At 41.9% G+C, this 72,089-nt stretch overlaps 1 non-coding gene across 1 annotated transcript; it reads left to right on the forward strand.

The window, feature by feature from the left end:
- Positions 1 to 38,014: 38,014 nt before the first annotated feature.
- Positions 38,015 to 41,766, forward strand: LOC105924005. Its single transcript, XR_004930536.1, has 2 exons — positions 38,015 to 39,303; positions 41,325 to 41,766. It is a non-coding gene; the product is annotated as a small nuclear RNA activating complex, polypeptide 2 (transcript).
- The last annotated feature ends 30,323 nt before the right edge of the window (positions 41,767 to 72,089 follow it).

Here is a 72,089-nt window from a genome sequence, read left to right on the forward strand (position 1 = left end):
CACAAGCGAAGCACTAACCATTCCGTCTATTTAACGGAGTTTTTTCTGTGGGTGGGGTGTCAGCTTCATGCAGCTCTTCCATCCCTCAGTGCCGTGTAGCCTAGCCACCGCATTTCTACCATAATATAAAACCGACATTAAATAAACGACTCACCGTCACGTAGTTGCAAGGAAAACACCCAATGGAACACCCTTCGTCTGGGTAAATTGGACTTCATTCAACAATATCCTTCAGTAATTTAGGAAAAACGGCAGCACAGCACAGCACAGCACAGCAAGCCACAAGATGGAGGAGTTCACCTCTGACCCGGAACTCAAAGAGTACTGCTTGTCTGCTCTGAATAATACACAGCGCCCCTCGAATTACGGCCGCCATCTTGGGGCGGTCCACCTGCTACCCTAACCTGCTGATTCAAACTGAGCACACTAACCATACCCCGGCACTGTGCGGCGTATTTTTGTTTAAATCGACGGACTATTGACGTCAGGGCTCGAGGGATAACTTTTCATATGTAAAATTAAAGAGATTGTGATGAATTTGAATACGGCCGCCATCTTGGGGCGGTCGACCTACTACCCTAACCTGCTGATTCAAGCTGAACACACTAACGATACCCCGGCACTGTGCGGCGTATTTTTGTTTAAATCGACGGACTATTGACGTCAGGGCTCGAGGGATAACTTTTCATATGTAAGATTAAAGAGATTGTGATGAATTTGAATACGGCCGCCATCTTGGGGCGGTCGACCTGCTACCCTAACCTGCTGATTCAAGCTGAACACACTAACGATACCCCCAGCACTGTGCGGCGTATTTTTGTTTAAATCGACGGACTATTGACGTCAGGGCTCGAGGGATAACTTTTCATATGTAAGATTAAAGAGATTGTTATGAATTTGATTGTTTTATTGTACTATTTGGTATATTTAAGATATATGCTGGATAAATTAATCTGGCTATTGATTTAAATGAAAAAAAATCGTTTTTTAAAGCCAAAGGGAAATGAAATATTGTATTTGGTATATTTAAGATATATGCTGGATAAATTAATCTGGCTATTTATTTAAATGAAAAAATCGTTTATTAAAGCCAAAGGGAAATGAAATATTGTATTTGGTATATTTAAGATATATGCTGAATAAATTAATCTGGCTAATGATTTAAATGAAAAAATCGTTTTTTAAAGCCAAAGGGAAATGAAATATTGGGTGAAAATGTAATTCTCTGAAATTGGCACAGCTTGGAGTCGAACCTACGATCTTCTGCTTTGCAGCCCGACACCTAACCCACTCGACCAAAACACCAGTGTCGTGCTCAGCTGAGCATTATTGAGAGGTCAATTGTGTTAAGAAGTGTTTTTTGCGAATTCTGTTCCAACTGTAAGTCAAAACGGCGTCAAGTACAAAAAGCCCTGATCGCGGCGTCGAGACGCACGTTTTGATATATAGTTTGTGGGGGTACAGCCTACGGTTCGGGCTGTATTAACGGTGACGGAATATTAATAAACAATAATAATAATAAAGAAATCCTTATTGGGTGCATAACATAAGGCCTCCGCCATGCATTTTCAATGCATAGGCGGGCGCCTAACTAGAAAAATTTCTGAAGAAATTTAGCAAGGCGCCTGCCACTTGGTGCGTACCGTACCGTCAGAAATAGCAACAGGAAGTAACACTGCGAATTTCAGGTTCCTACGGTCTTCACAGCCCTCGCAGCGGCCGTTGAAAGGTGCCATGTTAAGTCAACGGACCTCCTAGGAGCCTCTTGCTAGCAGCGTTGTCATGGAGACTCACTGACAGCTGCAGCCCTCTCTGTCTGTAAAGGCAGAAGAACTCTGGCTAAGCAGCTGTTGGTAGGACCTTCCTAAAGCTATTTCCGGTTAGCAACATGCTAACGGTTAGCCGCTAGCATGGCTGTGTTCAGTATCACTGGGTAATTGTACTCTGTCAGTTTGGTCCAAATCTTGTACTGGGATGTGCCTCAAATAGGGAGAAAAAACGTCATTCATAACGTTGCCATGGTAACTCAAAATGGCGGGTGGTACAAAAAAATACTTCAAGGGATCAGCACACATGTTTTAATATACACACTGTGGGGATTATAATACAAAACTCCAAGTCTTCCACACCTGGAATCGATTCCACGACCTCTTGCATGCAAAGCTTGCGCTTTCCATCTCAGCTACACTGCAGCGTCATATATGGGCATGCATTATTGGGACCATAAGGGGTTTGGTCCCCCATTGAAAAGCATTGGATGTTTGATACCTCATAACTTTGAGATGCTTTATGCGACGTAGCCCAAATTTCTTGTGGAGCTTTCTCTCTAAAGTAAGAACAGACTCTGGGAAGCAGAAGTTGGTGAGACCTTCCTAGAGCTACTTCCGGTTAGCAACATGCTAACCGTTAGCCGCTAACATGGTTGTGTTTGGTATCACTGGGTGAGTGTACTCTGTTAGTTTGGTCCAAATCCTGTACTGGGATGAGCCTCAAATAGGGAGAAAAAACGTCGTTTGTAACGTTGCCATGGTAACTCAAAATGGCGGGTGGTACAAAAAAATACTTCATGGGATCAGCACAAATGTTTTAATATACACAATGTGGGGATTATAATACAAAACTCTAAGTCTCCCACACCGGGAATCAATCCCACGACCTCTTGCATGCTAAGCCTGCACTCTCCCTCTGAGCTATACTGTAGCGCCATATATGGGCATGCATTATTGGGAGCATAAGGGGTTTAATCCCCCGTTGAAAAGCATTGGGTGTTTGACACCTCATGGCTGGGATATGCTTTATGCGACGTAGCCCAAATTTCTTGTGGAGCTTTCTCTCTAACGTACGAACAGACTCTGTGAAGCAAAAGTTGGTGAGACCTTCCTAGAGCTACTTCCGGTTAGCAACATGCTAACTGTTAGCCGCTAGCATGGTTGTGTTCAGTATCACCGGGTGATTATACTCTGTCAGTTTGGTCCAAATCCTGTACTGGGAAGTGCCTCAAATAGGGGTGCCAATACTTAATGTCACCAAACGTGACCAAAGTTCATGGGTCAGATTGGCCTCCTTTAGCAACTCAGCCTCACCACATCTGGGCCCAGAACTCAACATTTGACCAAAATGACGTGTAGCACCATTTCCCCCAGGTGGGTGGTGCTGTATTGGCCAATTGGGTCGTGTCTGGGCATCATGCCAGGTCCTGTTGGAAGCAAAGGCCCAATAGGAAAGCATGTGAAATCCCAAATGGTACAGAAAAGTGACACATGGCTGAAAGTCACATGAAAATTTTAAAATGTTAAGAGGAAGTGACTGTGCGAATTTCATATTTCTACATTAATCACAGCCGCTGCAGTGAGCGATTAAAGTTGCCATTGTATCTTAATGGAGCGTGTCCCTCTGGCCCTCAGAGTTCCGTCGTCATGGAAACTCATTCACACACCTGCAGCGGCCAGAACGCCGAAGTGCAGAGATTTTGCTCACAATAAGTCCCATTGGATTATAATGGAGAACTTTGCCCCGAACAACGCTTCATATCTCCTGATCTATAAATGGTAGAGACGTAATTTTTTCTGCGTTTAGTTCATAACGGATAGGGGAAGAAGAAAAGCTATCGTTTTTTGCTGGAAAAAGTTTAATAAAGGCGTAAAAAATTATGATCTAAATGGGATTTTTATGGATTTTCAGAAATCCTCTTAAAACGCTTCCGAACAAATCGCTGTAGCTCAAAAAGTATAAGAGATATCAAAATAATTCTTTCACCATGAGTATCAGCAGGCTTTTGATGACCCTGAAGCACATTTTTATGTTTGTACAAAAATCGGTGTAGACACAGCGACGATGTAAAAAAGTGGTTGATGTGGGAAAATGCAGCTCCAAAGCGTTTTTAGGATTTTGCACATTCGCTACTCCAGAACAAATTGTTCCTACCAAAAAACCGTAACAGTTATCCACAAAATTCCTTTTTTGTGAGTGCCAGAAGGGTTGGGACATTCATGTGTGAAAGTCTCATGTCTGTACATAAAACGGTTTAGGAGTAGCGACGATGCGAAAACATGTGATGTTTTGGATTTTTAGATGTCATTTTTCAAAACCGCTCCGTAGGAAATGAATGGGGGAGGTTTCGGGTTTGTGTCGGTCTGAGGTGATTTGCGAAAAATCTATAAATGCCACACCAATGAGGGTTACATTTCCCGAATCCTGACAAAAATACCTACGTTTTGATGTATAATTTGTCTACATAGAGTGAAAATTGAGCGAGTAGGCTCAAGTTGTTTGGAGTTTTGAAATCTTTAAAAAAGCTAGAGTGGCCCACTCTAGCGGTTGGAGAATTCCGTCATTGACTTTCATTGTAAACGATGATTTCGCTGATTTTTGGACATGAGCTTTGAGGAGTAACTGTGAAGAGACGATAAAAGATATCCACATCCCGTTTTCACTTCTGAGTAGTTCACAGATATATCTACAATCTGGAAGTTAAACGGTGTTCGTAGGTGAAAGCATGACGACACAGTACAGCGTTGAAAATGGTCATTTGGAGGCTTTTTTGAGGCTTTCTTTCTACCCGACTCCATTGATTATTATTGGTTTTTTGGGGGTTAGTTTTTCGCTAATTTTGTTTCCATGGTAACTCGAAACCCCAATAAAAGTAGTAGCACACTATTCCCGACCGAACCGCACGTTCTGATACCTATATTGTGGGGGTGCACGCTACGGTTCGGGCCGCATTAAGCGTCAAACAATTAAGAATATTAATAAGATAGAGACGCGTTTTGAGGTGCATAGTAATAGGTGCCTCCATGCATTTGCATGGGAGGCAGTGCTGTGCTTCGCACAGCACTGCCTCCTCATTGCAAATGCTATGGCAGGCGCCTAATAATAATAATAAAGAAATCCTTATTAGGTGCATAACATAAGGCCTCCACCATGCATTTTCAATGCATAGGCGGGCGCCTAATAATAATAATAACTAGAAAAATTTCTGAAGAAATTTAGCAAGGCGCCTGCCACTTGGTGCGTACCGTACCGTCAGAAATAGCAACAGGAAGTAACACTGCGAATTTCAGGTTCCTACGGTCTTCACAGCCCTCGCAGCGGCCGTTGAAAGGTGCCATGTTAAGTCAATGGACCTCCTAGGAGCCTCTTGCTAGCAGCGTTGTCATGGAGACTCACTGACATCTACAGCCCTCTCTGTCTGTAAAGGTTAAAGAACTCTGGCTAAGCAGCTGTTGGTAGGACCTTCCTAAAGCTATTTCCGGTTAGCAACATGCTAACGGTTAGCCGCTAGCATGGCTGTGTTCAGTATCACCGGGTGATGTTACTCTGTTAGTTTGGTTGAAATCCTGTACTGAGAAGTGCCTAAAAAGGGAGAAAATCCTAAAATTCACCAAATCTGTCAAGCAGGAGTTTGTACAGGCTTCTTATAGCTACTTCCGGTTAGCAACATGCTAACCGTTAGCCGCTAACATGGTTGTGTTTGGTATCACTGGGTGAGTGTACTCTGTTAGTTTGGTCCAAATCCTGTACTGGGATGAGCCTCAAATAGGGAGAAAATACGTTTTTTATAACGTTGCCATGGTAACTCAAAATGGCGGGTGGTACAAAAAATACTTCATGGGATCAGCACACATGTTTTAATATACACACTGTGGGGATTATAACACAAAAATCTTAGTCTCCAACGCCGGGTTTCGATCCCTCGACCTCTTGCATGCAAAGCCTTCACTTTCCATCTGAGCCATACTGTAGCGCCATATATGGGTATGCATTATTGGGACCATAATGGGTTTCGTCCCCCATTGAAAAAGCATTGGATGTTTGACACCTCATAGCTTGGAGATGCTTTATGCAACGTAGCCCAAATTACTTGTGGAGCTTTCTCTCTAAAGGAAGAACAGACTCTGTGAAGCAGAAGTTGGTGAAACCTTCCTAGAGCTACTTCCGGTTAGCAACATGCTAACTGTTAGCCGCTAACATGGTTGTGTTCAGTATGACAGGGTGATTGTACTCTGTCAGTTTGGTCCAAATCCTGTACTGGGAAGTGCCTCAAATAGGGGTGCCAATACTTATTGTCACCAAACGTGACCAAAGTTCATGGGACAGATTGGCCTCCTTTAGAAACTCAGCCTCACCACATCTGGGCCCAGAACTCAACATTTGACCAAAATGACGTGTAGCACCATTTCTCACATGTGGGTGGTGCTGTATTGGCCAATTGGGTCGTGTCTGGGCATCATACCAGGTCCTGTTGGAAGCAAAGGCCCAATAGGAAAGCATGTGAAATCCCAAATGGCACAGAAAACTGACACATGGCTGAAAGTCACATGAAAATTTTAAAATGTTAAGAGGAAGTGACTGTGCGAATTTCAGATTTCTACATTAATCACAGCCGCTGCAGTGAGCGATGAAAGTTGCCATTGTATCTTAATGGAGCGTGTCCCTCTGGCCCTCAGAGTTCCGTCGTCATGGAAACTCACTCACACACCTGCAGCGGCCAGAATGCCGAAGTGCAGAGACTTTGCTCACAATAAGTCCCATTGGATTATAATGGAGAACTTTGCCCCGAACAACGCTTCATATCTCCTGATCTATAAATGGTAGAGACGTAATTTTTTCTGCGTTTAGTTCATAACGGATAGGGGAAGAAGAAAAGCTATTGTTTTTTGCTGGAAAAAGTTTAATAAAGGCGTAAAAAATTATGATCTAAATGGGATTTTTATGGATTTTCAGAAATCCTCTTAAAAACGCTTCCGAACAAATCGCTGTAGCTCAAAAAGTATAAGAGATATCAAAATAATTCTTTCACCATGAGTATCAGCAGGCTTTTGAGGACCAGGAAGCTCATTTTTATGTTTGTACAAGAATCGGTGTAGCCACAGCGACGATGTAAAAAAGTGGATAATTTGGGAAAATGCAGCTCCAAAGCGTTTTTAGGATTTTGCACATTCGCTACTCCCGAACAAATTGTTCCTGCGGAAAAACCGTAACAGTTATCCACAAAATTCCTTTTTTGTGAGTGCCAGAAGGATTGGGACATTCATGTGTCAAAGTCTCATGCCGGTACATAAAACGGTTTAGGAGTAGCGACGATGCGAAAACATGTGATGTTTTGGATTTTTAGACGTCATTTTTCAAAACCGCTCCATAGGAAATGAATGGGGGAGGTTTCGGGTTTGTGTCGCTCTGAGGTGATTTGCGAAAAATCTATAAATGCCACACCAATGAGGGTTACATTTCCCGAAGCCTGACAAAAATACCTACGTTTTGATGTATAATTTGTCTACGTAGAGTGAAAATTGAGCGAGTAAGGTCAAGTTGTTCGGAGTTTTGAAATCTTTAAAAAAGCTAGAGTGGCCCACTCTAGCGGTTGGAGAATTCCGTCATTGACTTTCATTGTAAACGATGATTTCGCTGATTTTTGGACATGAGCTTTGAGGAGTAACTGTGAAGAGACGATAAAAGATATCCACATCCCGTTTTCACTTCTGAGTAGGTCACAGATATATCTACAAACTGGAAGTCAAACGGTGTTCATAGGTGAAAGCATGGCGATACAGTAAGGCTTTGAAAATGGTCATTTTGAGGCTTTTTTGAGGCTTTCTTTCTACCCGACTCCATTGATTATCATGGGTTTTTTGGGGGTTGGTTTTTCGCTAATTTTGTTGCAATGGTAACTCGAAACCCCAATAAACGTAGTAGCACACATCTCGAGACCGAGCCAGACGTTTTGATGTATATATTGTGGGGGTGCACGCTACGGTTCGGGCCGCATTAATCGTGAAGGAAGAAAAATAAAGAATATTAATAAAGAGACGCGTTTAGAGGTGCATAGTAATAGGTGCCTCCATGCATTTGCATTGGAGGCAGTGCTGTGCTTCGCACAGCACTGCCTCCTCATTGCAAATGCTATGGCAGGCGCCTAATAAATAAATCCTTATTAGGTGCATAACATAAGGCCTCCGCCATGCATTTTCAATGCATAGGCGGGCGCCTAACTAGAATCGTTCAACTTCTAAAGAAGTTGAAGAAGGCGCCCGCCTGGTGGTGCGTATAACTGAGGTTATTGAATTGTTACTTGTTAAAAGGAAAATTTGAGGTTCCCCCATTATACCAGAGGGCCCAAGCGGCCCCTTAGTACGCCTATGGCTTTGACCGGCCCTGGCTGGCTGTCTGCTGCATGGAAAACTACCAACAACTGCAGCTCAATTTGGGGAGGGATTGGGGTTGTTGCCGGTCTGAGGTGATTTGCGAAAAATCTATAAATCGTACACCAACGAGGGTTACATTTCCTGAATCCAGACAAAAAGACCTACATTTTGATGTATAATTTGTCTACATAGCGTGAAAATTGAGCGAGTAGGCTGAAGTTGTTCGGTCTTTTTTACATCATTTGGACTTTGGGGTTGTTGCCGGTCTGAGGTGATTTGCGAAAAATCTATAAATCGTACACCAATGAGGGTTACATTTCCTGAATCCAGACAAAAAGACCTACATTTTGATGTATAATTCGTCTACATAGCGTGAAAATTGAGCGAGTAGGCTGAAGTTGTTCGGTCTTTATTACATCATTTGGACTTTGGGGTTGTTGCCGGTCTGAGGTGATTTGCGAGAAATCTATAAATCGTACACCAATGAGGGTTACATTTCCTGAATCCAGACAGAAATACCTACGTTTTGATGTATAATTCGACGACATAGAGTGAAAATTGAGCGAGTAGGCTAAAGTTGTTCGGTCTTTTTCGCACAAGTTTGACTTTGGGGTTGTTACCGGTCTGAGGTGATTTGCAAGAAATCTAAAAGACCTACACCAATGAGGGTTACATTTCCTGAATCCAGACAGAAATACCTACGTGTTGATGTATAATTTTTGCACGTAGAGTGAAAATTGAGCGAGTAGGCTAAAGTTGTTCGGTGTTTTTTGGAGAATTTTGTCACCATGGTAACTGAAAATGGCGTGATGAGAAAACGATAAAAGATATGCACATTCCGTTTTCACTTCTGAATAGTTCAAAGATATATCTACAAACTGGAAGTTAAACAATGTTCGTAGGTAAAAGCATGACGACACAGTAGAGTGTTGAAAATGACAATTTTTCTGTGTTTTTTTGCGAATTTTTTTCCAACCGTAAGTCGAAATGGCGTCAAGTTCAAAAAGCCCTGATCGCGGCGTTGAGACGAACGTTTTCAATATATAGTATGTGGGGGTAGACCCTACGGTTCGGGCTGTATTAACGGTGACGGAAGATTAATAAACAATAATAATAATGGCCTCCGCCTGGTGGTGCGCGTAACCGTCAAAGCCAAAGCTTCCGAGTTCCTTGGTCGTAGGCTTTTATCGCTTGGGGATTTTAAATCAAATGTTCTGAGAGTGAAAAGGATTTGTCTTCGTCAAAACCAGCCGACAGGAGAAGGTCTGCATCCAAGCAGCATGGAAAATTGGTGTTATTAAAACATGATTAAATACTTCAATGTAACATGAAAAAAATGAAATATGTGAATAAAAATGTTAAAGGCATTACAAACTACTAAAGGAAGTACAACCTCTGTGAAGCAGAAGTTGGTGAGACTTTCCTAGAGCTACTTCTGGTTAGCAACATGCTAACTGTTAGCCGCTAACATGGTTGTGTCCAGTTTCACCAGGTGATGGTACTCTGTTAGTTTGGTCCAAATCCTGTACTGGGAAGTTCCTCAAAAAGGGTGCCAATACTTAATGTCACCAAATCTCACCAAAGGCCATGTGTCAGTTTGGCCTCCTTTAGCAACTAAGCCTCACCAAATCTGGGCAAGGAAACTCAACATTTCACAAAAATGGTGTGTAGCGCCATTTCCCACAGGTGAGTGGTGCTGTATTGGCCGGGGGGTCATGTCTGGGCATCCTGCCAGATCCTCTTGGAGTCCAAGGGCCAATAGGAAAGCATGTGAAATCCAAAATGGGACAGAAAAGTGATTCACGGCTGATAATCACTGGAAAATTTAAAAGTGTTAAGAGGAAGAGACTGTGCGAATTTCCGATTCTTACATTCATCACTGCCAATGCAGTGGGTGTCAAAAGGTGCCATTCTATCCCGATGGAGGATGTCCCTCCATCGGGATAGAATGCTTGTGGCAGGATTTGACAGGAAAAGGATGTGGTTATGTATTAATATAAAATAAATTAACAAACAATACATAAAATACTTACATTTTTTCTTAAAACTTCTGAATACAAAATAAATTAAAGAAATTAAACAAATTCCTTTATCTTCATTCATTTAGATCAGTTCAAGTTGTTTAATTGTTACTTGTAAAAAGAAGAAAAAAGTTTGTGGTGCAGCTCCTTAAATCCCCGGCAAGTGAAAAAGCAAAACCAAGACAGGTACGGTTCCTGCTGCACCTCAGCCATGGCTTCCAGTATATGTCCCCTATTTTGAAAAAGCAGTGACAACATGCACACAGAGACCAGGAACATGACAGTAATAATCCTCCCAGCATTAAGTCCAAGAATGCCCTATAACAAACACAGAAGCTTTTTTATAAGCAGCAGAAGCAAAAAACACCACATGCAAAAATGTTAACCAGAAACTGTCTTCTTAGTGGTCGACAAAATCCACGTTTCCAGAGGGATGGATCCACTGTTTCTTTTTTTATCTGTCTAGTGAGGTGAAATATATTGACTGTTCCATATATGTATAGATATTTACTGTTCCATATATACATACATACACGCATACATACATGAATACATACATATAAATGATCATGAAAGGGCTTGAGTACCAGAGTAATAGAGGCCTGGATCTACCATAACAGGTGAGATCCCAGGTGCAGGATATGCATAGAGGTGCAGGATTTGACAGGAAAAGGAGGAGGTTATGTAATAATATGAAATAAATTAATAAACAATACATAAAATACTTTAATGTTTTCTTAAAACTTCTGAATACAAAATAAATTAAATAAATTAAACAAGTTCCTTTATCATCATTCATTTATATCAGTTGTTCAAGTTATTTAATTACTTGTAAAAAAAAAAAAAAAAAAAGGAAAATTTTGCCCCCCCCCCACATCGCACCTGTGGGCCCAAGCGGCCCCTCGTTCGCCTATGGCTGGACCGGCCCTGGCTGGCTGTCAGCACAGAAAAGTCAACTGCAGCTTACTTGCTCAATTTGGGGAGGGTTTGGGGTTGCTACCGGTCTGAGGTGATTTGCGAAAAATCTATAAATCGTACACCAATGAGGGATAAATTTCCTGAAACCAGACAAAAAGACCTACGTTTTGATGTATAATTTGTCTAGGTAGAGCGAACAACTTCAGCCTATTCGCTCAATTTTTAGTCTTTTTTGCATAATTTTGACTTTGGGGTTGTTGCCGGTCTGAGGTGATTTGCGAAAAATCTATAAGACCTACACCAATGAGGGTTACATTTCCTGAATCAGGACAGGAAATGTAACTTGTTACTTGTAAAAAAAATAAATAAATATTGGGTACCCCCAGCGGGTTGCGAACCTGTGACCTTTGGTGCACCAGCCCAACACCTAAACCACTGTACCAAAAAAAGTGCCATGCTGAACTCTGCATTATGGAGAGCTCAACTGTGTCTAGGAAGTGGTTTTGAGAAGTGGTTTTTTGGTTAACTTTAAATGGCGTCAAGTACAAATAGCACACTTCGCGGCGTCGAGACGCACGTTTTGATATATAGTTTGTGGGGGTACAGCCTACGGTTCGGGCTGTATTAACAGTGACGGAAGATTAAAAAGGAATAATAATAAAGAAACCCTTATTAGGTGTATAGTATAAGGCCTCCGCCATGCATTTTCAATGCATAGACGGGCGCCTAATAATAATAATAATAAAGAAACCCTTATTAGGTGCATAGCATAAGGCCTCCGCCATGCATTTTCAATGCATAGGCGGGCGCCTAATAAATAATTTTGCTTCAAATAAAGAAGTTTATGTTGACTAGATTGTTAGTCAATCATTTAATAGTTAATGTTGTCTATATGAACACTGATTTAACACAACAAAAGTGAAGCTGTAAAACTGGTGTCAACAGTGGTTTGGTTGAACCTCACCCTTGAACTAGTGCATCTAGGGAAATAATGGGCCATAACGATACAACCAGTGCAAACACACCACTTCGGACAGTCAAATAAACCACCAACCCATTTTATAGACTGTTTCAGCACAAGCTGCATTTTATGTAAATACTACATGCTACATTTGTACTATGTATTTTTCTTCCAAGGATGTTTATTCTATGAAGTTTTTCAAAATTGTCTTTGAAGAGTCAAAAAGGCTGTTAGTTATTGAATACTTTTTATTTCTTCTTAGGGTTTTACATTTTTAAGGGTGTCCTTTAGGGATGTTTATGTTTTGTTTTACTGAAAGAGTTTTTAATTTGGGTCTGCCTCTTATCATACTGAGTGTCTCATCAAAATTTCATTATGGTTACATAACAACAACAAAGACTCTTGATACTTGAAAAGTTAGTTTAGAGTACTCCTCTTTTCTCCCATACTGTACATTCACTCAGACTTTGTCAGCAAATTAAAACTTAAAGCTTAATCAACAAATTATTACCATCAGAATTAATTTGTATTCCGATTGAGAGGGCTCTGCGACATGGAGAGTGATGCATTAATTGCGCAACAACGAATAGATAACAAAATTCGTTGCCAACGGTTTTGTCGATGTTTAGCGATTTTATCGTTGTTGCAGCCCTGGTTCAGATACAGCTGTGATCTATAAAGGGAAATTGCGTGCTGGTGTGCGTGTGGATGGTTTTATGAATCTGAATATTTTTTTGCCATACGTGATTTTCTTTTTATTTGCATACATATACTTTTAGTATGGATTCCACCAAAATTTTATAAATGAGACCCCAGGTCTCCTCGCTGCTATTTTTGCTCTGTCTGCATGCAGCGCTTTCAGGATGAGGCAGCTTCCTGTGCCTGTGAGATGGCACTGAGGGAATAGGGTGACCCCACACAGCTCTAGCAGTTGTCCTCCATTCCTGTATGTGTCTGCTCCGTTCCAAACCACCTCCGTCAGTGAAAAGCAATGCTTTCTACATCTGTGGTTACTCCGTCTTGCTCCACTCTAAGTTCCTTGGAGTTCAAGGAGAGCATGCGCGAAAGGTATGAGTTCATGTAATGAAAAAGGGGTATAAAGGAGACAGAAACAAAACAAACTTTTCATTCATCCTTTTAACAGTGTCCGAAAAATTCTCTTTTGTTGATTGTACATCAACTCGCCGTATTTTTACTTCCATCAAGTATGGTTGAGTACATTGGCCACCAAAAACTTGTTTGTTTTTATATACAAAGCCTATATATATTAAATGACAAATCTGCTTCCTCGTTTGGAAAAAACACCAGTTTGCTTGTAATATTTAAATGAAATGGTCAACTATACTGGGATTATTTAAAAAACATGTTTTAATTTGTAGCTACTGATCTCTTGTTACCCGATTTTCCTTTGACAAACCAGATGATGTTAGGGTTCTTTTTCCTGTTTGATAAGATTGCATTTATGGAGCTTGACCTGGCTGGAGTTCGACGGACTGGAACAGAGCCTAAAATTGGACTTGTTCCGTATTTTGATGGTGAACGACGGACATCGGGTCTGTTGATGGTGATGTTCTGAGAAGTCACGGAGAATGTGCAACCGATGGTTAGTGGAAGGTAAGGACCAGAGTCTGTTACCGGGATGAGCGGGTGAACGATGAATGCAGGAGCTGGAGTAGGCTGAAGGACTGGAGAGACGTTGGCGTGCTGCTGGTGCTGGAGCTCCGGAACGGTGATTTAATGAGTTTAGCGTTAATCAATAAGAAAATAAAAGCATAAATTGTCGTCTCGATCACTGTGGCCATTATTGCCCATATTTGGGCAATAATGGCCTGACATCACATCCTGTGACGTTATGTTGCGGTGAGGCACTGCGCTTAACAAGCTAATTCAATAGGAACTGTAGTACACAGCTGCGATGAACAACAATTATTTCAGATTTTGAGAGGACTTTACCATTGAAATTCATGAGAGCTATTATTAAAGTGGCAATGCCCACGTGCATGGCAGTTGGATGTTTCAATACATCGGGTAAAAGTGAAAAAAAAACATTTTTTTCACCTTTCCGATTCATGATCCACCTCCGGTTCTTTTGTTGGATTGCCTACTTGAAGAGGGAGGGTTTGCCATCGAACTTCTGGCCAGAGAAAAAACATGTCATCTGTAGCCAACCTTTTGAAGAAGAATGTTTTCAAGATGACATAAGAGCGAGAATTTTCAGTAGGTTTTTCTTTTTTTTTATAATGTAGAATTTGCGGGGACATTTGTTTACTCGAACAGAGGGGCGGAGTGATATTACACACTTGGAAAGAATGCTAACTGTTGCGAAGCCCACTTATTTTATGCAACTTTGGTCTTCTTTTTTCTAAAGTCGCTTGTAAATTTCATGAGTTGCAGTTGCAGTTTTTTGGACTTGTTTCTGAAAGTGAAGTTGATTGTTTGGGCTCTAAAATAAGTGATGCTGAAATATCCCTCTGCCTCATAACACACTGGAGCTCATCCTGACAAGAGCAGAGTAAAGGCAAAAGGAGCCGCTCTGCCTGTATTTTCTGAAGTTTACGGTTGCAATAACTGATAACTGCTGAAAGTAGATTTGGCAGATAACCATTTTGAGCAGAGATTGGTTCTAAAGATGAATTTTTAGATGAGATGAGTTTTTACTCTTTGATAACATTGCAGAACCCAACCTATAAACCGTACTTTAATTCTTATTTGTTGTCTTTTTATGTCTCTAAAATGTAAAATTTGTATTGATTTAAACTTAAATGCTTAATACCATGTCTATCTTTGTTTAAGAGGCAAAAACAATATTTTGACATGAAAACAGGTATTTATTTACAAAGGGACAGATAGGGCATTGGGACTTGCTCAAGAGCCGATCCCGCAACCTGACATCACAAACTGGCAGGTGGCAGTACTGTTTTTGACCAACATGGATGCCTACACTAAAGGACATTCAAATGAAAATTTCTCTTAATTAAAAAAAAAACTTATCATTTATTGATAAGTAAGTAATAATTTTATATTTAAAGTACTTTCTGCAGTTTGAATTCTGATTTTGACCGGACTTCTCCTTTCATTCTCAAAAAAAAAAATCAACTCCACACAGTAACTTTCCACCGTAAATCCCACACGCTCAGTTACAATTCTCAGCCACACACTCATACACACACACTGAAATGCCGCAGACTTAAGCAGTCTCTCCTTAACTCATGCAACCAAAATGGATCCCATTTTGACTGAGACGATATGTTGGACAAGACATGATATAAGATAAGACTGTTTTGCGCACAAGGAGGGTCCTCTGCGACCCTTCCTTTCGACGGAACCTTCTCTTTTTTCATTTAAATGCCTCCTGGTCTAACCGCCGTGTATCTAGAATCCCGTTCTGGAGCTGAGAAATGACCCAAATTGTCTCTCTGGAAACCCTTTTAAATCTCTTTTCTTCACAGCCTCATCATTTAAGTGTCTTGGCTGTCTTAGTCTCAACTTTAAGGATGTCTAACCATGTCTCGACAGTACCTATAACCAGCTTCTTTTTGAGAGTCCTTAAGTCTCTAGAGGTAGCGCAACTCCTTGGCCCTAAAGTCACCAGTACCCTGCCCGGTGGGAGAGGTGACCAATTCTCAGGACATTTTTTGTCTTTATTTTTATATTTTTTATTTTTCTTTATTTATATTTTATAGTTCTTGTCTTTACGTTTTTGACATAGACTTAAAAATAAATCCCATTCAATCTTTCCTTGGTTTTAACATAAATTCCATTCAACCCTCTCATACTAATTGCTCTGTTTAACCTCTGATATTTTGAGAAGAGATCTTTTCATCCACAGCACCACTTGATTTAGCCTATGTCTAATCTACAGCCAATAGGAGAATCAAAATCTCCTTACCTTTTTTCTGGTCAACCCTGTGTTGCTGTAGATGAATACACCTTCGTGCCCAAATTCATAAGGTTTCTCCCCTTACTTTCAAATCTGGGTCACAAGGCACCATTTGTTAAGATTGGGGCTCGTTCCTGTTCCATTTACCACGGCCCGTCTCACCCGGTTCGAAGATTTGGCAGCAAACGAGAAAAAAATTATCAGAGACAAACATTTAAAATTTGCATATTTATTACAATTGGATTTTTTTTCCAAAGGGAGACAAAAACATACATTACCATATTGCTGTATTTAGTATATATACCCAGCATTCTACCCCATGGTGCTGCAAGCGATTTTGTCTGCTCTCATACCCCTAATCACATGTTTTAATAGACTGAGCAGCCCCTCCCATATTAGTTTGGGGGGGTGGGGGCAGACATTGAGGCTCCAGGTCCTATCTGCTCCCAAACAAAGGAGACTGTTCTCCCAAGAGTATTCGTGAAGTAAGGCTAATTTAGCACCCAGATGTCCCATCAAGGGTCAACACAGATGACCTTAACAACTACAAAAATAGCTTTCAGACCTTGAAAACAAACACCATATGGAGCTGTGTATGTTCTCCCTCAGAGGGGTAACCCCCACCTTCTGTAAACTTCCAAGACAAAGTTTAGGGATTTAAAGGTAACTCTCATTGTTTTCCATAAAAATGCCTGATTATTGTAACAAGTAATCATATATTTCTATAACACAAACCAAATCATCAAAACAGCCTTCATATGTCCACATACTAATGGTAAATGGTAAATGGACTGAACTTATATAGCGCTTTTCCAGTCATGTTGACCACCCAAAGCGCTGTACACTATAGCCACATTCACCCAGTCGCTCTCACTAACGCACACACATTTATACACCGAGACGCAGCTCGGTAGGCAACTTGGGGTTAAGTGCCTTGCCCAGGGGCACATCGACATGTGGCAGGGGGAAGCTGGAATCGAACCCACAACCCTCAGATTGCCAGACGACTACTCAACCCACCAAGCCACAGTCGCCCAATGTAGGCATACTATACGCCTACATTGTTTATTAATTTGATGGAGTTAGGGATGAATGAATATTTGTCTATTAAGTTTCTAAATGGACTCTCTATACCGTTTGCCAGAAGGTAGCAATTCATATTGTGAATAGAGAATATGAGTGGGATGTGACTGTACTCTCTGTGAGCCTGAGAACGGACTCCCCGTAAATCGACTGCAGGGAGGAATAATCAGTCCTCCCTATGACCCTCATTGCTAGTGATGGGTCCAGCAACACCGATGCGTCGGCGCATGTGTCGAGCTCATAGAGCAAAACCTGTGTTGGTGCGCGTATCGACACGGGGAAGTCACGTGACCGATACAGGAACTGTTTCGAACTGACTGACGCGCCAAACTGTTTCTGTTCCCTCTAAGCTGCACGCGTGTGCATTCGCGCAAAGCAGCGTGCACAGCAAAGCTATGCTGCGCAGTAAATAAAATCAAAGCTGAACTGTAAACAAAATAACGGTTAATAATGGTTAATTTTTAACCATTTTGCAACTCTGGTGTGATGGTGTTACCACAGTCTCGCTCTGTGAGCGCTAGGTGCTGATCGGCGCGCACCACTGATGGATGGGTTGGGCAGACGCCTTTATGGTTGGGCGGGTTGCGCTGTGCGTCTTTGTTCTGAGCGTCGTTTCAGAAAAAAACGGCTGATCTACCCTTAGTAGAAAGCTGCTACTCTGAGTAGTTCTTCCTCCCTTTGTCATTCTCAGCATGTCCGATTATAGAACAGATGATATCAGTCAGGTAACTAAACACAGCGCCCGATCAACCATTGAACGTGAGCATGAGCATTGAAAGGACATGGCAGCAAAAAATTTGTAAAAAAAAAAAAATAACTAAAAAAGCCAGTCCACAAGCATCCTCGTTCACATTATTTATTGACTGTATCTAAAAAAAAAATCAAATATATGTTTCATTCAAATGAAAATATAAAATAATACAATGCAACATACAATGATTTAAATTGTATTGTGAATAATTGGTCATCAAATCAGTGTCAGTTAACTCTGTCAACCAGGTAGCCTGTAGGGATTTTTAAGGTCCAGCAGGTGTCAGTATTCAGTGACACAGTATCGGCACAGTACCAATACAGTTTGGCAATGTGTCGAAACGTTTCATGACGCCTCATCGACCCATCACTACTCATTGCTGTTTTGACCAGATGATTAAATTTATACTTTAACTGCACAGAAAGATTACCAAACCATGTTAACATTCCATATATGATAATGCTTTCCAATTCAGCCTGATAAAATAAAAACATAATCCTCTGGTCAACCCCAAAGACCCTGAGTCTGCGTAAGAAATACAGTCTCTGCTATAATCGCGAGCACAACTTATTGACATGAACGTACCAGCCAAATTGGTTATCTAAGTGAACGCCCAGATATCTATAGGAACAGACCTGGTTTATTTGCTGATCATGTATAAGAAGTGAGGAGTTGTCACCTACTGACTTGGGGTCGATCAACATTTCTTTAGTTTTATTAACATTAATAATGTGATAGTGGTCATCACACCAATGAACAAAAGACTGGACATCATTAAGATAAGAAGTCCATATTTTCATGCAGCTGACCGAGAATAGCAGAGAATTTAAAAACATAATTCCAGGGCAATTGCTAATATAGTAATTTGTGTAAATAGTAAAAAGGACAGGTGAACTAACACAACCCTGAGATACTCCAGAGCTGATGAGCTTTTGTTCTAAAAGAGTATTATTCGTTCTAACAAGCTGTCATCTGTTAGTTAAAAACAAATGATACCATTTAATAATGAAATGATTAACATTCATCTGACATAATGTCCTAGTGAACAAGTGAGTCTGCAAAGTATTAAAAGCTGAACTAAAATTAATAAACAGAAGACGAGCATAGGCATTTTGGTTTTCAAGGTGTTTTGATAAGAAACACATTTTATGTATATGCTGAATATTCTTAGATTTGACATCCTTGCACAAAATAGCTTTAGGCAAACAAATGTTGCTTAGGTATTTTAATTCAGTTCAGAAATACTTAAGTAATCCCAAAGTGAAGTTAATTGTTTTTGAAACTCCTATTGTACTGTCTCCTATATTGTATTGCCACCTATTGGCAGGAAGGGTCTCCTGTAACTGTCAGTATTACAATAGATCTGAAGAAGCATTTGACTGAAAACACTGATGGAACAGATGTTTCTCTAGGGAGGACGGTTATTCACAGTTCCACAGTCTAATAATTCGGGAGAAAAAAACTTTTGGAGAACCTGGTGGTTTTTTACCACATGCTGAAACCTCCTAGCCTCGTGAGACCACCCTGATCTCGCGAGCTTTCAAGGTTTCACTCGCAGATCAGTCTGGCTACTCTCCGTTAAAGAAAATTTGGAGCCGTTCACCAAACGAACGTCCAATCAGCGTTGGCTCTGAGGCGGGTTGAGGTGTGACGCAACGAGATGCGCGACAGTTCAGTCTAAAGAACATGGCGGCTTCAGCCGATGAAACTAGCGTTAGCGTGGCTATCGAGCAAGTTTTATCGGAATTACAGAGTATTTCTTTGCTGAGCTAACGAGCCTTTACCTGCAGCAGCAAGAGTAGCTTGGCTTGTGGTTGTGTTTTCGTCGTCGCTCGTAACAGAGCGACGACGAAGCATGTTGACGAGTACGTCATATGCTTCGTTGATCTGATTGGTTTATTTGGCCCGTCTATCATCAACATAGGCCAATCAGCTAACCAGTATTTTCGCCCCTTCCCAAAATGACTTCAACGGAAGGTTTCCAGATGGATATGCGGAGCAAATCTATCTGGCGGTGTCAGGTTAGAAACCTCCTGCCAGAGGCCAGCAGACTGGAACAGTCCATGGTGAGGGTGGGTTGGATCTATGGTAATCTTTTGGGCCCGAGTTACACAGTTTTTTTTAATCGCAATGTCCTGGACAGAAGAAAGAAAAGTCACAATGATTTTTTTTTCTTTTTTGTCTGCTGTCGTTTTGGAGAGTCTTCCAGTCTGCAACATGGCAGCCAGCTGCCCACACAAGATGCAGCTGGTCAGCACACTCTCAGTGGTTCCTCTGTAGAATGTTGTAAGGATGGGAGGGAGCACATGAGCTGTAGGAAATGCTTGTGCTGCTGTCCTCTTTTTGTCCGGAACTCCTGTGTTCTAAGACCTGGTAAGATCATTTGTGATCTGCACCCACAGCATCTTTATGCTGGTGACTATTTCCACTGCAATGTTGTTGATGTGGAGTAAAATAAGACAGAGCTAGACTTCAACAGACAAGTCTAGAGTATTTTGTTGTCACCGCATGTTGCCACAGCAGAAATTCTCTTTGGCCACTTCGGTTCACATTACACATAATGAAGGCAAAACTGACAAACAAGCAGGCAATGAACAAGGGTTACAGGTTGTTTTTTAGCGTTCAGGAGAGTCACAGATAACCGATAATGAGGTAGTAAGGTGCTTATTGAACAATGATGATTTGTGGCTTCGTTTAGAGCAATGTGCATTTAGATATTTTGAAATTATAGTGTGCAAGTAGACAGTAAAACTAAGGTGATTGTGTCGTAGGGCGGACTAGTAACAGAGGGGTGGTTTTAAAGCGATGGACTGCAGTCACCAGTTTCCCTCACAGCTCTTGTGAAGAAGCTGTTTCTAAGTTTGTTTGTTTTGGCTTTAAGGCTTCTGAAGCGTTTACCTGATGGGAGAGGGGCAAACAGCACATTGTCTGGGTGGATGGAATCAGTGGAGAGGCATCTGGCCATTCTTTGGACTTGTTCTGGATAAATTGAGTCTAGATCCTGCAGATGGTATCCCACAATCCCCTGCACTGTTCTCTCCGCCCGTGCTAGGTTCTTTGTCTCCTGGACTGTGCAGCTCCCATACCACACAGTTATGCTGATACATAAAACAGTTCACTGAGGCCGTGCTGCCAAGGACACTACTGTGTCCTTGTGTGTGTGTAAAGTGGTGCTGCCCTTTGATCTGTTGAAGGAAGATTACAACAACATGGGGGAAGTGGAGGGAGAAAAAACATAGGTGTTGGACTGCTGCAGATGAGTCAGAGCTGAGTTCAGTGCTAACGAGACAGCGTCCACTGTGGAGCGATTCTCCCTGTAGGTAAACTGCAGGCTGTCCAGGAAAGCATGGATGGCTTTCTTGATGTGCTTTAGAAGGATCCTCTTTAAGCACTTCATGATGACGGGGGTCAGATCGACAAAAATCATTGAGGCAGGTGATGATTTGTTTCTTGGGGACAGGCACGATAGTGGAAAATTTCAGATGGGCAGGAACTGTGGAGAACTGCAGGGAGAGGTTAAAGATGTCCAGAAAGACCCCTTGTAGCTGGTCAGCACATGATTTAAGCATCGCGTGCAAATTTTCCATGGCAAGATTGAGCCGTTGTATTTAATTCACTGTGAGTTTAGTTTCTCCCACATTCTGTGAACGCATCATTCGCTCCGCCTCCAAGCCAGAAAGCGCTCTCTGGCGCACGCACACACAGAGAACAACAAAGCCATGCGCTTACTTACGTTGACGAGACAGCGAGAACCATGGCAAAAGCGGGCGTTCCAGGCAGTGGTTTGGATTTCACAAGAAGGATGTCGAACAAAATGCGGTAATTTGCAAAACATGCCATAACACCATTGACACAAAAGGTTGTAGTAGCACAAATTTGTTCCACCTAAAACGTCATCCAGTGCAACTCTTGTAAACTCCGGCCCCCCCCCCCCCCAAACACCGAAGGAAACTTGAATTAAACCAGCCGTAAAACAGTTGAAATTGGCGTCTTCTTTTGCTAACTCCCATATGACAGAAAAAATGTTTGTTTAAAATTTATTAGCACCTAAAGAGCAATGGAAATATTTTTGAGATGCTCTGAATATATAGCTGCTACTGGTCAATTGATTTTATAGTCACAATACAAGCTTTTGTTTTTGGGATTATCACATTTTTATTATACAGATTTATATGTCTTAAGCACAAAAGAGCACCTTTAATTCAGGTTTATTTTGTGTCAGATTTTTCCTTGGTGTTCCTTTTGGCCGCTGGGATGTTCTGTTTTTTAAGGTCCAGTGTTGATCACGAAAGAGCTCTAATGTGACAATATTGTAATTTGTGAAAAGCTTCTATGTGTAGCTGTGGTTAAAAAATGGCTAAAATATAACATTTTAAATACAATTTTTGAAAAAAAATTTGACATGTTAATATGAGATATGCCAATGCAACTTTAGGCATTATGTGGCTAAAACATTCGTTTTTCAAGGTTATTTGAACATATCCTGATATATATCGTGTATCGCGATATAGCCCAAAGATATCGTGATATTAGATTTTATTCATATCGCCCAACCCCTAGTCTGGACCTGCAGCCTTGTTGGTGTTTACCTTTTTCAGGTAAGAGGTCACTTGGTGGAGCTGCAGAACGAAAGGCTAGTGGTCCTCTGGCTGGGGAAGATGTTCAGGCTCCCTGCAGTTTGGAGAATCAAACTGTGCAAAGAAACTGTTTATGGTGTTGGGGAGAGCCGGGTCATTGCTCAGCCGCTGGTTGCTGCGCTTGTGACAATGACGACTGCAGGAAAGATAATTGCGCGGCAATTTGCCCTCCATTCAGGACTTGTACATCTCTAAAGTCAGGAAATCGGCAAGAAGCATCACCCTCTCACTACGGTCACAATATATTCCAACTTCTCCCCACTGGTAGGCGTCACAGTGTACTGTATGTCAAAACCAACAGACCCAGGAACAGTTTCTTTCCACAAGCCATCACTCCAGTGACAGCTGATTCTGGAAAAAAAAGAAAGCGGTGCAATAACCCAGTATGTCTGCCTCATTTACCATTTTACGTTATCCTTTATTTCAATTTTGCTCCTTTTTACTGTTTATATTGTCCTGTTGTATATACCGTATACCAAATCCACCTACCTCATGTACATAACGTTGAGTCACTTAATGTAATCCCTGGTTCTTTGATAAGAGTGAGGTGTTCCACTATGGGAATCGCCTTGGCATGACCAAGTACTGAAGCTTCACTGACATCACATCTGTCTGCCGTGTTCCTGGCTCTGCCCACCAACCATTATCATGGCCAATCTACCCCCTTAACTATTTCTAGGCAGGTTTCTTTTGCCCATGCAAAAAGGGTTGTGTTGGTGAAACATCTCACTCTGTTAACATAGATCCAGGGATTATGTTTAGTAACTCAACATTATTTTTCTAACTTTACTTTCATGATGGGAGATATGGCCTACTCTGGGATTGCATGCTGACCCCAAAGCCGTGCATGGTAGGAATCCCAGGCCTCAGGTAGACCCTGACATCCCTACTCCAAGCACTGTGTGCACTAGCGTTGGCTGAACCACATCCACCCTGTAAAACCTCACAAATGTGTGCAGTGTAGCCAAACTGGCTGCAGCACAAATGTCCTAAACTGACACTTTGCGGAACAAAGCCCAAGTGGTGTCCATGCTCCTGGTAGAATAGGAGCTCTGAGCCTGCACACCTATATGCCAGCAATATAGCCTCCACAATCCAGTGTGTAGCAGACAGTTTTGCCCTCATGAGCAGTTCTAAAACAGGCTGTCCTGTCCACATAAGCTCTTAAAGAAGAAAAATAAATTTCCTGGTCTGTCTGTGTAACTGCAGGCTGGTCTTTACCAAAGCGTGGCAACCCATCACATATGACATGAAGTGTTTTAAAGCTAGGAATACTGTGTGTAGTCCCAGCATGTTGATGTGAAGCCGTGCCATTTTTGGAAACCATACACCATCACTGTTTTGCCCATCCAGTGAGGGACGCATCTGTAGTGAGGATCACCCTGGATGCTACCTTCCCCAGCGGCACCACCACCGTGAGGACCGTCGGGTCTCTCCATGGCTGAAGAGTTGCCGCACATGCCTTTGTTACTCTTACCCTGCGCCATAAATGATGGCAGCGACAGAGGACATCATTTATGGAGTGGACAGGAACTCCTCCTCCATCATGTCCACCCAGCTCTTAGAAGCTCATGGTTGATGGCTTTCACCCGCCGCAACTGCTGAAGGTGACGAGAGGCTGAGGGTGATTGTAGCTAACTACAGCCACCCTCAACCGCCTCTTCAGGATCTTTTTCGGCATTGGCGAGCAGTGCTAGCATCCCTTAGGGTCAGCCAGCGATGCCTGAGCATGTTTAGTGTCCATGCATGCAATGCACATCGGGTAAAGGTCTCTCCCCAAGATAGATGCCCGCAGGACACGGGCGGGATACAGCCTCTTTAACTTTTAGTTCCGAACCTTTGGCAGGGGTAGGAGCCACAGCCATGACAATGTACTGAGCTCATTACAACACGTTAGCACTTAAATGAGGAGATTACGTCCGCTCACCGCGACACGTTAGCAGGACTCTTATGCTAGCAATATACTGCTAACCAAAAACCACCTTTACGTGTTAACCGGCCGACACAAACACTCTCTATTCTGTTTTTTTTTTTTTGTTTTTTTCTAAATCATATGTATCATTATTTAAACTGACATGTATAATGTGATACCTGAGAAAAGAAAGTAAAAAAAATAATAATAATTACGGGCTTGAGTATGTGAAATTTGTCCAGAAGAAAATTGCTTAATAGTGGTTGTGAAAAACCAAAGGCCCGCCTTCCCCAAGCACCAAGGCAGGAGCCAGGGGACCCATAACCCCGTACTCCCAAGGGGGCCCCCAAAGCAGATGAGAGATGACCCCGAGGAAATCCCCCAGCCACCGCATTGCCGAAGCCCCCAGGAGCCGGGGGGGGGGGGGGGGGGCGAGCCCATGGGCTCCGCCGGCAGCCAGCTACGCTGAAGTGGCACCGGCCCAGAGGCCCCAGGGGCGCCCCTCCCCCGCAACGGGGGCCCCGGCCGAGCCCCGGGGGGCCAGGCCCTGCGAAGCAGCCACCTGGAATGGGCCAGCACCCACCCGGGAACCTGCCCCAAACTCGAGGGCCGCCAATGCGCCAGCAGGCCAAGGCGCCAGCCAGCGGAGGGGGGCAGGACGTGGGGGGATGGGCTCCGCACCTAGCGGAGACTTGAGATGTTCTTGGGAGAGGGAACTGTTAATTAAAACAGAGTAGATATAGGAACAACTCACCTTTATGTGGTCAGCATTCCCAACATTTGTGTTCATAGAAAATGCTTCTTTCAAGACACTTACCCAGCACTGTATAAGCCTGTCCTGGTACTGCGTTCAGCAATGTTTTCCCTTATGGGATGCCTAAAAACCGTTGAAGCTAGCCTGAGCACACTGAGGGAGTTTAGCTGTAGTCTTCACATGGGTAAGAATGCAAGAATGCGTTAAAGGGGGTAGGTTAGTCGTAATAATGGTTGGTGCGTGGAGCCATGGACACTGCTCAACTTGTCTCGCAAACAGACATGATGTCATTGGAGCTTCTGTAGTTGGTCACTCCAAGGCGATTCCCATAGTGAAACAATGAGCGAAGTTGTATATAATGCTAACTTATTACTCTTTCTCTGAACTCATCACAGTGTGGACATGTATGTTCATACGTGCACCTGTACATCACTTCCACCTCTGACATGTATTTAAAAATAGCAATAATGGAAATAATATTTACTCCTGCGTCCTTTGCATTACCTCATTGAATCAATTGTCTCAACTTGTCCACTTGTTTATAGTGTCTTCATATCTGTTCTCTATACTGCGGTTGATTTTTAATACTCAATTTCAGAATCAAAAATACTTTAATAATCCCAAAGGGAAATTATTTTGAGTCATTGTATAAGTAAGCACATTGTGAGCATTGTACAATATAGAGTCCAATTCCATGTACAGATACCTGGCAAATAAAGTCAATTCTGATACTTTTGTAACTGAAAAAAATGTATTTAGTTTATCTGTCCATTGTTTTCTAGACCTCACAAATGCCTCATTCTCCTTTTGTATATCTAGCCTTGTATTATTGTATTATTTTGTCTTTTTAAAGGACTATTAGTTGAGAAATCATTTTTGTCTCAACTGATAAGTAATTATAGATGATGACCAGCTTTGTAGTTGTATAGTTAGATAATCACCTCCATTATTCCTTAAGTTACACTAGACCCACAGGCAAGAAAAGTTTCGTTTACATTTAATTCTTTTAATCAACCTGCACCTGGCCAGAGTTGTTGCTTTACAACTATATGAATGATTTAGAATAGCTATTGAACACTCTTTAAAACGTATTTTTCTTTTACTAATACAATAATCAGGCAATACAATAATCATGTTTCCTTGGCTGTAAACTATAGCACAGGAAATGTTTTTAACCAAAATTAACCATTTTAACCAAAATGGTGTGTAGTGCCATTTTCCACAAGTGGGTGGTGCTGTATTGACCCGGGGGGTCGTGTCTGAGCATCCTGCCAGGTCCTGTTGGAGTCCAAGGCCCAATTGGAAAAGTCGTCAAATCCAGAAAGGGACAGAAAAATGACACATGCCTGATAATCACTGGAAAATTTTAAAATGTTAAGAGGAAGTGACTGCGAATTTCAGATTCCTACATTCATCACAGCCACTGCAGTGGGCGTCGAAAGTTGCCATGCAATGTCAATGGAGCATGTCCCTGACCTCTGGCCGGCAGAGTTCCGTTGTCATGGAAACTCACTCACCTGCAGGGCCCTTCTACTGCAGGCAAACACTTAGGGTCAGAGCAGGTCTAATTGGTTTATAATGGAAACACGTTGCCTCGAACAACTCCGGATATTTCGTCAACCATAAGGGCTAGAGACGTAATTCTTTCTGCGTTTATTTCGGAATTGATAGGGGAACAAGACAAGCTATCGGCTTTTGCTTAAGATATTTTAATTTAGGCACAAAATATCATGAAAAAAAAGGTAATTTTGAGGAAAATGCAAAAATCCCCGAAACATTGTCCCGAACAAGTCCCTGTAGCTGAGAAAGTATATTCAATTCAATTAAATTTTATTTATATAGCGCCAATTCATGAAACATGTCTCGAGGCACTTTGCAAAGTCAAAATCAATTATATTATACAGATTGGTAAAAAAAATGTCTATATAAGGGAACCAGTTGATTGCTTCAAAGTCCCAACAAGCAGCATTCACTCCTGGAGAAGTGTAGAGCTACAGGGAGAGTCGTCTGCATTGTCCATGGCATTGCAGCAATCCCTCATACTGAGCAAGCATGAAGCGACAGTGGAAAGAAAAACCACCCATTAGCGGGAAGGAAAAACCTCCAGCAGAACCGGGCTCAGTATGAACGGTCATCTGCCTTGACCGACTGGGGGTTACAGAAGACAGAGCAGAGACACAACAAGACAGACAAAAAAGCACAGAAGCACACATTGATCCAGTAATCTGTTCTACATTAGATGGTAATAGCGGATGATCTGTCTTCCCTGGATGATGTCACAGTTAACAGAACGTCAGACCAGGTGTACCTACTATGAAGAAAAAAGAGAGAGACACTGCATGAAAAGTGAGATTTTCGTCCCCGTAAACTACCGCAGATCTCCCTAATTTTCGGCAGTTAACGACAATTTGCAACCTGCACTTGTCGTCGTTTGTCAGTGCCACAAATTGTCGGAACCGGACAATTACGTATGTGGAGAGCGATCAGCAGTACTAATGGCCCTAATTAGCATATGAATGCAGCGAACCCGCGCGGCTGGCCAGGTCTGGCTTAAATAACCTACTCAGTATTGGCTGAAACCACTATTTTCAAACAAGTAAAATCGCTCGTGATTGGCAGCCAAACCACACGTGGCCAGGCCAGGCTTGAATGTTCTTACTCAGAATTGGATGGAACCACTTCTTTTTAAACAAGTAAAATCGCTCGTGATTGGTTGGCATATATATATATATATATATATATATATAATGCTGTATATTCATATTATGCTGTATATTCATGTTATCCTACACTACTACACTATTATTAGGCTACCATCAAGGACATGAATGAATTTATACAGGAAATGAACATTTGCCAGGAAGATGTTTATGCAAAGAAAGAGCTTTATTAAAACAAACACAACTATATACAACGCGAGGATCTGCCCACACATGCGTATCCAAAAATTACAACTCCGTGAACTGTCCGTTTGCCTCCTCGGGGTTGGAGGTAACTGGCAGCATTCTCTCCGAGGCAGGTCCGATGTGCAGACGCCTACTGTGCGTGGCTCTGTACTTCGGCGTTGCCTCTAACCGGGACTGCAGCTTCACAAAGAGATCAGAGAGATCCGGCCTACGAAATGACAGCGGCCGTACTATCCATCCAGAGACCCCGCCAACGACGCCATCTTCTTCGTCAGACATGAATTCGACGGTGGCGGACTTCCAGAGTTCCACTTCCTCATCCGCTAGCACGCTGTGTCTCAATTCCAGCAGCTTTAAAACAAAAAAAAAACAATGAATCAGTACTATGCGATGGGATGCACTGCGTATGGACACAACACTATCAATGCACCTGAATAATAGTCACCAAATAAAAGTCTTACCCTCTTTTTTCTAGCTCGACTCCGAGCTGAATTCTTGGCAGCTTCAGCTCCTGCGTACCGTCTCATAATACGTCTTACAAGCGGCTGGAAAACAATTAAATGAGAGTGGTATGAATAAAAATCAAACGCAAGTCACAGTAACAAGGAAGGAGAAAACGGTAAAACAAGTCACTTACACACAATGTCGTCTTTATCAACATCGTGTAAATCTGGACTTGCAGCTATTGCTCCGAGCAAATAGGAGGTCACCGCCTCATTATGAGGCGTACTTGGTCTGTGAAAACAAAATGTACAGTTATGATCGGTATCTATCCGTATCTATTTCCTTTTACCGCAGAATGAAAGCATATTCTTTAAATCTTACCCTTGCTCCGGTTCATAGCGCCTGAGGACATGAACACACAGGAGGGGAGCGCTCAGCACGTTTTTTTTTTACTTCTTCTTCTTCTTCTGTGTGAGAGGAGTGTGAATGAAGGAGAGGGGAGAGAGCGTGAGAGTGAAAGTACCTTTTTTCATATCTTTTGGCTTTCTTCACTGTTTCACTGGGTGTGCTTTTTATATTATTGGTTTATTTGTTTTTTGGGATTACTTGATTTGAGTGTTCACAGGTTTTGTTTGGGGCGTGGCCGTCAGGCCTGCCTGGGTGGCTAGCAGCTGCTAGCACCATGGTGGTGGGTGTGGGAGGTTTCTCCACGCTGACACGGAGAAATGGCATCAAGGTGGGTGCTGGCTCTCCGTGCAGCGTGGAGGAAGTTTGTTTAGCGGTGGGGGAGGTGATTGGACATAGGTCCATCAAGTCTGCAGCCCGCATGAATGGGGCTGTGGTCTTGTTTGTAGAGAAGGTGGAGCAGGCTCAACAGCTGGTTGAGGCCGGGATTTCAGTTAATGGCTTGTTTTTGCAGGTGTCGCCACTCACATTGCCGGCAACAAAAATCATGTTGTCCAATGTTCCACCTTTCATTAGTGATGATTTTTTAGTTAGGGAATTGTCCAGACATGGGAAGGTGGTGTCCCCAATTAAAAAGGTGCTGTCTGGATGCAAGTCACCATTGTTAAAACATGTTGTCTCCTATAGGAGACAGCTTTACATGTTCCTTAATAAGAAGGATGAGGAGTTTAATGTTAGGTTCCATGTTAAACTAGATGATTTTGAATATGTTTTGTTTGCCACCTCTTCTAATTTGAAATGTTTCGGGTGTGGCCAAGAGGGGCATATTATTAGAATGTGCCCAAACAGGGCTGGACCAGCCCCACCTCAGACAGAGGAGCGGTGCACTTCTGCTGCTGCTCAGGTGGAGAGCGTGGTTGCAGAAGCGCCTGCCGCTGATGCGGAAGAACCTCCTGAGGTGGCAGGGGTGTCTACCGCTGCCGAGGGACAGCCCCTGACAGCAGACGTTGTCGGTGTCACGGAGGGCTGTCTTCTCGATGTTGTGGAGGAGCCAGGTGTTAATGGAGAGAAGACGCTGATTGCGGGGTGTGTGGGGACAGATGGGTGCACTGCAGTGTGCAGTGGTGGAGGGGATCAGATCACGGTTGGCGGTGGGTTGGAGGAGGGAGATGAGCAGAGTGCAGAGCAGAGGGGTGAGGCAGATGATGAGGAACATTTAGCGAGTGGAGATCGGGCCAGGAAGCGGGATGTGCGGGAAGAAGATGGAGGTGTGGGAGCAGATTTAGAAGAAAGGAGGGAGGAGGCGGAGGAGCTGATGGAGCAGGAAGCTTCAGCCATAGTAAAGAGGCGAAGCAAAAGAAAACATTTTGTAGCTGTTGAGCGGGCTAGCAAACAGTCCAGCAAAATGCTGATAGAAAAGAACAGCTTGATAGCAGTGACAGTGAAGAAGAGTTTTCCGACTCTAGTGAAGTATCACTTTCGCAAGTTGGTGGTAACGAATCCAGATATTCTGTTGAATCTTTCTTGTCCTTTATTCAACAGACCAAAGGGCTGAGGGGACTCAAAGTGGAAAGCTACTTTCCAAACTTAAAACTGTTCTATGCCTCAGCAAGATATTATGTGAGGAAACAGGAGGAATCAGGCCTTACTGATCAAGAGATTTTTAGACTGAAAAAGATAATGGGTAAAGTGGGAAAGCAACTTTGAACCAATGATACTCACCAACATTGTATTATTATTATTATTTATAGTTTTTGGGTGTGCTGCTTTTAAATTGTTACCCATAATGGATACCTTTAAAATAGCATCCTTAAACCTCAATGGGGCTAGAGAGGCTGCTAAACGAGAAATGGTTTACCAGGTACTGAACAATAAAAAAATCAATGTTCTTTATTTACAGGAAACACACAGCGATATTTCAAATGAGGCAGAATGGAAAAAGGAATGGAAGGGTGAAGTCATTTTAAGTCATGGTACCTCCCAGAGCGCTGGAGTAGGATTCCTTTTTTCAAGGGCTTTTACTCCTAATTCAATTGAAGTACAGCACATTGTTAAGGGTCGATGTCTTTTAGTCCGAGCTGGTTTTGAACATTTTAATGTTGTTTTTATTAATATTTATGCTTCATGTGCCAATGCAGAGAAAACACGCTTTTTAAAAGAAATTGGGGAGAAGTTGGGGGATTGTGGGACGGAGGATTACGTTTTTATAGCAGGGGATTTTAATTGTACGGAGGACGATTCCGTAGATCGTAACCATGCAGAGCCGCATGTAGCAGCTCAGCGCGCCCTGCGGCAGCTGGTCTCATCACATGGCCTGGTGGACGTATGGAGGAGGATGCACTCAGGCTCCAGGCAGTACACGTGGTCCCATATGAAAGAAAACCACATTTCACTTGCTCGTCTTGACCGGTTTTATTGTTTTAAACACCATTTTAACGTGTTTAAAACTTTCCAGATTTTACCAGTAGGTTTTACGGATCATTCCCTGGTTTTAGGTAGTGTTTTTATTAGAAACATTTTACCTTAAAGTGCTTACTGGCATTTTAACTCAGTTTTAACTTATGATCGTAGTTTTAAAGAAACTCTGAGTTATTTTTGGACTGGTTTTAGACAGAGAAAGAGCGATTTTACCTGTTTGCAACAGTGGTGGGACCACGGTAAAGTTCAAATCAAATTGCTGTGTCAGCAGCACACTCTCAATGTTACTCGTGACATCACCAGATCTATTAAGGATCTGGAGATAAATATAGTGGGGTTAGAACACTTGAGTGAATCCACAGGAAATCGAGAGTACATTGAAGCTCTCAAATCTAAAAAGCTAGTTTTAGCAAACCTGCTGGAGACTAAAGTTCAAGGTGCATTGGTCAGGGCCCGGATGCAGAACATCACGGAGATGGATGCACCTTCCAGCTTTTTCTTTAACTTGGAGAGAAAGTGTGGTCAGAGGAAGCTGATCCACTCTCTACTGTCAGACACGGGGCAGCAGTTAAGTGAACCGGGGCAGATCAGGAGGAGGGCAGTGGAGTTCTACTCTTCGCTATTCCGTAGCGAGTATAAGGAGAATGGTGAACTGTTCGGGGAGTTCTGTAGTGGACTGCCCCAAGTTGCTGAGGGGACCATCGCCCAGCTAGAGCGCCCCTTGGGGGTGCAAGAGCTCCACGCGGCCCTCCAGAGCATGCAGGGCCAGAAGGCCCCAGGCATCGACGGGCTCACCGTCGAGTTTTACAAGGCATACTGGGACATTTTAGCAGGGGACCTGCTAGATGTTTCTTAACGAAAGCCGGACTACTGGTTTGCTCCTGCTGTCGTGCCGCAGGGCGGTTATCACCCTCCTGCCAAAAAAAGGCAATTTGCAGGACATAAAGAACTGGTGCCCCGTGTCTCTTCTGTGTACGGATTATAAAATCCTGTCCAAGGCCCTTGCAAACAGGATGAGAGGAGCAATGGAACAGGTCATCCACCGGGACCACACTTACTGCATCCCCGGCAGGTCCATGGTAGATAACATCTACCTAATTCGGGATGTTTTGGAAGTCTCCAGTTCATTGGGTTTGAATACGGCCTTGGTCTCACTTGACCAAGAAAATGCTTTTGACCGCGTCAAACACAGCTTTCTCTGGAAAACCATGAGAGAGTTTGGGTTCGGCGCTGGTTTTATAGCCAAGAACCAGGTGCTGTACTGTAACATTGAGAGTGTGCTGAAGATCAACGGTAGCCTGTGTGCTCCTTTTAGAGTGTGTAGAGGTGTTCGACAGGGCTGTGCGCTCTCAGGGATGCTCTACGTCCTCTCCCTGGAACCCCTCCTCCAGAAAATACGCTCAAGTGTTTGTGGCCTGGTTTTACCTGGTTTTAACAGTAATTTGGTTTTATCTGCCTATGCCGACGATGTCGTTGTTTTAATAAAAGACCAAAAAGATGCTGACTTGCTGCATAATGTCACCGAAAAGTTTTGTGTCCTGTCGGCCTCGAGGGTGAACTGGAGAAAGAGCGAAGCCTTCGCCACAGGTGAATGGCTTGGACAGCCCCCAGTTCTACCTCAAAATCTTCCATGGAGGAGGGATGGTTTTAAATATCTTGGTGTCTTTTTAGGGAATCAATCTATGGTACAAAAGAACTGGGAAAATGTCGAGCAGCAAATTAAGAACAAACTGGCTAAGTGGAGATGGATTCACTCCCAGCTATCTTACAGAGGCAGGGTGTTGATTTTAAACAATCTTGTTGCATTGCAGTTGTGGCACAAACTTTCTGAGAAAGTTTGTGCCATATATATATATATATATATATATATATATATATATATATGGGTACTTGTTGATGGCATTAAAAATATTTCTACGAGCATTAAAAGAGCATTAAAAAGCAGTAAATTAGGGTTACTCATTCCTGTATAAACCCTGTGATAGTAAAGAATTACAATAGTCCAGCCTTCAAGTAACAAATGCATGGACTAGTTTTTCAGCATCACCCCTGGACAGAATGTTTCTAATTTTGGCGATATTCCTGTGGTGAAAAATGGAAACCCTGGAAACCTGTTTGATATGGGATTTAAATGGCATGTCTTGGTCGAAAACAACACCAAGATTTTTTACTTTATTACCAGAGGTCAAGTTAATGCCATCTAGATTAAGTGATTGATTAAGAAGTTTATTTTTTGAGGACTCTGGTCCAAAGATTACAACTTCTGTCTTGTCAGAATTTAAGTGCAGGAAATTTAAAGTCATCCAGCTTTTGAAGTCATCAAGACATGACTGCAGTCGAAGTAACTGATTGGATTCATCAGGATTTATGGATAAATATAGCTGAGTGTCATCAGCATGACAGTGGAAATTAATCCCATGCTGTCTGATAATTTTGCCAATTGAAAGCATATATATAATAAAGAGAATTGGTCCAAGGACTGAACCCTGTGGTACTCCACAGGTGACCCTAGAGTTTGAAGATGATTTATTATTAACATGAACAAACTGGAATCTGTCCAACAGATAAGATTTAAACCGGCCTAATGCTTTCCCCTTAATCCCTACGGTATGCTCAAGTCTTTGTAGGACAATATTGTGATCAACTGTGTCAAATGCAGCACTGAGATCTAACAGGACAAGTACAGACACAAGTTCATTATCTGAGGCCATGAAAATATCATTGGTGACCTTCACCAGAGCTGTTTCAGCGCTATGATGAGCTCTGAAGCCTGACTGAAACTCCTCAAGTAGGTCATTACTTTGTAAATGTTCACATAGTTGATTAGCAACTACTTTCTCAAGAATTTTAGATACGAAAAGAAGATAAGATGTAGGTCTGTAATTTACTAGCTCATCTTGATCAAGAGATGGTTTCTTAAGTAAAGGTTTAATAACAGCTACTTTAAAAGCCTGTGATACATATCCATTTACTAAGGATAGATTAATCATGTCCAAAATAGGACCACTGATCAAAGGGAATACCTCCTTAAACAACTTGGTTGGGTTTGGGTCTAACATACAGGTAGAAGGTTTAGATGAAGCTAAAATTTTACATAGCTCAGAAAGCTCTACTGCTTCTAAACAGTTCAGACACTGCACAGGTTCTAAAGATTCCTCCAACGCTGCCTCACTTACTGAGGACGAGGTAATCGTGTTTGGGAGGATGCCAATTATTTTATTTTAATGGAATCAATTTTATTTATGAAGAATCCCATAAAATCATTACTGCTAAGAGCTAAGGGAATGGATGGATCAACGGAGCTATGACTCTGTAAGTTTGGCAACTGTACTGAAGAGAAATCTAGGATTATTTTTGTTCTCCTCAATTAATGATAAAAAAATATGCTGCTCTAACTCTGCGAAGGGTCTTGTTATACAACAGTAGACTGTCCCTCCAGATTAGGTAGGATTCCTCTTGGTATGTAGAGTGCCATTTTCTCTCCAATTTCCTAACATTGTGCTTCAAGGAACGCAGCTCTGAATTAAACCAGGGAGCCAGCTTCCTGTGAATAATCACCTTCTTTTTCAAGGGAGCTACATTGTCTAATGCAGAACGCAATGACGAAGTAAAACTGTTAACAAAGACATCTATTTGTGAATGGGAAGGAACCACATTGCTGCTATCTGCAGGGTATTTCTGCAATACTGACAATATTAAAAGGGGGACAAAGTTTGATGCAGCATTGTCCGATAAAGATCTACTATAATGGAACCCTCTTTTGGGGGTGGAGAACTCAGTTAGATTAAACTCAAATGTTATTAAAAATAATCAGATAGGACAGGGTTGTGAGGAAATACTGCTAATTCTTCACAATCAATGCCAAATGTCAGCACAAGGTCTAAAGTATGGAGAGCGCGTTGGTTTATGCACATTTTAAACAAAACCAATTGAATCTAGGATAGTTTTAAAGGCTACGCTAAGGGTATCACATTCTGTGTCAACATGAATGTTAAAATCACCCACTATAATAACCTTGTCAGTGTTTATCACCAAATCAGATAAGATGTCTGATAACTGATCCAAAAACTGAGAGTAAGGGCCTTGTGGACGATACAAAACAACAAACAGAAGAGGTTTTATTGCTTTGCAATTTGGATGAGGGAAACTGGATTAAATGTTCAAAAGAACTTTAGTTATTAGTTGGCCTGGGACTAATTAATAAATCAGACTGAAAGATGGTTGCCATGCCTCCTCCTCTTCCCACAGATCTGGGAATGTAGAAATTTTAATAATTGGAGGGAGTTGACTCATTTATACTAACGTAGTCCTTTTGTAGCCAGATTTCTGTGAGACAAAATAAATCAATCTGTTTATCAGAAACTAATTCATTACCTAACAAAGTCTTTGGTGGGAGAGACCTTATATTTAATAGACCACATTTAATTGTTTTGTTTTTTGGTTCAAGGTGAGCCGTATTGATTTTTATTAGATTTTTATGATTTGTTCCTTTTAGATCAGTTTTGATCTGTTCAGTTTTGGCCGTGGGAAAGACACCGTCCCAATGGGGTAATGGGTGGGTAACAGTACAGAAGCTGCAGAGAGGTGTGTTAAACTACGGCTCTGCTTCCTGGTCTGGACCCTGGGTTGTCAGCATTTAGGAGAACTAATAAATCCGGCCAGATTCCTAGAAAGAAGAGCTGCACCATCCAATGTGGGATGGATGCCGTCTCTCCGGATCAGACCAGGTTTTCCCCAGAAAGTTCGCCAGTTATCAATGTAGCCCACGTCGTTTTCAGGACACCACCTAGACAACCAGCGGTTGAATGACGACATGCGGCTAAACATGTCATCATTGGTCAGATCAGGCAGGGGACCAGAGAAAATTATGGAGTCCGACATTGTTTTAGCAAACTTACACACCGAAGCAACACCAACTTTAGTGGCCTCCGATCGGCGTGACCGGGTGTCATTACCACCAACGTGAACAACAATCTTACTGTATTTACGCTTATCCTTAGCCAGTAGTTTTAGGTAAGATTCTGTCGCCCGTTCTGTCCCCTGGCAGGCATTTAACTATGGTCCTTGGTGTCTCTAGTGCCACGTTTCTGACTATTGAGCTACCAATCACAAGGGTCGGCTTCTCAGCGGGTGTGTCGCTGAGTGGGGAAAACTTGTTAGAAACGCAGACGGGTTGGTGGTGACCTGGGGGCTGAAATCTAGAGCTATGCTTCATACGAACCTTCACCCTGCTTGGGTACAGCTTCTGGAAGATCACTAAGTGAAGTAACGCTAGGTCTATGCGGCTCCGCGCTAGCAAGGGGTGGCTATCAGCTGGTTTTTCCATAGCACGGAGCGGGGTCTCCAATTCTGACACCCTCGCCTCCAAAACTACAAAAACACTACATTTATTACATGTACCATTATCACTAAAGGAGGCATAGGAATAACTAAACATCTGAAACAGAGAGCAGGAGATAGGGGAATACTTAGACAGAGACGGAGAAGCTGAAGTAATAGTAGGAGAAGAAGCCATTGTGGAGCTAAAGCTAGGCTAGGCTAAAGCTAGGCTGGCGCCCTTTTACCACGCCAAAAAAGCAAACCGTGTGAAACACAAGAAGTTCCCAAGCGCGATGTGCAGCTACAGAGAATGTTTTAAAAGTGCTTATGTGTTAAAAACAGATGTTACAGCAAAGATATTAAAGATAAAAGCGAGAGAGTCTGGAGCAACAGACTGTCGCTCACACCGTGAAAACAGGAAGTGACAAAATACGCCTTACCGCAAACAGGAAGTCAGCAGATCAGCCCAAAAGCAATTTAAGGCTCCTGAAGACAAATGGAAGGAGATAGCAAAATAATTTTTTCACCGTGAGTATCAGCAGGCTTTTGAGGACTATGGTGCTTATGTTTATGTTTGTATGAAAATCGGTGTAGGCATAGCGACGATGTAAAAAAGTGCATCATTTGGGGGGATGGAGGTCGAAAGCGTTTCAGGATTTTGCAAATTTGCTACTCCCGAACAAATTGTTCCTGTGGCAAAACCGTAACAGTTATCCACAAAATTCCTTTTTTGTGAGTGCCAGAAGGGTCTGGACATTCATGTGTGAAGGTATCATGTCTGTACATCAAATGGTTTAGGAGTAGCGACGATACGAAAACGTATGTTGTTTGGAATTTTCAGGTGTAATTTTTCACAACCCCTCCATTGGAAATGGATGAGGAGGGTTTAGACTTTGTGTCGGTCTCAGGTGATTTGTGAAAAATCTATAAATGCTACACCAATGAGGGTTACATTTCCAGACTCCAGACAACACTTCCTAGATTTTGATGTATAATTTATGCGGATAGAGGGAAAATTGAGCCAGTGAGAAGAAGTTGTTCGGAGAAGAAGAATTTGTTGAATTTCTTCAGTGCACACTCTAGAAGAGCCTCCTTGATGACCATAGCAACGTATGTTATTTGCTGAATTTCATGAAAAGCCAAAATTATTTTAAGGAGGTACTATATGAAAATGGTAAAAGATATGAAAAAGTATACCATATTAGCCAAAAGCCAAACTACATTTTAAAAGCTGAATGGCGTTTCTAGCTGAAAGTAGGCTGAAGTAGTAAGCTGTCAAAAAACAGCCGAAATTAGCAGAATTTTAGTGATTTACATTCATTTCCTGTGGGAGAAAAAAAATTGCAGAAAAAGCTGAATATTTTTAAAACTTGAAAAGATATAAGTACAAAAAAGATATAGCCATCGATTCCAGAAGAAGCTGAATAGTTTAAAAGTTGAATGGTTGAAATCGGACAGAAATTGTAGGAGGAGAAGCGAATCAAACTTTAAACACTAAAAACGCATAGGGAAAAATAAACACTAAGAATAAAGAATAAAGCGAAACAGGATCTGAATAATTGTGAATGCCTACTGCATTCACACTAATAATTGTGAATGCCTACTGCATTCACACTAATAAAGGGTTCCCTTTCTACCAAGTTAGGTTTACATGAAAAGTCAGACTTAGGGAAATGTAGATTTGTGTGATATACAAGGAAATTGAAAGTGCTAGGTTTGTTCATTAGTACTCCAATGAAATATTTTCCTTACATAATTGTGGTGAAACAGTTTCTAATTAATGCTTTTACTTAAAATGTCAAAAACGTCTGGTGGAAAATATGCAATTTTATAGTCTGTTACTGGAGGTTATTCACCACAAACCTACTGAATGCTTTATCTCGGCAAGATATCTTGAATATATGGCCGAATTAAATTGCGGTAACTGGAAATTCCCTCTTCAGTTTCCGGGTAAATAGAGCTCTGCTAGTGCGACAACTCACAAAGCAGATTAAAATAATCTTGATGTTTTGAGATTTAGTTTCTCCCTTTAAAACATCTTAAGACTGTTTTGTGACAAATTAAGGGTACATTTTTTTAATTAATTTGTAAACTTGCCTTCTTAGAAGGCCGACATCCTCTAGCAGGCCCTGTGCTCACTATCTGGCACCATGGAGCTCGAATGGCATTTGCCAGATTAATTTATGTATGTTTAGCTTTCTGTGTGTAAGACTTTGACACAAATTTCACAAAAAGGGTTAATTGGTTAGCAAACAGAGAATTGTTTTCTGAAATATCCTTTACGCTTACCTTTAAAATCACCCTCGCTATGTAAATATGGTTATAAATTCAATTGAGAAACTCCAGCCGGTAAGATAATCTTCCTCGTATAGATTTTAGGAATAACAAATCTACTGTTGTTTTGTGTATATTGTATACCAATATATCAATCTACATCCATTCTAATTGGTTTTGTCACAGCATCAATCCTATAGTACAACCAGCCTAGTACTGGGCCTCTGAATATAGCTGTGCTGAGATAAGCTCATGTACAGAATGAAACTTGTTTGATGATCCAAAACATAATAAACTGGCAAAAATTATCTCAAAAGAGACTTCTGTTCTAACCCTCATAACCTTTGTAGTGAAATCAGTCTTGTATTTTTCTTGTCTTTTGCCATCCAGAGAGTGCTATAGTCTTGGACCTTCTAATGTCTCTCCCAGAAGAACTTCCTTATCTGGACTGCAAAAACTTGTACACACATCTGACCCAGGTAGCGTCTGCTGTTTGGTGTTTCTGATCTTTATAATTGATGATTTATGTCTTTAGAATGCATTTTAGAAATGGCTGTTTTTAAACTAGTTAGCCCTAATCCTATATTTTTGAATGTTTGTCATGTGGGATTCCACTGGCAAACAGAAGCATCCTGTTCCTGCTCTTGGAATCCTGGTGCTGGAGTATATTTACCTGACTCCGCCAGATAGATTTGCTCCGCATATCCATCTGGAAACCTTCCGTTGAAGTAATTTTGGGAAGGGGCGAAAATACTGGTTAGCTGATTGGCCTATGTTGGTGATAGACGGGCCAAATGAACCAATCAGATTCGTCGTCGCTCGTAACAGAGCGACGACGAAAACACAACCACAAGCCAAGCTACTCTTGCTGCTGCAGGTAAAGGCTCGTTAGCTCAGCAAATAAATACTCTGTAATTCCGATACAACTTGCTCGATAGCCACGCTAACGCTAGTTTCATCGGCTGAAGCCGCCATGTTGTTCAGACTGAACTGACGCGCTTCCCGTTGCGTCACACCTCAACCCGCCTCAAAGCCAACGCTGATTGGACGTTCGTTTGGTGAACGGCTCCAAATTTTCTTCAACGGAGAGTATCCAGACTGATCTGCGAGTGAAACCTTGAAAGCTCGCGAGATCAGGATGGTCTCACGAGGCTAGGAGTATATTTGTTTTCAACAAAAAACTAATACAACCAGATGTTGCACAATGATCATCCACTATAACCCGTTTATGAACTGTTTAAAGATTTACTTCCAGTGATAAAGTGGGACTACTAGTTAATGTTTGCAAAAACACATACAAAGTCAGTTACAAACTGACAAGATGGCAAAACGCCCTACACAGGGTGCAGCTCCTGAATGGGAGAGAAAGGTTTCATAATAATAATTAAACTCAGTCATACAAAATTAAATCACGGTGGTTACAACATAAGACATTAGTTGAAGCACAAGTTTTTCGGAATCTTTCACAGTTAAAAATTTATTAAAAAAACACACTGAACTCCACTTAGTGTGAGAGGAAAAACGGCTTCCAGTTTTTGCAATTTTTACCATCCATTTTCTAACACGCCTATCCCTTGTGATGTCGCGAGAGGTGCTGGTGCCTATCTCCAGCTGTCAATGGGCGAGAGGCGGGGTACACCCTGGACAGGTCGCCAGTCTATCGCAGGGCAGCAGAGACAAACAGCATTGGCACCCCTAAGGAGAATTTAGAGAGTCCAATTAACCTAACAGTCATGTTTTTTGCCTGTGGAAGGAGGCCGGAGTACCCGGAGAGAACCCACGCATGCACATAGAGAACATGCAAACTCCATGCAGAAAGACCCAGGGCAAGGGTAGGACTTCAATCCAATGGGTAGCACTGTGCCACCCGCAATGTTTACCAAAAAGTCTAAAACCAATAAGGTAGAAGAGGCTGTTGTTTCACAGCACCTTTCTCACAATTGTGACAGAGCACAGTTCTCATCAGGACCACAAGGTGATATTTTGAAGCCTTAAATACTGACCTCCAAATCTTTTACATCAGTTAAACTGCTAGACATGATTAAAATTATTTTAAACTCCAAGCACACTTAACCAGAGTTAACAGAAGGTTAACTCTGGTTTACATATAATAAAAACATAAATGAGGTGAAAATTAAAATAATACTTGGATAGTATACTTAAGTATTTGGATAGTATAATTAAGTTACCAGCCAGTCAAAAATGTCTAACATTCTTTACCAATAGGGCTCCTCCCCAAGGTTAATACCCCTGCAGTTCTACCTCCCCACCAGGACCTTTTTTGGGGTATGGTTCAAATGCAGTGATCTGTTTTAGAAGAGCTAATTACTGGTTTCTGGAAAAGGCTCCTTAGTTTGAAACACTTGATACACTAAGAAGAATGAAGGACTTGTCTATTACTTTTGTCCTTAATTTAATTACGAGAGAAAATGAAATTTGTAAAAAAAAAAAATCAGCTTACATTAACCTGACAGTCTTCTCTATCCCTATGATGTTTTAGGTTTATCGGTGTATCTTAGCTCCTGTTGACTCCAGGCCTGCAAAGCAGCTATTGTCAAAGCTGAAGAATACACACCAAGCTCAAAGAGAGCCACCTGCATCTCAAGAGCCCAAGCTAACATGCAACCAGGAGGCTGGGTCTGCTGGTACTTCTAACAGCTCTCTGGACACTGGCAGAGGAAACACCTCCCTTGACCAGTCTGAGGATTCAAACTTGTTGGATTTCAGCCCATCACTTAATCCTTTGCTTGTTCCACTGAGTTTGTTGATGAGAAGGCTACACTCAGAATAAAATATTGTGAACTGCTTTATTAATTTGTGTGTGAACATTGTTGAAGCATAAATTTATAAGTTAGCCAGTTTTTGTGCTACATGTTTTACATTTGTTATTCAACAAAACTAATCTAAAATGGGATTTTCAATAAATACTGTCTCAGATTCATTGTCTGCACCTTTGTCTTTTTCTATTTTCCAAAATTACTTACTGAGCGATGTAACAAAGGTTGTCAGGTGTATACCCTGCACAAGGCCCCCATCACCCACACTCCTGACACCCCACTCTCCTATGACTTAGCAACTTTTATGCACATATAAAGGCTTGATAAATATTTATTTAATGTCACAGTAAATACTGATACTATGAAAAGGTTGGCTTTTTGTTTATCTGCCAGTTGGTTCATTCGTGTCATTGAGTCATGGGCGTAGGTTTGTATAGGGACCATAGGGACATGTCCCTACCAATAATTCGATGTGAATAACATGTTTATAATTTACAATACATCGTTGTTACTGCAGTCGCTTATTTTCCTCTCGCAGCTCCGTCTGCCAGCCTGCGTGTCCAGTCGGTCTTTCCTGTCGCTTTAACTCAGCAGCGCACGTAACTGTGCTGTGTGCTGTTTAACTCCACTCTCATTGGTTGTTTTGCCTTAAGTCCCGCCTTCTCTCTCCCTGGTTGGTTGTTTTCTAGTGCGTGCATGTGCGTGCATGCTTGCAGCGCGAAATTTAAATTTAATTCACACTAGAATACTGCGGTTACTACAACGATTAAAAAAAATATATTATCTACGCTATAACAGGCGATAGAAGAAGCAGGAGAGAGTAGTTTTCATTTGTGGAACTTAAGAAATGTAAGTAACCAACGTAAGCATCTTAAAATAATATTTAATTCTGAAGTATAATACATTTTATCAACAAAAATATTCAGTGTCAGGCAGGAGTTCTGAAGACTGCTGGAAAAATCGACAAGCAAAGAATGTAAGCTTTCAAAAAATCCCTTTAAGGCGGTTCAGATATAAATAGCAGGTGTTATTCGTTTTATAGAGTATAACAATACGAGATGGTGCCTAAACATTGCTATTTTTTGTTTAGAAAGCATAATTAGGGTTCAACATAATAATAGTGCTATTTAATTATTTCTACTTTTGGAAATAGGATAAAGTACAAACATAGGAACACATTGGTTTGATTTTACATAGATTTCCACACAGTCCATAAGTAAATTAGTACAAATATTAGTGTCCGGTAAAAATGCTTGAATCTGGCTGTTTATTTTGGAGATTATTACATTACGGATAAGATAGTGTTATATTTTATTTTAATAATTGTTAAAAGCGATTTTATATTTGAATAAACTTAGGCTCATGCTTAGTGTTGTGATTGTAGATGATGCCACCAAAAATGAAAAGAGACATAAGGAGCTATTTTAACACTCAGACAGTAAGTATCATAGGATGATATAAAAGGTTGTGTTACATTTAATCCTTTAATACTAAAAACACACTTGTATAATAGTAACATTATATGATTATAGGAAACACAGATATCCAGTAATAATGATGCAGGGCAGCTTGGAGGTGAAGCAGCTGGCCCTTCAGTGCTTCCGGTGATGTCTAATTTATTTTAATTACAAATTAAGGAGCAGCTTTTTATTTATATACAATATATATAGTGCTTATAAAATTTGTATTAATGTAGCAAAAAAATACTGCTTTTCTCTTTAAACGAAATGTCCCCTGATGCTCATGTCAAGTATAAAAAAATAGGGGCATGCATACTGCGTAGGACCAATGACATCAAACCAATGAAACTTGAGACCAGTAGTGTCCCTACCAAAGTTGAAATCAAACCTACGCCCATGCATTGAGTGGTCATTTATTTTATTTCAGCAAGCCCTAAAGTATGTTCATGTTGCTATTATTAATTATTGCAATGTAAACATAGCTTAGGCCTTGCTGAAATCTGACTTTCTTTTTGCGTGCAACTAATTAAATGTGACTACCATTAATCATTAAAGAATTTGTCAGTACTGCAGGCAAAAACGACAAACGACATCAACAGAAAAATTACTGAAATGGTACAGGCAGAAGCACAATGCTTATATTTGTATCTGTCCTATACATCGACTACCCATCATTGTTTATACAATATAAGAAAGAAGAAAATGGAACATGAGAGCAAAAAAAAACATGTAAATACAGAAAGTAAAAATCAGAATTATAAAAAAGAAAAAAGAAACCATAAAAACTATACTAGATTCTGTTTAACAAGTTATTTATATTTATAGCCCTCAAATATTGTCCCTCTTGTCATTTTTTTGAAATCCATTAATAAATTACACATTTGTAAATCCATACTCGTGTTATTCCATAATTTAACTCCAACAACAGAAATACACCTCCTTTTAATGTATTATTTTAATTTGGTTTGTAAATTTACAAACCTGTCTCAAATCATTTTTGGATTTGTATATTTTAAAGAATCTTTGTACACCAACAGGGAGTATGTATAATTTTGCTCTATACATTATTTGCATTATTTTGTAATAGACCAAATCATAAAATTTCATATTAGATATTAAAAACTGTGGATTAGTATGTTTCCTTCCATCTGAACATTTCGAGACACCAAGGCAACCTGAATGCACAGATAACAGAAAATATCACACATCTTCACACAAAAGTAATTGTTGCTAGACGTTTTCTAGAAAGCTTTGCCCAAAAAATAGTGGTATCAAATACCGGCGTCTTGTTGAGTAAAGGAAGCCGACAATATTAAGAGCAAATCATAACGCTTTGGAAAATATCCAATTCATATGATTTATTACCACATGGACGTGGCACAAATTTAATCTTTTGTTTGTTTTTTGGGGTGAAAAGATCGGATTTGAGTCGTCCACACTGCCATATATGGGCAACAAGATTTGATTTGGGTTGCATTTACCTGCAGCTTGAAATTAACCTTTGTCATAACTGCTTACACAGAGACATTAAACCATTAGCTTTGTTCTGGTGCAACCAACTATCTTCAAAAGTGAGATAATTTGGAAAACTAGAAAAAGCTGCAGATGCTAATCTGCAGAATGATTTGAGCAGAAGATCCCTGCAGAAGAGAAAAATTAGCTGAAAAATATTGAAATCAGATTTGAAGAATTTGAAAAAATTGAAGAAATAGAAGAATGTGAAGAATTTGATAGATTGGATGGAATTTGAAGAATTTGAAAAAATCTGAAGGAATTTGAAAAATTTGAAGGAATTTGAAATATTTTAAAAATTGAAGAATTGAAAATTTAAAAAACATTGAAGAATTTGAAGGGATTTAAAGAATTTGAAAAATTTTAAGAATTTGGAAAAAAATTAAGAATTAGAAGAAATAGAAGAATGTGAAGAATTTGAAAGATTTGATGGAATTTGAAGAATTTGAAAAAATCTGAAGGAATTTTAAAAATTTGAAGGAATTTTAAAAATTTGAAGGAATTTTAAAAAATTGAAAAACCCTAAATGGAATTTGAAGAATTTAAAATTTGAAAAAAAATTAAGAATTTGAAAAATTTGAAAAAAATTGAAGAATATTAAAAATTCGAAAAAAATTTGGAATTTGAAAAATCAGAAGAATTAGAACAATTAGAAAAATCAGAAGAATTGAAAGTATGCGAAGAATTTGAAGAATGTGAAGAATTTGCATTGATTTCAATGGGAACAGCCAACAAATCGCACAAAAAGTCAAATATTTAATAAGTGTAAAAGTTAGCATAACCATGAGATATAGTAGTCATGCCGGGAATGAGCCGAACGTTTTGATACCAAAATTGTTGAAATCGGTTGAAGTATGCGGGATTAGTTAGACGCCGACGGAATAATATTAACCAGAAAAAGCTTTTCCAGCGTAAGAGCGAGTGAGAATGCTAATCTGCAGAATGATTTGAGAAGATACAGAAGATCCATGCAGAAGAAAATAAATAGCTGAAAAACATTTATGAATTTAAAAAAATTTAATTTGAAGTAATTTGTAGTAGTAGTAGTATCAGTAGTAGTAGTAGTAGTATCAGTAGTAGCAGTACTAGTAGTAGTAGTAGTACTATCAGTAGTAGTAATAGTAGTAGTATCAGTAGTAGTTGTTGTAGTATCAGTAGTAGTATCAGTAACAGCAGTAGTATCATTAGTAGTAGTAGTAGTAGCAGCAGTAGTAGGAGTAGTATTGGTTGTAGTAGGAGTAGTAGTAGTAGTTATATCAGTTGTATCAGAAGAATTTGAAGGAATTCAAATATTTTGAAAGATTTGAAGTATTTGAAAAAAATTGAACAATTTGAACAATAGGAAGAATTTGAAAGAATTTGAAGGAATATAAAAAATTTGAAGGAATCTTTAGTAGTTGTAGTAGTAGTATCAGTAGTAGTAGTAGTATCGGTTGTAATAGTAGTAGTAGTAGTAGTAGTAGTAGTAGTAATATCAGTTGTATCAGAACAATTTGAAGAAATTCGAAGAATTTGAAAGATTTGAAGAATTTGGACCACTTGAACAATACGAAGAATTTGAAGGAATATGAAATTTTTGAAGAATTTGAAGGAATTTGCATTAATGTCAATGGGAGCAAAAAACTCACAAAAAGTACAAATACTTTAAAAAGTATAAAATGTACCATAACCATGAGATATAGCAGTAATGTGGAGAACGAGCCGAACGTTTAGGTACGAAAATCTTTGAAATCGGTTGAAGTATGTGGGAGAAGTTATACGCACAAAAACATACGGAATAATTCAATTCAATTTTATTTATATAGCACCAAATCATGAAACATGTCATCTCAAGGCACTTTACAAAGTCAAGTTCAATCATATTATACAGATTGGGTCAGATTATACAGATTGGTCAAAAATGTCTTATATAAGGAAACCAGTTAAATGCATCAAAGTCCCGACAAGCACCATTCACTCCTGGGGAAGCGTAGAGCCACAGGGAGAGTCGTCTGCATTGTACATGGCTTTGCTGCAATCCCTCATACTGAGCAAGCATGAAGCGACAGTGGGAAGAAAAACTCCCCATTAACGGGAAGGAAAACCTCCGGCAGAACTGGGCTCAGTATGAACGGTCATCTGCCTCGACCGACTGGGGGTTACAGAAGACAGAGCAGTGACACAACAAGAGAGACAAAAAAGCACGGAAGCACACATTGATCCAGTAATCTGTTCTACATTAGATGGTAGTAGTGGGTGAGCCGTCTTCTCTGGATGATGTCACAGTTAACAGAACGCCAGACCAGGTGTACCTACTATGAAGATAAAAGAGAGAGAACAGAAAGTTAAAGCAGTAATGACGACACACAATGCATAATTGAAGAACAGTAGAACTCTAAAGAGTGAGAAAATTAGATCCTGATGTCCTCCAGTAGCCTAAGCCTATAGCAGTAAAACTATAAAGGTAGCTCAGTGTAACATGAGCCAATCTAGTTATAAGCTTTGTCAAAAAGGAAGGTTTTAAGATTAGTCTTAAAAGTAGACAGGGTGTCTGCCTCTCTGACCAAAACTGGGAGTTGGTTCCACAGGAGAGGAGCCTGATAGCTAAAGGATCTGCCTCCCATTCTACTTTTAGAGACTCTAGGAACCACCAGCAGACCTGCAGTCTGAGAGCGAAGTGCTCTGTTAGGAACATAAGGGGTAATCAGAGCTCTATGGACCTCGATTATTAAGGGCTTTATACATTAGAAGAAGAATTTTAAATTCTATTCTTGATTTAACAGGAAGCCAATGAAGGGAAGCTAAAATTGGAGAAATGGTTACATCGACATACTATTAATAATAATAACTAGAAAAAGCTTGAAAGAAATAGAAGAATTTGAAAAAATTTGAAGAAATTTGTAAAATTTGAAGTATTTGAAAAAATTGTAGAATTTGAATAAAAACGGTCCCGAACAAATCGCTGTAGCTGGAAAAGTATAAGAGATATCAAAATAATTCTTTCAATGTGAGTATCAGCAGGCTTTTGAGGACTATGGAGCTCATTTTTATGTTTGTACAAAAATCAGTGTAGGCACAGCGACGATGTAAAAAAAGAGGATGATGTGGAAGAATTAAGCTCCAAAGCGTTTTAAGGATTTTGCACATTTGCTACTCCTGAACAAATTGTTCCTGCGGAAAAACCGTAACAGTTATCCACAAAATTCCTTTTTTGTGAGTGCCAGAAGGGTCGGGACATTCATGTGTGAAAGTCTCATGCCTGTACATAAAACGGGAGTAGCGACGATGTAGAAAAGTGCCTCATTTGGGGGGATGGAAGTCTGATCCTGTTTTAGCATTTTCCCAAAACGCTACTCCCGAACAAATTGTTCCTGCGGAAAAACCGTAACAGTTATCCACAAAATTCCTTTTTTGTGAGTGCCAGAAGGGTCATTCATGTGTGAAAGTCTCATGTCTGTACATAAAACGGTTTAGGAGTAGCGACGATGTAGAAAAGTGCCTCATTTGGGGGGATGGAAGTCTGATCCTGTTTTAGCATTTTCCCAAAACGCTACTCCTGAACAAATTGTTCCTGTGGCAAAACCGTAACATTTATCGACAAAATTCCTTTTTTGTGAGCGCCAGAAGGATCTGGACATTCCTGTGTGAAAGTCTCATGCCTCTACATCAAACGGTTTAGGAGTAGCGACGATGCGAAAACATGTGATGTTTTGGATTTTCAAGTGTCATTTTTGAAAACCGCTCCATAGGAAATGAATGGGGAAGGTTTCGGGTTAGTGTCGCTCTGAGGTGATTTGCGAAAAATCTATAAATCCCACACCAATGATGGTTACAATTTCTGAATCCAGACAAAATTTCCTACGTTTTGATGTATAATTTATGTGCATAGAGTGAAAATTGAGTGAGTGAGAAGAAGTTGTTGGAAGAAGAAAAATGTATTGGAAAATCTACAGTGGCCACTCGTAGTGAACTCCCTAGCAACCATAGCAACGCATTCATTTTTCTGAATTTTATGAAAATGCAAAATTATTTTAAGGAGGTACTAGTTGTTTAACCTTTTGGCTGACTTCCTGTTTGCGGTAAGGCGTATTGTGTCACTTCCTGTTGTTGCTGTGTGAACGACGGATTTTTGCTCCAGGCTCTCTCGCTTTTTATCCTTAAACCTCTTTGCTGTAACATCTGTTTCCAAACATAAGCACTTTTAAAACATTTTCTGTGGCTGCTGATCACGTTTGGGAACTCCTCGTGTTCCACACGGTTTGTTCTTTGGCGCGATAACAGGGCGCTAGCCTAGCGTTAGCCAAGCCTTAGCCTTATAATGGTTTCTCCGTCTCTGACTAAGTCTCCTATCTGCTGCTCTCTGTGTCAGATGTTCAGTTATTCCTCTGCCTCCTTTAGTGATGATGGTACATGTAATAAATGTAGTGTTTTTGTAGCTTTGGAGGCGAGGGTGTCAGAATTGGAGACCCGTCTCCGTGCTGTTGAAAAACGAGCTGATAGCCGCTCCTTTGCTAGCGCGGAGCCGCATAGAGTAACTTCAAGTAGCGAATCTAAAGCAGTAGCACCCGAACAGCCGGGTGACCAGGCTGGCTGGGTGACGGTTCGTAGGAAGCGTAACTTTAGATTACAGACCCCAGATCACCACCAACCCGTCTGCGTTTCTAATAAATTTTCCCCTCTCAGCGACAGTCTTGCTGAGGAGCCGACCTTAATTACTGGCAGCTCCATAATAAGAAATGTGGCACTAAAGAAACCAGGGACCATAGTTAAATGCCTACCAGGGGCCAGAACGGGCGACATAGAATCCTACCTAAAACTACTGGCTAAGGATAAGCGTAAATACCGCAAAATTGTTATTCACGCTGGTGGTAATGACACCCGGTCACGCCGATCAGAGGTCACCAAAGTTGGTGTTGCTTCGGTGTGTGAGTTTGCTAAAGCAATGTCGGACTCTGTAATTTTCTCTGGTCCCCTGCCTGATCTGACCAGTGATGACATGTTTAGCCGCATGTCGTCATTCAACCGCTGGATGTCTAGGTGGTGTCCAGAAAACGACGTGAGGAAAACCTGGCAAACTTTCTGGGGAAAACCTGGTCTGATCAGGAGAGATGGTATTCATCCCACTTTGGATGGTGCTGCTCTTCTTTCTAGGAATCTGGCCGGATTTATTAGTTCTCCTAAATGCTGACAACCCAGGGTCCAGACCAGGAAGCAGAGCCGTAGTTTAACACACCTCTCTGCAGCTTCTGTACTGTTACCCACCCATTATCTTATTGAGACCGTGGCTTTCCGACGGCCAAAACTTAACAGATCAAAAACTGATCTAAAAGGAACAAATCATAAAAATCTAATACAAATCCATACGGATCACTTTGAACAAAAAAATAAAAGAATTAAATGTGGTCTATTAAATATAAGGTCTCTCCCTCCAAAGACCTTGTTAGTTAATGAATTGATTTCTGATAATCAGATTGATTTGTTTTTCTCACAGAACCCTGGCTACAAGAGAACTACGTTAGTATAAATGAGTCAACCCCCTCCAGTTATTCAAATTTCCACATTCCCAGATCTGTGGGAAGAGGAGGAGGAGTGGCAACCATCTTTCGGTCTGATTTATTAATTAGTCCCAGGCCAACTAATAATTACAGTTCTTTTGAACATTTAACCCTCAGTTTCCCTCATCCAAACTGCAAAGCAATAAAACCTCTTCTGTTTGTTGTTTTGTATCGTCCACCAGGCCCTTACACTCAGTTTTTGGATGAGTTGTCAGATTTCTTATCTGATTTGGTGTTAAATACTGATAAGGTTATTATAGTGGGTGATTTTAACATCCATGTTGACACTGAATGTGATAACCTTAGTGTAGCCTTTAAAACTATCCTAGATTCAATTGGTTTTGCTCAAAATGTGCATAAACCGACGCACTCTCGGCTCCATACTTTAGACCTTGTTCTGACATATGGCATTGATTGTGAAGAATTAACAGTATTCTCTCACAACCCTGTCCTGTCTGATCATTTTTGAATAACATTTGAGTTTAATCTAACTGAGTTATCCACCCCCAAAAGAGGATTCCATTATAGTAGATCTTTATCTGACAATGCTGTATCAAAACTTAGAGTCTGTCCCCTTTTTAATATCCTCAGTATTGCAGAAATGCCCTGTAGATGGCAGCAATGCTGTTTCTTCCCATTCATAAATCGATACCTTTGCTAAAAATGTGACTTCCTCATTGAGTTCTGCATTAGACAATGTAGCTCCCTTGAAAAAGAAGGTAATTATTCACAGGAAGCTGGCTCCCTGGTTTAATTCAGAGCTGCGTTCCTTGAAGCACAATGTTGGGAAATTGGAGAGAAAATGGCACTCTACACACCAAGAGGAATCCTACTTAATCTGGAGGGACAGTCTATTGTTGTATAACAAGACCCTCGTAGAGTTAGAGCAGCATATTTTTCATTATTAATTGAAGAGAATAAAAATAATCCTAGATTTCTCTTTAGTACAGCTGCCAAACTTACCCAGAGCCACAGCTCTGTTGATCCATCTATTCCCTTAGCTCTTAGTAGCAACGATTTTATGGGATTCTTCATAAATAAAATTGATGCCATTAAAAATAAAATAATTGGCATCCTCCCAAACATGATTACCTCGTCCTCAGTAAGTGAGGCACCATTGGAGGAATCTTTAGAACCTGCGCAGTGTTTGAACTGTTTAGAAGCAGTAGAGCTTTCTGAGCTATGTAAAATTTTAGCTTCATCTAAACCTTCTACCTGTATGTTAGACCCAATCCCAACCAAGTTGTTTAAGGACATATTCCCTTTGATCAGTGGCACTATTTTAGACATGATTAATCTATCCTTAGTAAATGGATATGTACCACAGGTTTTTAAAGTAGCTGTTATTAAACCTTTACTTAAGAAACCATCTCTTGATCAAGATGAGTTAGCAAACTACACACCTATATCTAATCTTCTTTTCTTATCTAAAATTCTTGAGAAAGTAGTTGCTAATCAACTATATGAACATTTACAAAGCAATGACCTACTTGAGGAGTTTCAGTCAGGCTTCAGAGCTCATCATAGCACTGAAATAGCTCTGGTGAAGGTCACTAATGATATTCTCGTGGCCTCAGATAATCAACTTGTGTCTATACTTGTCCTGTTAGATCTCAGTGCTTCATTTGATACAGTTGATCACAATATTCTCCTACAAAGACTTGAACATACTGTAGGGATTAAGGGGAAAGCGTTAGGCTGGTTTAAATCTTGTCTATCGGACAGATTCCAGTTTGTTCATGTTAATAATAAATCTTCCTCAAACTCTAGGGTCACATGTGGAGTACCACAGGGTTCAGTCCTTGGACCAATTCTCTTTACTATATATATGCTTCCGATCGGCAAAATTATCAGACAGCATGGGATTAACTTCCACTGTTATGCTGATGATACTCAGCTATATTTATCCATAAATCCTGATGAATCCAATCAATTACTTCGACTGCAGTCATGTCTTGATGACATCAAAAGCTGGATGACTTTAAATTTCCTGCATCTAAATTCTGACAAGACCGAAGTTGTAATCTTTGGGCCAGAGTCCTCAAAAAATAAACTTCTTAACCAATCACTTAATCTGGGTGGCATTAACTTGGCCTCTGGTAATAAAGTAAAAAATCTTGGTGTTATTTTTGACCAAGACATATTATTTAAATCCCATATTCTATTTCTTTCAAGCTTTTTCTAGTTATTATTATTAATAGTATGTCGATGTAACCATTTCTCCAATTTTAGCTTCCCTTCATTGGCTTCCTGTTAAATCAAGAATAGAATTTAAAATTCTTCTTCTAACGTATAAAGCCCTTAATAATCAAGCTCCATCATATACCAGAGCTCTGATTACCCCGTATGTTCCTAACAGAGCGCTTCGCTCTCAGACTGCAGGTCTGCTGGTGGTTCCTAGAGTTTCTAAAAGTAGAATGGGAGGCAGATCCTTTAGCTATCAGGCTCCTCTCCTGTGGAACCAACTCCCAGTTTTGGTCCGAGAGGCAGACACCCTGTCTACTTTTAAGACTAATCTTAAAACCTTCCTTTTTGACAAAGCTTATAACTAGAGTGCCTCATGTTACTCTGAGCTACCTTTATAGTTTTACTGCTACAGGCTTAGGCTACTGGAGGACATCAGGATCTAATTTTCTCACTCTTTAGAGTTCTACTGTTCTTCAATTATGCATTGTGTGTCGTCATTTCTGCTTTAACTTTCTGTTCTCTCTCTTTTATCTTCATAGTAGGTACACCTGGTCTGGCGTTGTGTCTCTGCTCTGTCTGCTGTAACCCCAGTCGGTTGAGGCAGATGACCGTTCATACTGAGCCCGGTTCTGCCGGAGGTTTTCCTTCCCGTTAATGGGGAGTTTTTCTTCCCACTGTCGCTTCATGCTTGCTCAGTATGAGGGATTGCAGCAAAGCCATGTACAATGCAGACGACTCTCCCTGTGGCTCTACGCTTCCCCAGGAGTGAATGCTGCTTGTCGGGACTTTGATGCAATCAACTGGTTTCCTTATATAGGACATTTTTGACCAATCTGTATAATCTGACCCAATCTGTATAATATGATTGAACTTGACTTTGTAAAGTGCCTTGAGATGACATGTTTCATGATTTGGCGCTATATAAATAAAATTGAATTGAATTGAATTCCCAGTCATTTGCTCCCCATCCCCGGACTCCTCCCTCTGCCTGCTCCATCACGCCGCCACACATGCAGGTCATGAGGGAGGGGGCGTTACTGGAGGTTGCCACTTTCTGGTGACGCCCCTCTCCCCAATTTTATTTTGCATCTTAGACACTTTCACTTCAAACATTTTTCACATCACACACTCATATAGGCCATGGTAGGGGGGGGGGTGGGGGGAAGACGTCTGGGAGGGGGCCTATGTTGTGTGGGCCTCACCTCGGACGGCTCCCTTCACCTCCTCTCCCACTTAGACATTGAGGGTTCTGGGCAGTCACACGGAAGGGGTGCGCTGGCAACAGCTACCTTCCGAAAGGGGGGTGGGCTGTGCCGTGCATCCCCTTCGGCGCTCCCAGTTTTTAAACGCACTTGAGAACAACATGCAACAACACAACATTTGAGCAGGCGTAGGGAGGGTCGGGGTCTTCTGCACACCCCCGTTCTCCGATGGAGGCAAGGAGTCTGGGGCCTGGAGGAGGTGCGGGCCACTGTGTCCGGGGTCTTGGCGGGGGGCTGCGGTGTGCAGTCAGCGGCCTACCAGGTCTGGGGCTGATGCCTCCGCTCCCCCCAGGGGGCGGGGGGCAGGGATGGCAAGGGTAAGGTGGGGGGAGGGAGTGGGTTTATTAGGTATTTAGGGGGAGGGGGGGGGCTCTGGCCGGGTGGCTCGTGCGGGTCGTGTTGGCCCGCCCTCTTGGGGGGGCCCGGTCCGGGGGGCGTCTGGTCGGGGGCCGGGGCCGGGGGTCGGGCACAAGCAGTCGTATAGTCGATTTGGGGTGTCCCCCCCCCCCTTTGGTCAGTGTTGGATGTGAGTGTTATGTGGGAATGTGTGTACAGCGTCTTTTTTTTTTTTTTTTTTTTTTTTTTTTTTTTTTTTTTTTTTTTTTTTTTTTGTGTGTGTGTGGCGAGTGGGGCACAAGGGAGGGATGGGGTGAATGAGTTTTTTTCAGGTATGGGTGTGGTCCGCTCCCTCTCCCAAGAACATCTCAAGTCTCCGACAGGTGCGGAGCCCATCCCCCCCACGTCCTGCCCTCCTCCACTTCGTTGGCGGGCGCCTTGGCCCCCTGGCGCATTAGTTGGCTTCGGGTTTGGGGCGGGTTCCCGGGCGTGCGCCGGCCCGCTCCTGGCGGCCTCTTCGCGGGGCCTGGCCCCCCGGGGGGCGGCCGGGGCCCTCGTCGCGGGGGCGGGGCGCCCCTGGGGCCTCTGGCCCTCAGGGCCCATGGCCGGGACCACTTCAGCGGGGCTGGCTGCCGGCGGAGCCCACGGGCTCGTCTCCGCGGCTCTTGAGGGCGTCGACATTGCGGTGGCTGGGGGATTTCCTCGGGGTCGTCTCTGCTCCTTCCTTGGGGGGGGGGTTGCAGATATCCTGTGTCGGCCCCTCCTGGGCGACCTGCTTTAGGGACCCCTTTGGGAGTCCGGGGTTACGGGTCCCCTGACGCCTGCCTCTGTGCTCGGGGAAGGTGGGTCTTTGGTTCTCCACAATCACTATCAAGCTATTTCTGGATAATCTTCACCTAAACTAGTGCACTTTCACATCTCCCACTGGTGCTGGGTCCCAGGTATTAAGTGTTCACTTATATACAGTAATCTTATAATTTATTTATTTATTTATTTATGTTGTGTCACTTTCTTTTTTCAAATATCACATTACACATGTCAGCTTACATAATAATATATATGATTTAGCAATGGCATCTAGGTGTTATTAGAGTGTATCTGTTGCTTTATGTCTGTTGGTTGTGCTGTTCTTTTTGTGTCTCTTTCCAGGTGATGGAGCAGACAGAGGACATTTTATCATTCTCTTCCTTTTATCTCCTCTTTCTTTCACCTCTACTCTTTTTTTTTTTTTCTTTTCTTTCACTTTTTGTTCTTCCTTTACTCTCCCATTGTCATGTCCATATAATTTGAAATTCTCCTTGCAGGAATCATAATAAAGCTATTTACAAGCATAAATCAAGTGGAGCACTATGGCGAAAGCTGTTTGCTCCACTTGTAAAAGCAAAATCTGTCGAGCTCCATCTGGCATTGAGATATCAATTCCTATTGCCATAGTGCTAGACAGGACACTGGGAAAAAAAAAAAAAAAAAAAAAGAATTGAATTACTATATGAAAATGGTAATTTAAGGGAATATGAAGAATTTGAAGGAATTTGCATTAATTTCAATGGGAGCAAAAACCGCACAGAAAGTACAAATACAGTAGTAGTTGTATCAGTAGTAGTAGTAGTAGTAGTAATATCAGTTGTTTCAGATGTATTTGGAGGAATTCGAAGAATTTGAAGTATTTGAAAAAATTTAAAGAAATTGAAAAATTTGAAGAATTTGAAAATTTTGAAAAATCTGAAGAATTTGAACCATTTGAACAATATGAACAATAAGAAGAATTTGAAGGAATATGAAAATTTTGAAGAATTTGAAGGAATTTGCATTAATTTCAATGGGAGCAAAAAACGCACAAAAAGTACAAATACAGTAGTAGTAGTATCAGTAGAACCATCAGTAGTAGTAGTAGTAGTTGTATAAGTAGTAGTGGTAGTAGTAGTATCAGTAGTAGTAGTAGTAGTTCTATCAATAGTAGTAGTAGTAGTAGTAGTAGTAGTAGTAGTATCAGTTTTTAAAGAATTTGAAGGAATTAGTAGTAGTAGTATCAGTAGCAGCAGTAGTATCATTAGTAGTAGTAGTATCAGTAGTATCAGTAATAGTCGTCGTAGTAGTAGTAGTAGTAGTAGTATCAGTAGTAGTAGTAGTACTAGTAGTATCAGTAGTAGTAGTAGTAGTAGTATCAGTAGTAATATTAGTAGTAGTAGTATCAGTAGTAGTAGTTGTAGTAGTATCAGTAGCGGTAGTAGTTGTATCAGTAGTAGTAGTAGTAGTACCAGTAGTATCAGTAATAGTAGTAATAGTATCAGTAGTAGTAGTAGTAGTATCAGTAGTTTTAGTAGTAGTTGTTGTTTTTGTATCAGTAGTAGTATTAATAGTAGTAGTATTAGTACCAGTAGTATTAGTAGTTGTAGTAGAAGTAGTAGTAGTAGTATCAGCAGCGGTAGTCGTAGTATCAGTAGGAGTAGGAGTAGTATCAGTTGTATCAGAAGAATTTGAAGAAATTTGAAGAATTTGAAACATTTGAAGAACTTGAAGTATTTGATGTATTTGAATTTTGTTTTTTTAAAGATTTAAAAATTTGAAGAATTTGAACCATTTGAACAAATTGAACAATAAGAAGAATTTGATGGAATAAGAAAAAATTCCCCTCCCTGGGCTGCCACCTTACCGTGGTGGAGGGGTTTGAGTGTCCCAATGATCCTAGGAGCTATGCTGTCAGGGGCTTTGAGCCCCTAGTAGGGTCACCCAAGGCAGACAGGTCCTAGGTGAGGGACCAGACAAAGTGCAGCCAAAAATGCCCCTTATGATGAGTAATATTATTGGACCTCGTGTTCCCTCGCCCGGACGCGGGTCACCGGGGCCCCACTCTGGAGCCAGGCCTGGAGGTGGGGCACGTTGGCGAGCGTCTGGTGGCCGGGCTTTTGCCCATGGAGCCCGGCCGGGCTCAGCCCGAAGAGGCAACATGGGTCCCCCTTCCAATGGGCTCACCACCTGTCGGAGGGGCCAAAGGGGTCGGGTGCATTGTGCAACGGGTAGCAGTAGAGGGCGGGGACCTTGGCGTTCCGATCCTCGGCTGCAGAAGCTGGCTCTTGGGACGTGGAATGTCACCTCTCTGGTGGGGAAGGAGCCTGAGCTTGTGCGCGAGGTTGAGAGGTTCCGACTAGAGATAGTCGGACTCACCTCGACGCACCGCTCTGGCTCCGGAACCAGTCTCCTTGAGAGGGGCTGGACATTCTTCCACTCTGGAGTTGCCCCTGGTGAGAGGCGCCGAGCTGGGGTTGGCATACTGGTTGCCCCCCATCTCGGTGCCTGCACGTTGGGGTTTTCCCCGGTGAACGAGAGGGTGGCCTCCCTCCGCATCCGTGTGGGGGGACGGGTTCTGACTGTTGTTTGCGCTTATGCACCAAACAGCAGTTCAGATTACCCACCCTTTTTGGAGTCCTTGGAAGGGGTACTGGAGAGTGCCCCTCCTGGGGACTCCCTCGTTTTGCTGGGGGACTTCAACGCTCACGTGGGCAATGACAGTGGGACCTGGAGGGGTGTGGTTGGGAGGAATGGCCCACCTGATCTGAACTCGAGTGGTGTTTTGTTGTTGGACTTCTGTGCTCGTCATGGATTGTCCATCACAAACACCATGTTCAAGCATAAGGGTGTCCATATGTGCTCTTGGCACCAGGACACCCTAGGTCGCAGTTCAATGATCGACTTTGTTGTCGTTTCATCTGACCTGCGGTCGTATGTCTTGGACACTCGGGTGAAGAGAGGGGCGGAGCTCTCCACCGACCACTACCTGGTGGTGAGTTGGCTCCGATGGCGGGGGAGGAAGCCGGTCCGACCGGGCAGGCCCGAACGCACTGTGAGGGTTTGCTGGGAACGTCTGGCAGAGTCCCCTGTGAGGCGGAGCTTTAACTCCCACCTCCGGGAGAACTTTAAACACGTCCCGAGGGAGGCGGGGGACATTGAGTCTGAATGGACCATGTTCCACGCCTCTATTGTTGAGGCGGCTAGTTGGAGCTGTGGCCGCAAGGTTGTCGGTGCATGTCGCGGCGGCAACCCTCGAACCCGCTGGTGGACACCAGCGGTGAGGGAAGCCGTCAAGCTGAAGAAGGAGTCCTACCGGGCTTTTTTGGCCTGTGGGACTCCGGAAGCAGCTGATGTGTACCGGCAGTCGAAGCGGCAGGCGGCTCGGCTGGTCGCCGAGGCAAAAACTCGGGCGTGGGAAGAGTTCGGAGAGGCCATGGAGAAAGACTTCCGTACGGCTTGGAAGCGATTCTGGTCCACTATCCGGCGTCTCAGGAGGGGGAAGCAGTGCAGTACCAACACTGTTTACAGTGGGAGTGGTGTGCTGCTGACCTCGACTCGGGACGTCGTGCGTCGGTGGGCGGAATACTTCGAAGACCTCCTTAATCCCACCAACACGTCTTCCATTGAGGAAGCAGAGCCTGAGGACTCTGGGTCGGGTTCTCCCATCTCTGGGGCTGAGGTTGCCGAGGTTGTTAAAAAGCTCCTCGGTGGCAAGGCCCCGGGGGTGGATGAGATTCGCCCTGAGTACCTTAAGGCTCTGGATGTTGTGGGGCTGTGTTGGTTAACGCGGCTCTGCAACATTGCGTGGACATCGGGGGCAGTTCCTCTGGATTGGCAGACTGGGGTGGTGGTCCCCCTATTTAAAAAGGGGGACCGGAGGGTGTGTTCCAACTACAGGGGAATCACACTCTTAAGCCTCCCTGGTAAGGTCTATTCAGGGGTTCTGGAAAGGAGGGTCCGTCGGATAGTCGAATCTCGGATTCAGGAAGAGCAGTGTGGTTTTCGTCCTGGCCGTGGAACACTGGACCAGCTCTATACCCTCAGCAGGATTCTTGAGGGGGCATGGGAGTTTGCCCAACCAGTCTACATGTGTTTTGTGGATCTGGAGAAGGCATTCGACCGTGTCCCCCGGGGGATCCTGTGGGGGGTACACCGGGAGTATGGAGTACCAGACCCTTTAATAAGGGCTGTCAGGTCTCTGTACGACCGGTGTCAGAGTCTGGTCCGCATTGCCGGCAGTAAGTCGGACTCGTTTCCGGTGAGAGTTGGACTCCGCCAAGGTTGCCCTTTGTCACCGATTCTGTTCATAACTTTTATGGACAGAATTTCTAGGCGCAGCCAAGGTGTTGAGGGGATCCGTTTTGGTGGCCTTAGGATTGCGTCTCTGCTATTCACGGATGACGTGGTCCTATTGGCTTCATCAGGGTGTGATCTACAGCTCTCACTGGAGCGGTTCGCAGCCGAGTGCGAAGCGGCCGGGATGAAAATCAGTGCCTCCAAATCCGAGACCATGGTCTTGAACCGGAAAAGGGTAGAGTGCCTTCTCCGGGTTGGGGAGGATGTCCTGCCCCTAGTGGAGGAGTTCAAGTATCTTGTGGTCTTGTTCACGAATGAGGGGAGGATGGAGTGGGAGATCGACAGGCGGATTGGTGCAGCATCTGCTGTGAAGCGGGCGCTGTACCGATCCGTTGTGGTGAAGAGAGAGCTGAGCCAAAAGGCGAAGCTCTCGATTTACCGGTCGATCTACGTTCCTACCCTCATCTATGGTCATGAGCTTTGGGTCGTGACCGAAAGAACGAGATCACGGATACAAGCGGCTAAAATGAGTTTTCTCCGTAGTGTGTCTGGGCTCTCCCTTAGAGATAGGGTGAGGAGCTCAGTCATCCGGGGAGGACTCAGAGTAGAGCCGCTGCTCCTCCACGTCGAGAGGAGCCAGTTGAGGTGGCTCGGGCATCTGGGCACGTCCCACAGGGAGGAGGCCCAGGGGAAGACCCAGGACACGCTGGAGGGACTATGTCTCCCGGCTGGCCTGGGAACGCCTTGGGATTCCTCCTGAGAGCTGGCCCAAGTGGCTGGGGAGAGGGACGTCTGGGCCTCCCTACTGAAGCTGCTGCCCCCGCGACCCGACCCCGGATAAGCGGAAGAAGACGGACGGACGGACGAAGAAAAAATTCAAGAATTTGAAGGAATTTGCATTAATTTCAATGGGAGCAAAAAACGTTCGTACCAAACATTTTGGTACGAATCTCATTGAAATCGGTTGAAGTATGCGGGAGTAGTTAGACACACAAAAACGTACAGAATAATAATACTAAAGAAAAACAGGAAAACAATAAGTGAGAATGGTGTATAGCATTCTCACTGACTAGAATACGCTGTTCCTGCGTAACAGCGAGTCAGAATGCTAATCTGCAGAATGATTTGAGGAGAAGATGTAGAAGATCCATGCAGAAGAGAAGAAATAGCTGAAAAACATTGAAGAATTTGGAAAATTTGAAGAATTTGAACAATTTCAAGTAATTTGTAGTAGTAGTAGTAGTAGTAGTAGTTTCAGTAGTGGTAGTAGTACTATCAGTAGTAGTACTAGTATCAGAATTTGAAGGAATTTGAAGTAGAAGGTCTGCTGTGTTTTTTTAATCAACTAAAACTGCTCATAATATTTGCATGAAAGTTAATTGTTCATGGTGTCAAGCCCTATGGTTGCAATTTTGGGGGCATTCGGTTCAGCCATTGTTAAAAAATGTAAAAGGCCATGGATTACAGATATAGGCACAATTAATCTGCACATATACTACCTATAGAATGCATTTTGTTCAGTGTTTGTACTGATATGCATGCTTGGAAATTTATATCTTGGGTTACCTGGAGCCTGCTTATAAACACATGAATTGGAGGTAACTTGTCCTTTTGATGGATGCTCAAAAACCTTTAGTGTTAAACTGTCCGTCCGTCCGTCCGTCTTCTTCCGCTTATCCGGGGTCGGGTCGCGGGGGTAGCAGCTTCAGCAGGGAGGCCCAGACGTCCCTCTCCCCAGCCACTTGGCCCAGCTCTTCCGGAGAAATCCCAAGGCGTTCCCAGGCCAGCCAGGAGACATAGTCCCTCCAGCGTGTCCTGGGTCTTCCCCTGGGCCTCCTCCTGGTGGGACGTGCCCGGAACACCTCACCAGGGAGGCGTCCTTTAAACTGTCCTTTTCGTCTAATATCTCCCGGTATCATAGGGGATTAAATGCAACTCAAATAGCACCTGTCCATTTATGTGAAGTTGGAGAACAGTATCTTCTTGAGGAAACTGTTGCAGAACAGTCAAGTTCAGGTGAGGCCAACCACTTCTTCCGGATCAATCCAAGAGCCTTGGCAGACAGGGGTGCTGCACTAGCTGTGATTGGCTCAGTTATTTCATCCAGTTCGATTAGATGAAAAACTCAAATGGCTGTCTATTAGTAGCTACCTGATGTTTTGTAATCGTATCTACTTAACAAGAAAAAGTCCTCATTCCACCTCATTTTCAATGGCAATACGGAGACAGTGAGTTTACTTTTTTTTGTGAGAGACTTCCGGTGGGTCACTTCCTGTCACTGGCGAGCTAGCTGAAAAGCGACTCATGCAGCTACTTCGTACCAAATTACTCATCATTATGACTTCGAGGAAGACTGGGATTGTTTGTAGGGTTAGAAGCTGTCATAATAACTGGTGTAAAAGAAGGGTTTACGTGTTTTAATCATCAACCGTGTACAAGAGCTGCGGATGCGAGGCGCCCTACTTTCTTCACCCCCAGCCGAAGAATGAGAAATCCCTTCGCCTGTGGTTAAAAGCTTTAAATCAGAAGAACTCACCAAAGAGACCGTATTCTTTTCATTTTGTGGACAAAAGACAGAAGACCCACAATGCCAGAAAAGTGGCATGACTATTTAGCATGACTAATCGATGAAGAGAAAAATGCAAAAGAACCCCCAGAGGATGAAGTAATGCTAAATCTGTATGAACTATTTTTCGTAGGCTGATCCTCCTTTATAACATTCTGGAGTATATGCAAATTGGCGTTATAAAAACTGAAGCGGTAGACTTTGACATTTTTGGCAAAAATGTCAAATTTTTGACATCAAATGCAAATCTTATACATTCCCAGCTGCCCAGTTAATCTCTAGGGTAGAGAAGGGTTGTATCAATTAGGATTGGCCCTGGTGCCCACAGCAAATGAAAGCATTATGGTAAAAAGACAACATGAAGACGTACTTGTGCAAAGAGGTTCAGGAAATCCCCACTATTACTATACTCTGGACATCTCAAACACACCTCCACATAAGTCAGCCTCAGCCCTGAAACAGGAAGGGAGATAAGCTATAAGCAAAATACAAGATGAAATGACAGAAACAGATCTGCATGTCACTCTGTGGTACAAAAACAGCCCAGGATCGGACCCAGGTTATGAAAAACAAGTTGAAAAGCGCGGTAGCAGGAATAATCTTGCCAGAAAAACTAAAGAGGTTTAACAGAATGCATTATCCCTCACGTGTCGCTTTTTAAAAACAAACAGTGACACAAAACTACTGCAGAAACTGGATCCCAAATTATGCGGAAATAGCAGGGCCTCTACAAACACTAATGTATGAACAAGAATTTAAAATGTCAACACAATTAAACTGGACGGCAGAATCAGAAAAAGTATTTTGTGATCTAAAACAGGCCTTAGTTTCCAGCACCGCTCTAGCATTGCTGGATTACAATAAACCATTTATTCAAATGGTAGACTGCAAAGGCCATTACATGACCTCTGTTTTAGTACAGCAGCACGGTGCAAAAATGAAGCCAATTGCTTACTTTTTATCTAAACTAGACAGTGTGGCCTGCACCTTCTGTCACCAGCAAGACACTTGTCATGCATGGCCACATTGTTCTCACAACCTCATTTGAAAACAGAACGCTGCACCACTTTGAACCCAGCAACACTTATGGCGCTCCTGGAAGACGGCAGCAAGCATGACTGTCAACAATAGCTGAACAGTTGACTAAATCCAGACCAGATCTAAAAGATCAACCCTTAACCGAGGGACAAACTCTTTTCGTAGATAGCTCATCAAGAAAAGACAACTACGGTAAAACACAGACAGGTCATGCTATTGTTACAGCAACAAAGTATTAAAAGCAGAAAAACTGCCATCAAACCACTCTGCTCAAGCTGCAGAACTGGTAGCCCTCACAGAGGCTTGCAAATTAATGAAAGGAAAACAAGCCACTATTTACACAGATAGTATGCATTTTCAACAGTTCACACTTATTATCACACGATAATAGATGCTTTTTCTAAATGGATAGAACTGTTTCCAGCAAAGCACCCAGATGCAGTAACAGTAGCTAAAGCTTTGTGCAAAGACATTACAACTAGATATTGTATACCAGAAAAAATGTACAGTGACTACAGCACTCATTTTGTAAACCAGGTGATCAAAAAGATAGGACAGTGCTTTCACATAGACTTAAAGAATCATTGTTCATATCACCCTCAAAGCGCAGGACTTGTGGACATTGAAAAACAGACTAAAAAGTGCATGGAAGAAACAGGAAGACCATGGACTCAGTGTCTAGACCTGGTCAAGTTACACTATAATATTACAACATCAGCAGGTTTAACCCCCTATGAGACATTGTTTAGCAGGCAATACACATGCGACTTTGGGCTTCTTTTTTCTAAAAGCGCTTCTAAATTTCATGAGTCACGGGTTGCGGTTTTTTGGGCAGGTTTCTAAAAGTGAAATCGCTTATTTGGGCTCTAAAACAAGTGACGAAATAGAGGTTATTAAGAGGCCTGCCTGCACTACATTTGAGTGTATCCAGCTGAAATATCCCTCCGCCATAGGAGCCAACGGTAGTAAAGTCAGACAGAGCAACTCTGCCCGTATTTTCTGCAGTTTACGGTGCAATAACCGGTGATAACTGCTGAAAGTAGATTACATGGTGGAGATCACCATTTTAAGCAGACATTGGTTCTGAAGATGAGCTTTTAACACGCTGATAACATTGCAGAAACCCCAACCCATAAACCGTACTTTAATGCTCATTAATTTGTTGTCTCTGACAAACTAAGGCTGAATTACGTTGCCAAACGAAGGACCTGGAGTTACTAAACAGTCTCTTTCAGGGTACTAAGCTCCTGGCCCAGTTGCAAGCAAAGTGTAAGACTGGAATGACCTGGAAATTTAAAACCTTTTTCCAGGCTTAAACTTTATGAATATGGATAGAAACAGCAAGCAAAAATATTCAAAGAAATTATGGTTGTTGGTGTGAAAGCTCAGAATTAGATGTGTGTGTGTGAGTGAGTGAGTGAGTGAGTGTGAGAGAGAGAGAGAGAGAGAGAGAGAGAGAGAGAGAGAGAGAGAGAGAGAGAATGAACAAATCTTATGACTTTATTGAAATGTACAATTTTTAGTAATTTATATGTTTATGCATAATACCATGTCTATCTTTGTTTAAGAGGCAAAGAAAATATATCGGCATGAACACAGGTATTTATTTACACATTTGTTTACACACAGTGTAAACATCAGGGCGTCATGATTAGTCATATAGCCATTATAGTCCAGAGTTTAACATTTGGCACCAGGATGTTTTCATTCCAATTCTGAAAAGTGCTTGTAAAATAACAAAATAAAAATATTTTTTGTACAAGCATGTATTTTATTAGTGTCATTTATTGCAAAATTGCATATTAAAATGCCCAAACAGGCTATTACACTTTCAGAAATAAAAGGATAAAATATGCAATTAATTTGCGATTAATCTCGAGTTAACTATCGACATTATGCGATTAATCGCGATTAAAATTTTTAATCGTTTGACAGCACTAATAATTTGTGTATGTAGAGTGAAAATTCAGCGACTATGCTGAGGTTGTTCGTTGTTTTTTGGATAATTTTGACTTTGGGGTTGTTGCCGGTCTGAGGTGATTTGCAAAAAATCTATAATTCCTACTCCACTGAGGGTTACATTTCTTGAATCCAGACAAAAAGACCTACGTTTTGATGTATAATTACAGTTCAAAGATATATCTAAAAACTGGAAGTTAAACGGTGTTCGTAGGTGAAAGCATGACGAGACAGCAGAGTGTTGAAAATGGCCATTTTTCGGTAGTTTTTTGTGAATTTTGTTCCAACTGGAAAAAGTACAAAAAGCCTGCTTTGCGGCGTCGAGATGAACATTTTGTATTGCGGAGCCATCCGCACCAAGTGACGACACACAATAGTTAAAAATGTCCTTGTTCGTTAGATGAGGTCACTTCTTCACGTTGTCCACTTAGTCATGAATAGCTTGAGGTTGTGGCACTGACCTGCCACTTCGATTGCTCTGCAATTTTTGGAAATGTTGCAGCTACAGTTTATCATTTCAGTCAAGCTAATGTTATTTGGTCTAGAAAAGCGCTGAAACAAACGTTGCCCAGCTGTTGTGTCACGTGACCAAATGAGCTAATTTCATTGGCTAGAAGCTGCTCAACTCCATTAAGTGTAGATTGCTTTGGCTTGAGATCACCAAAAGGTCAACACATTTGCAGGCACATTTTTTGCAGGCCAATTTTTTGCAGCTATATTTTTTGCTGCCAAATTTTTCACAGGCAAATTTTTACCAGATAAAAATTCAATGTAAGGAATTTAATGTCTTCAAAAAAATCAGTGTTTAAAATTCAGTGTTAAAAAAATCAGTGTTTTAAATTCGGTGTTGGAAAAAAAAGGCAGATTCCAATGAGACTGTTTTTCTTCCATAATTTCTGACCTGGTGGACCTGTCACTGGCAAAAACTGTCCCTGGAAATGTCCCCGATTTCAGTGTATCATGATGGAGTAAAAACGTTTAGCACAACAAGAGGCATTTATTGTCCCGACAAAGTAGAAGAGCTGAGAGGCGCCTTCCCCACCTCAATGACGTTGCAGATCATACAAGACAAACCATCCCTCAGACAGAGATTCTCAACAAAATCAGAGACATCCCTTGTTTTCATTTGAGAAATCTGGTCACCTTAACTTAAAAATTAATTGAACCAATTTTCGATGTGTGCCAGCCTGGATTTCTATCTTGTTTGGCTCATGACTTGTTTGAGGGTGTGGTTGATTTTGACTTGATGCTGTGTTTGCAGTTTGTGATTGAGATAAAAAGTGGCTCAGTTACAAGTATGTGAATGAAAGTCAAAAATTGTTCCCTGGTGAAAGCACAAACAAGTCAAATGCTATTTCTTGCCAAGGGACAAAACTTAGAGGTCATGCAGCCCAAAACAGTTTTGAGGTTCCTGCCATTTATAATGCATGACGGAATTAAAGATCCTGAGGATCCTGTTTGGCAAATGGTACTACACCTAAGTACATGAACGTACTGATTAGGAGTATGTAGAATAATGCGTTATTTCCACATTTAACTCTTTGACCCAAACATGGACCATGCACTTTAAAAGTAAGCATAGCTACTTCAAACGCTGCATTAGGTCAAATAAAAAATTAAAAAATATGACCAAGTCTCTAGCTGAGAGGCATCAGTTACTACAAGCTTATCAGTATCACGACAGCTTATTTAGCCCCCAGGTGCAAGTGTCTCAGTCAACCAGCTTATGTCGTGAACTGCGGGATGGTCACATCAGAGCAAAGTAAAAGTCTGTGGAACCATGCACTATAAGGCGCACCGTGAATTTATGTGTCTGTGTGTCTTTGTCCACATATAAGATGCACCGGATTACAAGGAACATTACATATTCTTCCCAAATGTGTAATAACACTCCGCCCCTGCAGTAGGTTTGACCAGACCTCGGTTTGGATGACCTGTCCCTGGCAAAAGCTATCCCCGGAAATGTCCCCGATTTCAGTGTATCATGATGGAATGAAAAAAGTTTAGCAGCACAAGACAGTGGTCTTGCCGCTGTCCCGACATATTAGAGCTTTGCCAAAAGCCCCATTGGCATTGCAGTTCAGACAAAACAAACCAACCCCCAGGCAGAGATTCTGTGCTGAACAAAATCAGAGACGTCTCCAGTTTTCATTAGAGGAATCAAATCTGGTCATCTTAAGGAGGATATACACTGGTTGTGTAACATAAGCAGCGTGTTTTTAAAAGCGTAAATTTACACCAGACACTAGAAAATATGCTTCACAGCTGTGTGATTCTGGGGAGAGAAGAACTTTCGTCTTGGGTAAGTAATTAAAGAAAGACAAATTACCGGTAATATTCAATTCAATTTTTATTTATATAGCGCCAATTCATGAAACATGTCATCTCAAGGCAGTTTACAAAGTCAAAATCAATCAGATTATACAGATTGGTCAAAAAAATTCCTATATAAGGGAACCAGTTGATTGCATCAAAGTCCCGACAAGCAGCATTCCCTCCTGAAGAAGTGTAGAGCCACAGGGAGAGTCGTCTGCATTGTCCATGGCTTTGCAGCAATCCCTCATACTGAGCAAACATGAAGCAACAGGGGAAAGAAAAACTCCCCATTAACGGGAAGGAAAAACCTCCAGCAGAACCGGGCTCAGTATGAACGGTCATCTGCCTCGACCGACTGGGGGTTACAGAAGACAGAGCAAAGACACAACAAGACAGACAAAAAAGCACAGAAGCACACATTGATTCAGTAATCTGTTCTACATTAGATGGTAGTAGCGGGTGATCTGTCTTCCCTGGATGATGCCACAGCTAACAGAACGCCAGACCAGGTGTACCTACTATGAAGAAAAAAGAGAGAGAACAAAAAGTTAAAAGCTGAAATGACAACAGTCATGCAAAACTGGAGAACAGTAGACTGGAGAACAGTAACACTCAGTAGAGTGAGAAATATAGGCCCTGATGTCCTCCAGTAGCCTAAGCCTACAGCAGCATAACTATAGAGGTAGCTCAAGGTAACATGAGCCACTCTAACTATGTGCTTTGACAAAAAGGAAAGTTTTAAGATTAGTCTTAAAAGTGGACCGGGTGTCTGCCTCACGGACCAAAACTGGGAGTTGGTTCCACAAGAGTGGAGCCTGATAGCTAAAGGATCTGCCTCCCATTCTGATTTTAGAGACTTTAGGAACCACCAGCAGACCTGCAGTCTGAGAGCGAAGTGCTCTGTTAGGAACATACGAGGTAATCGGAGCTCTGATATATGATGGAGCTTGATTGTTAAGGGCTTTATACGTTAGAAGAATAATTTTAAATTATATTTTTGATTTAACAGGAAGCCAATGAAGGGAAGCTAAAATTTGGGATATATGGGTAAGGTATTGTATTACCAGTTATATATCCTGTTTCGATCACCTAAATGGAGGTCGTGGACTCTAATTATGTTGAAGTACACAGCCCCAAGGAGTAGACAAAAAAGTTCTTCCCCCTGTCCGTCAACAGACGAGGTAACTGTCAGGAAAATAAGGAATATTATCATTGATAAAGGAATTATATCCTATTTTTTATTGTTTTACTGTTCATATCATGCAACTTCAGTGGAAACCCTGACGAGTGTTTTTAAGACTGTGGTTTTCTACAGAGGCGTGGTTCCGTGTTGCAAGATGTCCTGTGACACACAGACACACACGTACACTCACGTAATGTCATCTGCTTCAAACAACGTGACTACATGACCATGCTGGGAACCGCAGTCCAAGTAGCCATATTGCATAACACCATCTACTCTTTCAAATCAGTAAAACAATTAAGGAGTCCAACAGAGTTAGTGCCAGCCTTAAGTTGCAGTCGTCTCCAAAAAAAGAAGAGGTTTTGAAAAACTTGTCCAACTGGAAGCAGATAAAGAGTTAAAAAAAGGGTGGCCTAAAACAACTCTAAGGAACTCAATATAAAAGCGGTGCAGTAGAAGACTTGAAGACTCACAGATTAACACTAAATATTTGGTCTGTCAGGTAAGACGTGTTCCTCGAATAGCCACCCACTGCTTTAAGCGAGATAAAATAATTTTATGATCTACAGAGCACAAGGAAAATACAATCAGATTTCAAGAATATTAAAAATAAAATATAAACATTGACATAAAAATCAATTTTGAAATAGGTCTAAAATTACTAGGAAATACAGGATCCAGACCAGGCTTTTTCAGCAGATGCTGGACAACTGCATCTTTAAAAATTTATGGAACCACTCCTGCTGCTGTAGTGCTGGTAAATAAATTTACCATAGCCCCATATCAATGAATAACAAAATGTGCTGATTAAAGGTACTTACTGGAAAATTGGAACCCACCTAGAGGGATGTGTTGGAATGACGTACTGGCTGATAAGAGTTTATAGCCTTAGGAAAAATTATTTCACAATACTGCGTGTTCCCTTTCAACAGTAGTGCAATATCACGACTAAAAAACAGAGACATGCAAAAAGGCTCTTTCAGTCCCCTACAGTAGATATAATGGCATCACTGTTTATGATATGTAATCAGAATCAGAGATACTTTAATAATCCCAGAGGGAAATTACTTTCGTTACACGCTCCAGATATGCAGACATACAATTTTTTTTATATATATATAAATATATATATATATATATATATATATATATAAACACAACATTCCACACAGAAATATATATACATATATAACTCTCTCTCTCTCTCTCTCTATATATATGTAAATATATATATATATATATATATATATATATATATATATATATATATATATATATATATATATATATATCCATCCATTTATCTTTTGACCCGCTTAATCCCTCATGGGGTCGCGGGGGTTGCTGGTGCCTATCTCCATTATTCACCGGGCGAGAGGCAGGGTGCACTCTGGACAGGTCGCCAGTCTGTCGCAGGGCAACACAGAGACAAACAACCATTCACGCACACACTCACACCTAAGGACAATTTAGAGAAGCCAATTAACCTAACAGTCATGTTTTTGGACTGTGGGAGGAAGCCAGAGTGTGCAACAACAGTGCAAGAATGAATAAAGTCAATTACAGAGGGGGGTGTCAAATGTATTCTCCAACAAATCTTTTTCTCCACACATAGGAGCTGATCTTCAAAGATTTCAAATAAGGACTGCTAAATTGCATCGACAGAAAGAAAATTGAGCAAGAAAAAAGTGAGCATGTTGCACCTGATCTTCAAAGATTACATCCCCAGTGGATAAGGAGTACAAAACATATTTGGACCACCCCATTTAAATTGCGTAAATTGAATAAATTGCGTACACAACAGGCAGTTGAGGAGATGCTGTAAAAGAAAGAGGAAGATCAAAATTTTAACTTAATAATCTCTCCAGACACCGAGGACAAATAAAATAATGTTTTAATTAAAGGAGAATTTCTGTTGTTGAACATTGTTTGAGACAATCGTTATTTTCTGACTATAAGTCACACTTTTTTTCATAGTTTGGCCAATCCTGTGACATAGTCATGTGCAACTTATATATCAGTTTTAAATGGTAATTCATATTAACCAACATGAACCAAGAAGTAAACATTAGTGTGTATAGATACAAGAGGTCACTCTAGGCTTGTGAAAACTATATGTTGCTCCTGTACCACTTAACAATTAATTGAAACATTAACTTATAGACCAGTTCACGCGTGACGTCACCGCTACATCCGGGTCCCGCTGGTAGGCAAAAAACAGTACTGTTCTCGTCTACTACATGACAAAACGGGTGATTTAGAGCGTACTTTTAGTTAGTTTATTTTTGGAACATAAACAATGCCTACGACTTGTGCTCTCAGTTGCACACAGAGGCATTCAAAATCGTCAGATGTACGTTTCTGTCGTTTACTGAAGGACGAAGAAAGAAGAAATGGATAATTTCAATGAAAAGTGCGCAGGCAGACAATCTGAATGGACAGTGGGAGCCATCATACCACGACAGAATTTGCAGTCTACGCTTCATCTCCGGTAAACAAAACTTAATTCTGCACTAGTCATTGTCCTAAATAGCGGCGGAGGGGAGGTGGAGATCGCTAGACGGGGCCGGGAGAAGCGGAGTCGATGCGTTGAAGCAGCAGCACGCTGCATCATTTTAGTTTTCTTCGTGCAATCAGTGTGCAATAATGTGCACCAGACAGCGGCTGCATTACGCCCCTGTTCACGCGCCCTAGTACGTCTGTGTTTACGCTGCAACATCGCCGACACCCCCACCCATTTTAACAAGACAAAAACACCAAAATAATCCGTAGAGAACAATGTTTTTTTTTCACCTACCGGGCGGGTCTTCCTCTCTGCTGAGGCGCGGTCTGTGTCCGACTCCGCTTTCTGCTGTTACACAAACATGTATGAACATCCATCCATCCATTTTCTGAGCCGCTTAATCCCTCATGGGGTCGCGGGGGTTGCTGGTGCCTATGTCTCGATATAAAATAATTGTAGCCTTCCAGTGGTTTCAGGGGCTTTCATGCTCTCTCGTGTGTACTGGCCTGCATGTTTATAAGGCAGCTGTATATGTCGCGGTACGGAACACTTCGCCAGCATTTCATAGACTCGCTCCGTCCCTTCAGGCTTTTGCTGAGTGGATCTTGCAATCTGATACCATCAACCATCAATTTACTCTTAAAACGATCTTGTGATACGTTATCTAAAGAAGAAAAATACGTGGAGAACTCGTCAGTTTCTCTGTTTGCGTCCGCCATTGTGTTCACCTTTTGCCTACCAGTCCGGCACGCATGCGCGAAAAACCCGCATCAAAACAATAACAACTAGAACTGCAAGCAGTTATTAACGGGTTCCAAGCCCACCCACGCCCCGCCCCCTTGAGCATGTTCCTGGACTTCAGTTCAGCGTTCAACACCATCGAAACTGGAATATTTGGGCTTCAGCACACCCCTTCGCAATTGCCTGCTAGACTTCATCACCAACAGACCTCAGTTGGTCCGGGTCGGACAGAATACCTCTGATGTTATCACCCTCAGGACACGGGCTTTACTCAGGGCTGTGTCCTGAGCCCCCTGCTGTTCACCCTGATGACACACGACTGTGTCCCCAGGTTCACCACCAATCACATTGTGAAGTTTGCAGACGACACGAAGGTGGTGGCCCTGATTAGAGAGGACAACGACCAGGACCAGGACTGAACCTGAACGTGGAGAAAACTAAGGAGATCATCGTGGACTTCAGGAAGAAATGGCCTCGCCATGCTCCACTTCTCATTATCAGCTCAGCTGTGGAGGTGGTCAGCAGCAATAAATTCCTCGGGGTGCACGTAACAGACAACCTCAGCTGGTCTGTGAACACCATGTCACTGGCCAAGAGGGCATAGAAGCGCTTGCACTTACTGCGCAGGATGAGGAAAGCCCACCGGCCCCGCCCATCCTCACGACCTTCTACAGCAGCACCATAGAGAGCATTGTGACCAGCTGTTTGTGTGGTGTGGATGCTGCATCGCCTCTAACTTGAGGAACCTGAGGAGAGTGATGATGACAGCAGAAGGGATCATCGGGGTACCCTACCCTTCATTAAAG

Source organism: Fundulus heteroclitus, unplaced genomic scaffold (genome assembly GCF_011125445.2).
Source record: "Fundulus heteroclitus isolate FHET01 unplaced genomic scaffold, MU-UCD_Fhet_4.1 scaffold_84, whole genome shotgun sequence".
Classification (NCBI taxonomy): Eukaryota; Metazoa; Chordata; class Actinopteri; order Cyprinodontiformes; family Fundulidae; genus Fundulus; species Fundulus heteroclitus.